The sequence below is a fragment of the Neolamprologus brichardi genome, chromosome 12, assembly GCF_056152115.1.
Source record: "Neolamprologus brichardi isolate AB-2024 chromosome 12, ASM5615211v1, whole genome shotgun sequence".
NCBI lineage: Eukaryota > Metazoa > Chordata > Actinopteri > Cichliformes > Cichlidae > Neolamprologus > Neolamprologus brichardi.
The window spans coordinates 2,367,342-2,439,430 of NC_142115.1; the positions used below are offsets into that span (position 1 = coordinate 2,367,342).

Here is a 72,089-nt window from a genome sequence, read left to right on the forward strand (position 1 = left end):
GTAATCGGAGCACTTGGTGCAGTGACCCCCCAAAGCTAGGTGATTGGCTCCAGCAGATCCCAGGAACAACATCGGAGATTTCTGTCCAGAAGAGCGCAGTCCTAGGAACAGTAAAAAATTCCCAGTGAAGGACCCTCAAGCTCCAACACCTCTGTCCTGACCAGTATCCTAGACCACATAGAGTAGGTGGGCTAGAGGAAGATGTTAGCCAAGATAATGTCCATTAGGGACAACACCTCTCACACCCTGCATGAGTCTGTCAGCTCCTTCAGCAGTGACTGTTACAGCAGCACAATACCCACAAAGGATAAACACTGTTAAAAAGTATTATTATCGCTCCCACTGCACGTTATGTACACATAACCAAAAAAGTTTCCTACATCATCATTATTCCATCCACTGTGCAATGCACCAGCACCACTGGCAGCAAAACAGCCCCACAGCATTATGCTGTCACCACCATCCTTGACTGTTGGTGTTCTCACCTTTATTCCTGCAAACATACCTCTTGTTATTATGGCCAAACAGCTCAATCTTTGTCTTGTCTGATCCTTTGGCTTGTCCATGTGGGTAGATGAAAATTTTCGACGAGTTCAAAGGTGCTGATTTTGGAGTAGGGACTACTTTTTTGGTCGGCACCCTCTCAGTCCATGGCACTGTGAGTCTTGATGGTTCCTGGGTTGTTCACCTTAACCAGTTTCCTCTTATCTTCCAGACCTTGGGAAAATGTTGATTTTTTAATAAGTGTGGGAGTATGTTATTTGAGCTTGTATGTATACTTTTGACTATGTGCAAGAAAATCCAAAATACATTTCAAAATTTAAATGATACGCCTTTGACGTGGTATATCAAAGGTGTACGCTGTGCCATGATTCAACCCTGGAAAAAGAACAATTCAAAGAAATAATCAAAAGCCAGAATTACATGACATTCATGCCCAAGATGAAAACGTATGTAAACTTTGGATCACAACTGCATGTGAAGCTGAGCACTAACTAAAGAAGGAAAAAAGAACTTTTATCAACTGGCTAGGCAGAGAAATAAAGCTGGAAAGGATGTGCAGCAGGTTAGGGGGTTTACAGATGTACTAACAAAGATTTCTTGTTGAGACTAAGAGAGGCCCTGATCAATGAGCAGCAGAAGGACTTCTTGCGAATCAGTAAGAGCTCTTACAGATACAACGTTTGCTTTGTGCATGTCAACAGATAAGTACAGAGAAGTCAGAAGAAGGTGCATAATGTCTGTGAATCTAATGACAGGTGATGATCAGTAGAAGCAAGACAGAATGCATGTGTGTGAATGAGACAGAGACAAGTATAAGAGTGAAGCTACAAACAGTGGAGTGAAATGTGGACACGTTTAAATACTCAGAGTCAACTATCCAAAGCAACGGACAGTAGGGATGGGTACCGGTCATGAACGGTAGTAACCAGACCGAAAAGCAGCGCACATTTCGGTGCTTTTTTTTTCCTGAGCTGTGATACACTTTAGATTCTAGCCAATCATTTTACGTTTCCGAGGATAGTAGGCGGGTCCAGGTACGTACGTTCTTTTAGAGCAGAGCTGCAGATTAAAAATGCCCAAGGCGAAGCGGTCAAAGTCTGGCTGTACTTCACAGCAAAAGATGCAAACTCAGCAGCTGCAACAAGTGCTTTAAGCTGATACTGTGATACTGTCAAAGGAGGTAACACCTCAAATCTGATGAAACACCTGGCGACGCATAGCGTTTTTTTAAAAGCCGAGAAATGCGCCGTATTTGATAGCTTGCTGCGAGACCTCACACCGAGCACATCTACTGCGGGTGTGGTGCCTGTTATCGACCCGGAGTTAGCAACATCCCCCAAAAACCCGAAGAGGAGAGTCCTGGCCCCTAGCCCTGCCAGTGTAGCAGAAATGATGAGGATGATGATGCAGCAGCAGCCGTTCTTCTCTGCGTGAGTAGCTTAATGTTGTTCGTGTGTAATTTACGTTGAGTAGGCTAACCATGTTATTACATTAATGCATGTAAGGTGAACTAGCAAACACCATCATAGCTACATGCAGCTGTCTTCTTGTTTGATGGCAGATACTCCCTTCACCCTGGACAAAAAGGCTAAAATGAAGAAAAAGTGGAAAACAGTTAAACATGAGAGGTTTTTGGACAAAGTTTGTGTTTTTTCCATTGTTTAAGCTGCTTCCAGCCAAGAGTGATACCATATATGCCCCATAGCTGCAGAAAAGGCTAACATTGTTATCTTTTTACAAAAAACAGCTGAACATGAGAGGTTTTTGGACCAATTTTGTGTTCTCCATTCTTTAAGCACCGGTTTGAGCACCGTTTAAGCACCGGCACCATTTCAAAAGTACCGGTTTGGCACCGGTATCAGATAAAACCTAAACGATACCCATCCCTAACGGACAGTGCACAGAGAGGTGAAGAAGAGATCACAGGTAGGTTGGAGTAAATGGAGGCGATTATTAGAAAAACTTTCCTTTACGCTTGGTGTGAACAAACTCTGTAACACACTTCCACTTGTGTTTGTCAGCACTTGGGGAGCCCCAACCGGTTGGGTCTGGAATCCCAGAAAGCACTGTGCCGTCCCTGCAACAGGTTTCAGGAGATACAGACAAAAAGGACTCTGGACGATTCATAATGTCATAGGAGGATAGAAAAAGCCAAGCCAACCAAGTGGCAGCGTGAAAACAGAACTGAAGACACTTGCAGGATTTAGCTAAAAATGACTGAGGCCAGAACATCAAAAAATCTGCCTCTCCCTACAGCAAACCTGAGGTTATTTGACCTGCACGCTGCATATTTAGTACGCTAGAATAAACAAACTGGTATTTCAAAGGAACTTTAGTGTGGGAGCTGGCAAAGTAGCCGACTGACAGACGGTGTCCTGTTAGTGGGCAGGGGAAAGGTGGCACCACCACACAGGACTGCCTGTGATTCAGAGGGGGAAATGTTATCGCAGTAAAGCTGTAAACACAAAATGTTCCAGAGCTCCCCTACGGGAATTGGGGCACTAACACATAAAGCTCATTGTGCCCGAGGAAGCTGGAAAACCATGTACACTAAAAAAATCAAGTCATTTATAATGAAACGACAGCACATAAGGTATTGTACGTGAGAAAAAAACAGGCCTGGCTGTATTTTGTTTCCTTTGGTGAACTAGCAACATTACTTGTTTACTTAGTAGCCAGCAGCACGCATTAACACCCGGTGACAAATACTCAGTGTTACTGGGAACTAAAATTAGGCATAGGTGTTTGTGCTGATATTCAACTGAACTGAGGCCATTTATTCAAAGGGCTCTTTGAAAGTCTTCAAGGTTTAGGGTGTGAAAATTTGGGACCAACCTGGATGGACAGCATGCGTTTGAAATCTGGGTTTCTGTAGCTTTAAAATAATATTTATACAATCAAATCAAGCCAAGGAAACTCATTTGTAAACAGAACAATGTTAGTATTAAAGCTATTCTTGCTTCTGCTGTTGTTGGTCCTTAAACCAGCCGTGGAGAAGAGCAAAGCTTTAACACACACTGAGGAGAAACTGAGTTTTAAAAACAATCAAAGTTTTCACTGCAGCCGCTTCCTGTGTTTTTACCTTTTTTTCGTCTTTGACGTTCTTTCACATTTCTTCCACTTCCAGTGTCTTCCAAACACCACCATCACCAGAGATGGGCAGTAACACGTTACTGTAATCTGATTACTTGTTTCAAGTAACGAGTAAAGTAAGGGATTACTATTGCAAAAACGGTAATTAGATTACCGTTACTTTCCCGTAGGAACGCTGTGTTACTGCGTTACTAAAACCGTGATTTTTTTGCGAGAATGTCTCATGACAGTGACGTAAGCGAGTGCGACGTTCGTGACAACAGCTGTGTGCAGATCAACAATGGATCATATATCGAGTGCAGAGAGAGTATGAGCGTGCAGTGTTTAAAGCGTGGAAGTACTGACCTTACTTTGAGTTTGATTCCATAAAAAGTGACAAAAACATTAGTGTCCGTTGTGCGTGGGAAGAAAACTTCTTTTTACAGCGAAAAACCCCTAAACTTCCAAACAAGCACTGAGTAGCTACGACGTAATGGGAAACTCACAGAGAAACTCGCGGATTCTTCCACTGACCGCTGCACACCTGCACCAGGGTAAACCTCCGCCTACCCCACTCCTGCTTTACAGGTGAAAATAGAGCAACAGGACCGCTAGTCTTTGACTTTATTTATTTTCTGCTGTGTTTTACTTGCATCTATTTGAAAGACTGAGTGTAAACACACAAAATATTTTATTTTATGTGCTGGAATGTGCAGAAAATAGGTTTAAATGTTAAACTAATTTCTTCCAGTCAGTGAATGTTGCATATAATTAAATTTTTGCTTGATGCATAAAGTTAAAAGATTAAAACTAATAAAACAAGTTTTAAAAAGAGACTTTTCCATTTGATTACATTTTGTATGATGATTATGCAGAAAAAGTAGAATTGGGCTGAAAGATCTATCACTTTATCACCTATTCAGGTTGTAAATCGTGTTTTTAAAAAGTAACTAAGTCATTAATTACTTTTGAAAATAAGTAATCAGTAAAGTAACGGGATTACGTTTTTGGGGAAGTAATCAGTAATTAGTTACTGATTACTTTTTTCAAGTAACTTGACCAACACTGACCATCACTCCCTTCCCCGTATGCTGTGGCTGTGTACTGCCAGCAGGGGCTCATGTGCCACAAACAACCACTCTGGTTCTTTGATGTTGTTGTCAGCCTGAGCCACAGAGAAGGCCTAAGTCATGATATGAAATGGATTTCTTTATAATGAAATGAAAGCTAATGTTTAAAAACAGTACAAGTGTCCACTAACTGTTTTTCTGACTTGAGCAAGTTTGACTTTGAGTTGAGGCCTCCTTGTCTCCTGCTCTGTCCCACATTTGTCATCCGCATTTATGAAGTGAGAAACAAAGGAAATTGTTACCTTTGACAACTTACTGGTTGGTGGTAGAGCGGGTGACCTACTTACCGGAAGGTTGGTGGTTCCATCCCATTCTGCTCTAGTCTGCATGCCAAATATCCTTGGGGAAGATGCTAACCCCATGTTGCCCGCCGATGCATCCATCGGAGTATGAATGCGAGTGAATGTTAGATAGAAGCATGAAAAACCTTAGATAAAATGCTTGTATGAATGGGTGAATGCACGAGTTGTATAAAGCGCTTTGACTGCTCAGTGAGAGTAGAAAAGCGCTGTATAAGAATCAGTCCATTTACCATGATGAAGCAATGTGATGACAAAGTTCAGTGAAACCTCATATTCTGACATTCATATTTATGCTGACACCTGGCATAAACCATTTCGTACAAAGACCTACTCTGCAGAATAATGCTTTATGCTGGTTTTTGCAGTGTTTTATTTTATGATTAAAAGGTCTTAGAGGATGTAATCTTTAAAAAAAACATTCAAGTCGTAGTTTCACTGTACAAAACTCTCAGATTTCAACTTGAACAAGAGCTTCCAGGACTTTTGGTTAGTGCTGCACCATAGTGACCCATACTATATTAGATAGTTTATATGGTAAATGGACTGGTTCTTATATAGCGCTTTTCTACTCTTCTGAGCACTTTACACAACTTGTGCATTCACACCCATTCGCACACTCATACTCCGATGGATGCATCGGAGAGCAATTTGGGGTCAATATCCTGCCCAAGGATATTTGGCATGCTAGGGGAAGCCAGGAATCGAACTACCAACCTTCCGATCAGTAGATGACCTGCTCTACCGCCTGAGCTACAGACACCCCATATTAGGTCGGTTTTCCTGTTGTACCTGATGTGGCTGGATGACAGGAAATGACTTGACAATAACAAGTATGTCCTTTTACAAGTATTCTTGGCATACATGAGAAGTTTGAGACAGAATTCATTTGCAGCCTTCCTGCATGGAGGCCAGGGTAATCAGGTAATCTCTACACACGACACTGAAGACTAAACCCAGCAGTTGTGTTTGTATTAGCACTTTGATCTTTGGAAGCTAATCCCCACTCTCACTGTGCAGTTCCTGCGAGTTGTCCAACTGAATGCCACGTAAAAGACAGTCGGGTCAGAGACCTCTTTGTGTCTGTGTCAGCTTCTGATTTCTGGGTCAATATAGACTTCAAATGAGGCACTCTTAAGTTTTTTGATAAATGGTTTTATGCTTTTGATAACAGGATATTAGTGGTGCAGTGCTGTTTTGTTAGCTAAGTTTACTGTGGCTTCCCAACTTGTGCAGATTTGGGTTCTTTCACATATTGACAAATGGTGCAATGTTTTGGTTGGCTTTATGTTTTTTTCACAACCTCACCAGATAGGTCATTTCTTTCCCCCTACAGGTTTCGCTTACAGTTTTCCATGTACATGTTGCCTGGAAGGAGGCGCTGCTCTAAAGACAGCGTCATTGCAGCATAAGTAAAAAGGATCGCCCAAAAAGACTGTAAAATGAGTGAATGTAACCCTGAACTTTAAGATATGCAATGATTCATCACTACAAGTCCAATAGTAACACTGTGAGAAATCAGGAAGTCGTTTTTGACCAGAATATATCATTCAAAGTGTAAATTACATAAATATGTTTAATATTTGTGCATATACGCATTTGTACAACATCTCTACAATTAGAAACATTTTGTCTCCTAGGCTACGTTCACTCTGCAGGTCTTAATGCTCAATTCTGATTTTTTGATTTAATCCGATATTTTTGTCTGCTCGTTCACACTACAAATAAAATGCGACAGCAAACGCGCTCTAGTGTGAACGCTAAGCGCCCGCATGCGCAAAAGAAGACGTCACACACAACGCGCTCTGTTTAGACCCAGAGCAAACAGTATTGTTTGACTGATGGCCTTAATATAAAGACTTCGGACTTCACGTTTCCCAATTTTGCTTTAAGTTATTTTGTTATTTACATAATAATGTAAATAACCTAATAATGATCCTTATTGCTGTTTTAGAGGAGCGCTGCTTCAAAGGATAGTTGCAGATTTCCGTCAGAATCTGCAGATTATACAGTACAAATAAAATGTTCACGTTTCTCCAACGTTGTCTTCCCAACAGTTTCACCGGATGGACAGGAAGCGTTCGCGATGTCTTCTCGGGCACTGATAATTGGCGTCTGTCTTGTGTCAGTGACGTAAAAGACGGATTTAATGCGACATGACCATCAAACAGCAGCTTTCTAAAACATCGGATATGTATCGGATTCAGCACCACATACGAAAGTGACCCAGATCGGATTTGAAAATATCGGATTTGTGCCGTTCACACTGTCACACCATGATCGGATAGATGGGTCACAGAGGGTCAAAAAAATCGGATTTGATGCGCTTTCGCCTGCAGTGTGAACGCAGCCAGAGTGATGCTGAAAAACTAGTTCATGCATTTCTTACTTCTAGGCTGGACGACTGTAATTCACTATTATTGAGATGTCCTAACAACTCTCTAAAAATCCTTCAGTTGATCCAAACTGCTGCAGCAAGAGTCCTGACAGGGACTAGAAAGAGATGGAAGATTTCTTCCATATTGTCTTCTCTTCATTGGCTACCTGTTAAATCCAGAATCGAATAAGAAATCCTGCTCCTCTTAAATAATCAGGCCCCATCGTCTCCTAAAGACCACATAGGATCGTATCCGTCTAATAGAGCCGTTCAGGCTCATCTTCTGTGCAACCAGCTCCCAGTTTGGATTCACGAGACAGACACCTCCTCCACCAAGTTAGCGCTCCACCTGAACTTTGGACAACCTTATTCCAAAATGGGTTGAATTCATTTTTCTCCATGAACACCCAGAACACCTCATAATGACAAAGTGAAAGAAATTTGCTTGAAATTCATCAAAATTTATCAAAAATAAAACAAAATACATGTACATAAGTATTCACAGCCTTTACACAATAATATGTTGAAGCATCTTTGGCAGCAATTACAGTCTTACGTCTTTTTGACACTACAAGCACAGCTTGGTGCATTTTTACTCCCATTCCTCTTTACAGAACTTAAAGCTCGTCAGATGGATGGGAGCGTCACAGCCATGTGCTTCACCCCAATCCAAGGTCCTGAGGAGGTTATCATCAAACATGTCTTTGATCATTCCTGTACTTCAAATAAAATCCACTTTCAATGTATGAGAATAAAATAAAGCAGGATACTTTCCCCTTGCTTCCTGCAGTAAAGCCACTTGGCTGATGGCAGTGCTAGTAGCAGCTTCTAAGAAACATTCTCCAAAAAAACCCAATGAGCCACTCATCATCAGCCCACCCTGACACATTAACCACAGTGATGGATGGAAACACATATACTGCTAAAATTAGCCATCAGCCTGCATGAAACAGTAACACATTATTTCAAAGTGCTGCGGCTGGTTGAGAGATGTCCCCACCTTCAGAACCTGTTGCTGTGGCCCTGCTGGGGGAAAGATTTCACCAGTCCAGCCAAAACGAATACATAACAAGTGCATGTAAACATAAAAGAGGTTGTTGGCAATTTAAATTTTTAGACAACACAAGTGAGCATATTTTCTGCCAAGGTGTGACATGTTGAGGCGACTTCCCTGGATTCATCCGCCAGTGTTTTAACACATTATGGTCTCAACACATGCATTAATTTCAGTTCTGAGTCACAGTTTGGTAACGATTAAGAACCAAAAGATACTTGTTTAGGTTTAAGATCACGTTTTGGGTTTAAATGCCAGTTTCTCAAAAGACCCATCGGGCAGAAAACCACGAAGGCTAACTTCTCTCCCATATGCAGTTATTTAGTGTGGGAGCTGGCAAAGTAGCCAACTGACATTGTCATTTCATGTCATTTAGACTCTGTTTTATCTTATTTATTTTATTTTTTTGTTTTATCTGAGCACATACGTGTGTGTATTTACATATATATTTGTTTTTGTAAATGCAAGTATGTGTACTTGTGTATATATTGTTTTGTTTTTTTGGTTTTTTTTGGGGGGGGGGGGTTTCTATAGATGTCTGAAATAAAGATACAATACAATACAAAATACAAATTTGTTTTTTATGACAACTCTTATAAAGACTGCTGAAAATAGTAAAATTTAAAAAAAAAGTTCCCTTTAGCTAGATGTTGCAGTGATGCTTTTTTTCCTTCCTTTTTGCAGACAAATGCCGAGGATCAGTAGGAGCTTGGCCTGTTTTAAAGACAGTTACCTGGAGAGTGGCTACGTAAGAAAAATCAAACATGGAAAAAGTTCCCTGATCCTCGCAGGTCTGAGATGATCAGGTGATTTTTGTACCATCATACTATGATTTTTAGTTCCAGGCCCTCTGAGGGCATCAGGGTGGATAAATGTTGGTGCTTTTATTCACTTTATTATCGCCATCATCTTTGAGACCCAGATTAATTTTCCAGGGACAAAAAAAAAAAACAAAACATCTAAGATCTGTTGAAAACTGCAGCCTTGTCAAGTGTCATATTCTAAAGCTAAAAAAAAAAAATCACATACTGGCACCTATTCGAGTATGAAGGTAAAATTATTACTTCATTAATTACCAAATATGGTGTACAATAACACTGTATGTGTTTTGTTTTTCTGTATGTAAATAAAGGTATTTTCAGCATTAATTGATACAAAGTAACTATGAGCTGGTGAATAAAAACTGACCTGGAGTAAATTGCCTGATGTTTAACATTTCATGGGAAAGCAAGGCTGAGAAATGCTTTTTCTGAGGACTTGCAACATAAAAGCTAGATTCAGTTTATTAGTCCCACGTGTTTTTATGCTGGGACGAATCAGAATGTTAGCCTTGAAAAAATAACAAGTCACTAACTGTACTTAAAACAATGAGCCCATGAAAATTGACAGCTATATTCCACTGGAAAGGACTAAAGAAGTCATTTATATACATATATGTTTATGTGTATATATATATATATATATTTTTTTTTCTTTCCATATTTTTATGAAATTTAAAGGTACTAGATTTAAATGTAAGTTGCTGGACCACTGAAAACACTGCACAGGCTAACATTAACCCCCTAACAGACTAAATGTATTAAAGGTTCACTTCATGTGAACTAAAACGAGGAAAAAGGAAAACTAGGAATTTTTGGCTTTTCTCACATTTGAATTCACTAATCACTGAAACCTTAATCTGACGCCGAGCGTACATTTTCCTACAGGTTGCTCGTCAGCTTGATGGGCTTACTCAGCAGCAGTGTAGCTTTCCTCTGGTCTAGAGCTCCCTCTCCTGGTCATTGGCAGACATGCCACTAAAGAGGTAATCATGCTTTAACTTATAACCAATCAATAGTTTTTATATGTAAATAAAAAGGATGACGTTCGCGTCAGTGAATGTTGCTGAAACAGCCAGGACTGAACTTACACAGTTACTTAACAGTAAAACTGTAAAACACACAACAATGAACCAGGAGAGTCAATAAAGGCCACGTGTCTCTGATCATTTATTCTTTGAAATTAATATCAGCTTAACAAAAGTATGTAAAAGTTCAGTTTTTAAAACTGTGATTAAAAACGTAGCGAGTACAGTCTGAAATCATTTATTCCTGCAAGTGAATCTGCTACACAATGTTAAAATCTGCGACTGAACTGATTGCATCATCAACTGTTATTAAACAAGTACAGAGAGGTATTTCATTAGGTTCCTCTAATTACAGGCTTTCAAGGCTGAAGCTTTGCTTTGTCTGCAGCAGCCGATCACTGACCAGGATCACACGGAGCTGCAGAGCTACACTGACCGTCCTCTGTTCAGTCCGTTCATCTCTTTCACCTTCACGGCTCGACCGTGGAGACACAGCTGGTACACCGTGCAGCGTTTGTAGCTTTGAAAATTAAAAGACGCAGACTAATAGTGTTCTGGTTCCATGTCAGTTCATCCAGTCCAGATCATCATCATCCTCATCATCACCAAACAGAGGAGCAGGTGGTGGACGCCCCTTTAGGCTCTGGACACAAAGCAGAAGCAAAAAGAAGAAGAAAATCACAAATAGTGTCCAAGTGCTATAACATCTCTGACACAACACAGGGGAGGGGCTGGGTTTAGTGGGATGAGGTAAAAGCGCTCAATCAAATCTGAGAGCTTTGCCTGAACTCTACAGATCCTTCCTTACCATCTCCTCTTCCTCTTCCTCCTCGCTGGGTGCTGCAGGGGGATTGGCAGGAGTTGTGTTCTGGAAAAATGGCTCCTCTCCATTTTCCTCATCAATTCTCCCAGTCAGACTGAGAGAATAGCAGAAAGAGGTGGGGCGAGGCAATAAAGGCAGCAGGATAGAGTTTATACAAGCGGTTAGTTAGCAGGAGGGTATGTCAGTAATGAAGACATAAATATGTTGCAAGTTACTAGAGGTGGGAATCACCATACATCCCACGATACGATATTATCACAATACTTAACGCACGATACAATATTGTTGCAATTTTTTAAAATATTTTGCGATATTCAGATTCTGTACATAAAGGTAAACTTTATCAATATTCATTTTCTCTAATATCAAAGTCTCACACTCAGTCTTTCTCTCATTTCAGTTTGATTGTTGACAAACTGAACGGTTTGTATTACAGTCTAGTCCAACTTAACTGAATCAACCATCTGGTACAATTATAGCTATTCTGAACTATGCAGTTTATGAAAACTATGCAGCCCCTTCAGCAACTGAAGAATTTGAAAGTAAATTAAAACAAAATATAATTTTACATTAAATAAAAAAGTTTTAAACTTAATTAAAATAAAACATGTCTTAAATTAAAATAAGTAAACTGTCATGTTTATTGCTGCCAAAGAAAAGTGAAACACATTTGGACAGTGAAGGAATGTCAGGATTCTTGCTCAGAAAAAGGATCAACATGCTCTGAAGTCAGAGCACAAAAACCTTTTTGTAACAAAATATCGATTTCTGCTGTCCCTGTATCCATACATTATTAGCAAACAAAATATCACCATGCTACACAGTATCCATTTTTCCCCCACCCCTACAAGTTACAAGTCTTTTGTTGGCCTTTAAGACTTCTTAACACTCTCTATGCGTTTACGTGACATTATTCATTGGCTCCACTGGTAAACTTTCGAGTATTACTGACAGCTGTTTGCCACCACAGTCTAAAAAAAGAATACTTGAAACGTGATGCATTCAAGGACGCATTTATAAGCACGAATTATAAGTCCTCACATGACGACGTACATGAGCCCTGCTGTTTAAAAAAACGATTAAATGTGTCATGAAATAATAGAAATGACTTTGTACAATTAAAGCAACCATGTAACAGATCAATGTTCACTCTGTCCTGTGTGTATAGTTTTACTGAAACATTGTTGTGATTGGCTGGAATAACATTAACCATAAAGTGTGTATGAAAAATGGACGCAGCTTCCCAGTCTGTAGGGAGGCCGATGAGGCTTTTTGCTTTGTGACAAGCCGAGCCACAAAATCAAACTCGTGACTTTACCACCAGCCGTTATGACCTGTACTCACCTGTTCTCTCCCGAGGTGTCCTGAAGTGCACTCGGTGGGGGAGGCGGGTTGGATGGGGGTCCAAAGGCTTTATGAGAAGCAGCATTTTTTTCTCCTACATCCTCTCCATCATCCTCCACGCTGTCCACGCATGCCTCGCTGGTCACTGCAGCGGTTGTTTCCGACACAGCACCTTGCCCATCGTCAGGTGAACGCTCATCTGGATCCAAAGACTTGCTGGTGTCTTTATCTTCTGCAGAGCTTTCAGGAGCAGGTCGCTGCCCCTCCTCCTCCTGTACCTCGCACTCTGCTGCTGCCGTTATTGTCAGCTCTTCCGATTCGAGTTCAGTCGTTGAAACTGGATGGATATGATGGATATCTGTGCTTTCTGAATGTTCTGCCTGAGTTGTTGTGTTTGACTCGCACACCGTCTCCTCAGCTGCTTCTTCCTGATCCTCACGAGTCTCCCTGACTTGATGAGAATCTGAATCAGCCACATGTTCCTCCTCCTCCTCCTTTCTGACCTCTGTCTCTCCATTTATGTGCACATTCTGGTGAGGTTCTTCTTCCTGTTGTTTCACATTTTCAACCTCTTCTTTCTCCTCTTCCTCCGCCGTTTCCTCCTCTTTTGTAATTGGTCTTGTTGCAGCCCCGCCTTTGGCACTAAGGAGCTGCAGAGTTACATTCTAGAAGAAAAGAAAACCACATTAACCCTTTAAGACCTACCATAGAACCAAGTCCGCCAGAGCTTATATTATATTTTTACATGCTGTGGAGCCATTTTTGGGAGCATTTCAAGTTGATATACATCAATACAACCATTACAGCCTAAATTTTAATAATATGTCTGCATTAAGTGCATAGTAATTACATAAATTGTAAAAAAGTGCAATAAACTACAAAAAAATTGAAAATCGTTTTTGTTTTTTAACATATATTTCTAGTTAGAGAAATTTAAGAGGCTTATCCCTCAAAACTGTAAATACAAAAAAGTTGCACAAAATAGTTTCCCACCACAGGAAATTTATTTTGAGTGTCTTCATAGTTTTATTTTTGAAATACACCAATTTTTATATACTGCAGGAAAAACAAAAATAAATATTATAATGCAAATTTGCAAAAAAGCAGCATCTGCATCAAAATAAACTATTTCCAGCAGTGCAATATGAGTCCTAAGCATCCCAGAAACCACACAGAAAGTCATAAAGTCAAACATAACTTTTAAAAACACCAGTATAGGCTCATGAGGCCTTGATGGTAAAAAACGACATTTCTGCAAAATGACGTCACTTCCGGTTTTGGGCAGGACATGGCGGACATGTGATAGTTCGTGCTGATGGACGTAGGAAGTGTTCGGCAAAGCGTGTTTCTGGAATATTATGTTTTTGTTGCTGCAAGCGCTTTTTATGCAGTTTTTGCAAAACTATATGTGGAAGGAAACTGTGACAGAGGACAAGCTGATGGCATAAGATGTAAGTACAACTCCTCCGGTTTCATATGCAAAAAAAATTATTGCGCTAGCTCACGTGGTTGCAGAGCTACCGAGATTTAAAAATAGTTACGCAAAACGGAGCGTGCAGCTCTGACCGGTTTTAAAGGGTTAACGGCTGGTTCCAGAATTCTGTGATTCAAACCCAAATGCCAGTCAAACACTTCCATTATCATGAGATGAGGGCTGTGATTGTACAATATGGATAAATGAACAGTGTCTTTCCACCTGTGGTGATGTAAGACACCAAAAGATGTGCCGATTAGTCCAAACATTTAAGAACTCTGAATTTCTGCACAAAGGCTGCATATAAAAAAGAAAGGTGTGGTCTCTGGCTCTGCTGCAGTGGGGGGGTGGTACAGTAAGCTCACGGGGGGGCGGTGCCAGGAGGTCTGAGGGGACAGGTGAAAGGAACTGGAACTAATGAACTCTTGGCGTGTGTGGTGTGGCAAGGAGCTGCAAAGCTGGCTTCCTGGTTGAACATAAGCTGCCGAAGCAGTGGAAGTGTTTTAGAATAAAGGCGCTACGACTGACACTCGACTGCTGTGAGGCTCCTGATCGCTTCAAAAGGATTTTACCTTAATGGTAGAGACAATGACCCCCAGCACAGCCTGGCCGGTGTAGGATTCAGTGAGATCAAACTCCCCTCGCAGTGAGTGGAACACTCCGTTCATCACACGCTTCACCTATAAGAACACAAATGATGAGTAATGTCCCAGCATGCACTGGTCTTAGACTTCACACAGCATCACACTAATGCGCAAACTTTTACTTCAGCTTATTGATAAGCGCTTTGAGTGCTCAGAGTAGAAAAGCGCTATATAAGAACCCGTCCATTTACCAGCTGTGATCCATGATGTGTACCCACACTAGTAAACCCGCTGATTATGAGTGAGAACACGTGTTTGGTATTTTTAGGACTAAATCATAGAAGAAGAAACTCTACGTCCCAAAATCAGACCTACTGTTGATCGATCAGAGCGTACTACAAAGGTTATGATGATCGGTCGTGCTGTCTCAGTTTAAAGGAGCGTGAACATAATCCTGTATTTCATGCTCCTCACTCCATTTTTCTATATTATTCATTATCTTCACTCATCACATTTCATCTAATGATGTTTGATTTTACAGGAGCTGCAGAGCCATCACTGCTCTGACCGAAGCTTTAAGCAACCATGACTATGGTGCAAATCAGCACTTTGACTTCCTGTTGAACCTGATGTCTCAGATACGTCTGAAGGTTCTCAGTCATCTAGGTCACGACTTAAAAAGAAGAAACTTGTTTTTGTGTCTCAGCTCCTTAGACTGATTTCTCAGAGAAACCTGCTGTCCTAACTGTTGGCTTCTCATAAAAAAGATGGAGATATTTGTGTCGTTCTACATAGAAAACAAAATGAGAAAATGAATTTACTGAAGCATTATTTATGATACAAACCTGTGAAAAACTGTCATTTAAATCAAATTAGGTTATAATTCGGCCTCTGAACATATATAAGAGATTCTGTTAAATATAAATGTCGACCTCATGCCAGGAAGATTTTAATAATTTTATTTTACCAGGACAGATTTTCCAGATTTTACCTGCTCAGCAGCTTAAAGCTTTTCATAATGGCCAAAATGTTTCTATATAAGCATATATATCATGTTAGGACTCGACACAGAGCCACGATGCTACCACACAGGTCAGAATGAGGTCTGCGACTGTCTTGCTGAAATACGCAAAACATCTGGATGAAATCAAACATTACTCACACATATATACAGATATATCATTCAGTGGGGCAAGTGTGACAGAGGCGACAGGAGACTGACAGAAGTGAAAGAGTCCAGGCCCAGAGAAGCTGGCATCTTCATGTGATTGCTTTCGTCTTTGTTGTGTGATGCCGTGTTCTCCACAGCAGAGTCGTGTCTGCTTTCAGTGCAGTCCTGTCTCAGCATCTGAACATCATCAATGTTCGATACAGGTTTTTTGTGCCGTGCGTACAGACACTGCTCAAGATTCTCTGATTCTTTTACTGATATTCTGTAACATATATTATAAAACCAGCCAATACTTTACAGTTGTGCATGTAGAAATATTATTTTTAAACTGTTGAACTATGTGCCCACACAGCCTCTCAAAGTCTGGGACCTTTCCCCAACTTTACTTCTAAAAGACTTGTTTCATAAACCAAACCGTAAACCATTTACTTTATATGGGAATTATTTTTTACCATAACTTTCTGTGTGTTATGACAAATCACTGGATTCTGCTTATATTTACATTTAAATCTCAGCTTTTTTTGTGTTTGTTAAATTGTACATTAAGAAGTTTCCCTTAAAAAAAAGTCAAATTCCTGCCAAACATTTTCTATAATGTACATGTTGCGTGGGTAAAGTTACTAGATACACTTGAAAGTATCTCTCAACACGTCAATATAATAAATAAGAAATGGTTTTAAAGTGGGTTCAACCTATATTTAACATGACAGACTCAACATCAGAAACCAGTACTGGATTGGAAACATCAGGCAGCCTCGTCTTATGGAAAACAAGCTGAAAACTAAGACGAAAGCACCCTGTGTTGTAACTTTATTGCAGTTTATTGTTTGATAACAGCATTTTGGTTATTTTGTAAGTGATTTAAGTGTTAGTCACATGTTTAGTGAGAGCTGTTAATTATAGATTTAATTTTCTGCTAAAGGGGAGCATTTAACAGGTATTTTCATTAGAAAACTGTGTTTCCCAGAATCCTTTGTGGTAGACGAAAGTTACTCCGGGTTTTAGCTAGCAAAGAAAGTTTCGGGAAGCCATTATGTTGCTCTGATGTCGAGAAGTTTTTTTGTTGTACATTCCCCTTTTTGAAGCCTTATATAAAGACTATCGTTTCTACAACTGATGTCCGATCCATTTTTTTGGGTAAGTGGATTCGCCACACCACCCTGCACTGGCATCTGGAGGCATTAATGAGCTGCTGCTGATCATCTCTGATTTTCATTCTGTGGTTTCTATCAGCTAAACAGCTTCTTAAAGTGACAGATGAAGACAAAGGCTGCGCTGCACCTTCTATTAATTGTTCTGTTTGAAAGATCTCATGTACGTCTCACCTCTGCTGCAGTGTCTCCAGAATCCTCCTGCTCTTCCAGTTTGCTCTCCAGTTCTGCCACTCGTCTTTGCAGCTTCTGTCTTACAGTTGCTCCCTGCTGCTCCAACGCTGTGTACTTGAAGGGAATAACATGACATAAATATATGTAATGTAAATCACAAAGGTGTGGTTGTAACCCCTCCCACCCCATGCACGCCTCCATGATGATCCTTACGACGACTCCTCACTCTGTAGGTGATTTTCTTGAGGATTAATAACAAAGCTATTCTGTCATTCAGATGGTGCAGTATCACCAACAGTTTTTCATTGAATGTTTGTTTCATCTCGCATCATACGCTGCTACTCTTTTATCCATTTGCACAATACTGTCACTTTAAAAATCACCTGCACTGATAAGCTTCAGGATTTAGTTATATTGTTACTTGTTACAGTTATTTCATCTTATATTCTGCACTATCCTACTGTATACTTGTATTCTATTGTACATATTGTATCTTATTCCTCTGTTCCTCTGTCTCTCTCGCTGCACTGAGCATGTGTACAAAACAATTTCCCTCAGGATAAATAAAGTCTTCTTATCTTATTTTAATCAGTCATAACAGACATTTATCAGTTACTTCCCAGAGAAACTAACAGAGGAGTCCCCGCCACACTTATTAACATCACCTTTAACATCAGGATTCTGTGTAGCTCTGCTTTTTGCTCAGGCGAAAATGTCAAGATTTGGCTCCAGCTTAGGCACAGTCTCCGTGCTAAAGGGCTAAATATTCCTGGGTAGTGACGTCGCTGAAAAAATGCATTCCCAGCTAATAATAAATATTTAATCTTGTTAGACAAGATGAGTTAAATGCAGTCATCCATCTTACTTTTTCCTGAAGAGCGTGCAACTCCTCATAATGCTTGTGTTGCTGCAGCAGACTTTGTTCTTCTGAGTCTCTCAGTTGCTTCAGAGCTGAAAACTAGTGACAGCAAACATGATTCAACAACAACATGTAACGTGTTCGTGTCCCAATATAAACTTTCTCAACTTTAAAGTGAACAATTGAAGAAACTACTGCTGAGTGGCCCAGGACACCGCAGTAATGAAACGTGGTAGTATTATATTATATTATATTATATTATATTATATTATATTATATATGTGGAATGTTTGCTAAGTGCTCGAAGTGCCAAAGGGCGTAAAATGAACATATGAGAGCACGATCTCATGCACCTTTTCCTGCAGCTGGGTTAACTTGTCCTGCAGAGCCTCTCGCTGCTCTGTCAGTTCAGCCACCTCTCTGCTGTGCTGCTCTTTAGCTGAAGCCAACATCTGGGAACATTTGCCCTTCCATTCCTGCTCGAGCTCCGCCTGCAGCTGAGACAGCTGCAACAAGCATGTAAAGCAACGTTAATGTTCACAAAACACTCTGTTGATCTTTCGATTTAGACGATGTGATCGCCCTCGGGCTGGATGCAGAGATGTGACCTGTTCTGATGCAGCGTTGTCACTGCTGGTCCTGGCCTTGCGAAGTTGAGCTCGGAGGTTGTCCAGCTGCTGCTGGCTGCTCTTGCGGAGCTCCTCCACCTCCTCGTCCCGACGCTGACGCTCCACCTGCCATTTCTTCTTTCTTTCTGAAAGTGCCTAAATGTGAGGCAAACCTTTTTGTCAGACATCCCTTTTTGATTTAAAGAAAACCTTTTGTTTCCATGGTGACTGGGTATTGCTGTAATTCATTCACAAAAGAATGAAATCCACCTACTCGTTCTAGGCTCTCCTTGTCAGTCTTCAGGTCCTGCAGCTCCTCTTCCATGGTGTTCACTTTCAGCTCCGTCTCTTTGCGTCTTTGTTTCTCTGAGCGGTGCTGAGTCTGAACCCTCTCTGCCTCCTCCTTCAGCTCTGAAACACATGAACACACAGATGGTTAGTCCGGTCCATTTTTCAAAAAATAGTCTGACATCTTCTCCTTTGCTCTTCATGTACCAGGCACTAGATGTTCTTACACAGGGTTGCCTTGATTTTCTTGTTGCTAAAGTCACACATGCATATTTTTTTAAATCAAACGTTTTTGTTAAAGTAACATTCGTAGCTCAGATGTTGGAAGGGAAATTATTTGTGTGGTCGGTTAGCTCTGGCCGCACGTTTACAGGGAAAGACAAGTTTTAAGACATGGACAGAACTTTCCAAACCACCACAAGGACACTGTGAGGCTGCTCTCCATTTCAGCAAGAAGGGAAAGCGTGAGCTCCCTGCATGGTCGAGAGTAGAGAGAGCATACCATTAAGGCATTCGTTGAGAATGAAGAATTCAAAGAGAATTAAAATATTCAAAACTATCCATCCATGCATCCATGGATGGATGGGATGGATGCATCCATGGATGGATGGGATGGATGCATCCATGGATGGATGGGATGGATGCATCCATGGATGGATGGGATGGATGCATCCATGGATGGATGGGATGGATGCATCGGATGGATGGGATGGATGGGATGGATGCATCGGATGGATGGGATGGATGGGATGGATGGGATGGATGCATCGGATGGATGGGATGGATGGGATGGATGCATCGGATGGATGGGATGGATGCATCGGATGGATGGGATGGATGGGATGGATGCATCCATGGATGGGATGGATGGGATGGATGGGATGGATGCATCCATGGATGGATGGGATGGATGCATCCATGGATGGATGGGATGGATGCATCCATGGATGGATGGGATGGATGCATCCATGGATGGATGGGATGGATGCATCCATGGATGGATGGGATGGATGCATCGATGGGATGGATGCATCCATGGATGGATGGATCCATGGATGGATCCATGGATGGATGGGATGGATGCATCCATGGATGGATGGGATGGATGGATGGATGCATCCATGGATGGATGGGATGGATGGATGGATGCATCCATGGATGGATGGATGGATGGATCCATGGATGGATGGATGGATGGATGGATCCATGGATGGATGGATGGATGGATGGATCCATGGATGGATGGATGGATGGATGGATCCATGGATGGATGGATGGATGGATGGATCCATGGATGGATGGATGGATGGATGGATCCATGGATGGATGGATGGATGGATGGATGGATGGATCCATGGATGGATGGATGGATGGATGGATGCATCCATGGATGGATGCATCCATGGATGGATGCATCCATGGATGGATGGATGGATGGATGGATGGATGGATGGATGGATGCATCCATGGATGGATGGATGGATGGATGGATGGATGGATGGGGGGGAGGGGCGGAGAAGTCAGATACACCCTGGACAGGTCAGCCTCCTTCCATCCCCATGACATCTGTCTGTTGCAGGTCACAGAGACAGCCAGATTAGCGATTAGCCTAACCCCATTAGCTGCGCGTCTTTGGACTGCAGGAGGAAGCCCGAGTACCCGGAGAGAACCCACACAAACAGGGAACATCCAAACACCACACAGAAAGGATTCTAACCCAGTCTCTTCATATTGTGGGGCAACAAAAGTGCTAACCACCGTGCTGCCATTTGTAAACTTCTGGTGCTAAACGTTATGAGGATACAGGACAGGCTTCGTTCTGTGTGGCTGCTGTAAGTTTTGCAGTAAAACAGTTTTTGATTTCCTGATTTCAGCGTCTGTGTGACCTCAACTATTCCTGTTAACTGTCATAATAATGTGAAGGAACAGTTATGTTAAAGAAAAAAATCTTCTGCTTTAAGTCAGACAATTTCAGATTCAGACAGATTGTTAGGAAAACGTTTGGGGAAAGTTTAATAGTAGACCTAATGATGATGAAGATTTAGTCAAATTTATGAGTTTGTTCGCTCTCTCGAGGCGCTCAAACCTGTTTTTGCTTCTTCACTTTCAAATTGTATGAAATGTATTCATCCGATAAAAGGATTTGTACATTTGATTAGTCGTATCCTTCCATGTTATGTCTAATATGTCCAACATGTCTTGCTTCAGCATCAGCTGCTCTAAGTTTAAACAACAGGACAAAGAAGCAGTTAAACCTGCGTAAATCATCGCTGTGTTTTTCTGTTGAAGATGTTTTAGAGAGACATGAATGAAACTTTCATTCTTTGGCAGCTGGATTTTGTTGAGCTCATTTTACTGAGGTTTATTGTACATATGTTTCCACTGCATTCAGCTAATTGTAATCTCATTACCTTACAATATCAGGCACTTTGAGATGTTGGGAAATGATGTGAAATTAATAAAATAGATGTCTGTGAAGGTTCTCAGTCATCCAGGTCATCGTTTTAAAAATCATTAAAGAAGTCCAGACGCTTTTCTTTGCAAGCTCCTTTGACTAATAAAATAGATATAATATCTGTGGAGGTAGACTCTGTATTGATTGCATCTCTCTGATTGCAGCACCGAAAAAATGAAAATTCTGATATTCATAAAAAAGCACAATTTTTTTATAATGTTTCTTATAATTATCAGGAACAGTATATTTAAACTGAGCACACAATTACCTTCCAGCTGTGCTTCCAGGGCAGCGACGCGCTGGCAGCGGCTCTCTCCGTCCTGCAGCGCTGTGCTCAGTTTACCCTGCAGCTCCGCGGCCTTCTGCTGGTGAGCTGAAGCTTCCAGCTGCAGCTGAGACACCCGCGCTGCCGCTGAAGCCAGGTCCTCTGTTAGACGAACCTGGGGGAGTTGGCGAGAGGCGAGAGGTGAGAGGGGAAGATGCACTGGTGGCACTATATCAAAATAAAAGCCACAGAGATGGTGGAACGACATAGAAACAAGCCTGGATGAGTGTCTGCTGGTGCTAGCAGTGTGTCCCTGTGGAAGGAAAATGGTGAGTGCTGATTGATGAAAAGGAAGCAGAAGGACAAAAAAAGAAATAAGGTTAGTTGAGGTGCCAGTGAAGGATGATGGAAAAGGGTGATCCAGTGGCTGCAGTCAGACTGGGATCAAATAGGAGCTTCTCACAGTTCTTTGTGCTAAATTATGTGCTTTCTGGTCTGCAATGACGATTTAGTCTCGGGATTTTTTTCAGCTGCGCTCTCTTACAGCATAACAACAAAACAACTTCCTGTAATTTAAACATCGATTATAATTCTAGATGCTTTTTCTTATTCTACAGATTCTAGCTGACCCCAGTCTGATGGCACTACACAGAGGAAACAGGCTCACCTGGCCAGAGCCCAGGTCCAGAGGCAGAGGATGCTGAGAAGAGAGAGCAGTGAATAGGAGTTTTTCCTCAGAGCAGCACAATGAAAAGAGCATTTGGAAAAGAGTGGAATCAGCAGATAGCAAACCTTTAACCAAGTCCAAACTACAAACAAGCTTCTGGCGACACACAAGTGTACAAACTATAGGAGCACAATAAGAAGGCTGGAATCAGCAAATACGCCACGTTATTAAAGCTTACACCACACTCTTTGTACACTTAATAAGCAACTTAAATACAAAATCACAAATAAACTCCAAAACAGTTTAACCAACATTTATTCTCAGGTTTTAAGAACAAAAACAACAAAAAAATCACAACTACACTCCATGGAAATCAATCAGTGCCTCCCTCCTGAACTTTCTGTGGAATCTGTTGATCTTGTATGAACTATATTAACTTTTCATTAACTACTACAGCCACCACTCTTCCAGAGGTACTGCACAGTAATTTTTGTTTTAACTGTAGAACGAATGATTTGACTCGTGTTTAAATACATCACAGCTTAGATATGAACAGTTTATTGTGCGCTTTTCTAACCTCCTACTTAATGTTTTTCAATTTTGGCATACGGGATGGGAATTGCTATTTTCCACTGGAGTAAAATGCCGAGCACACAGAGAGGGAAAGTCCTCTTTGTCACAATCTGATTCTTCTGAAAACCTTTATGATAGGAATGAAGCGTGTCCAGAGTCATGGCTATCTAACACAAAAGTAACACAACCTGTGGTGTGAGTACATTACTCAGTCAGTCAGGCAGGGCAGACGACAAATAACGAAAACCGCACATTGAATACGAACAAAGTAGTTACAAAGCACATCAAACATTTTAAAAAGTTACAAATTAAGTTTCTAATGTTTTATAAAGATACAGAATAAAGAGCAGTGGGTCAAATACTGATCCAATAATTAAAGACTTTAATTAATTATATAATTATATAACTTTCCTGTTTATTTGTTCATAGTACACACTCCAATAGTCTCTACATATATCTGTATTACCACTGAATAAAGAAAATAAATGGCAACACAGTTACACTGAAATAAAGATGACTTTTCTACTTTGGTTTACTTCAAACATTTTTTGTGTCTTCGAAGGAAAAAGGAGCCAATGAAACTTAATCTTAGTAAATATTCCAAAGGTAGAAATCAGAAATGCCAGAATGTTCAAGAATGTTTCACTTTGTTATTTCTTAATAATGAGCGACATTAAAAAAAAACCTTAAATCTCAGTTGTGAAGACCCGCAGCCGCCTGCCACAAAATCAGCAGACTCTGTAATACGCTGCATGTGACCACTAAGTCCAACACATGTCCTGTTAAGTTCTTAGTCCTCTCACTAAAAGGGAAGTCTGTCACCACAAACATCCAAAACTTAGCCAACAGCCTTATTTGATTCATTAAAGACCAAAAATACCAAACGACTCACTTTGTCCTGCTCAGCCTGCAGCAGTCTCGCCTGGTTCTGTTCACTGGACGACTTGAGGGAGTCATTCCTCTGTTCCAGCATCAGGTGACTCTGCTCCATGTACCTGAAAAATCACAGCACCACCCCGTTCACACGTCTGCATCAAGCACACTCAGGCTCAAAGACTCCCTCGTGCTTTCATTAGGCTATATGGGACTGCTAGGTTACTGTTAAGATCAAATTACAACGTGACAGAGAGACAATTAAACATTAGAACTAGAAGCAACCCATTCTGAACTGTTAAAAACTGCATTACACTAAAACTCGCTGGTATTGACAGAATATCCAGGCTTATTAGGGGTGGGGAAAAAATCGATACTGTGTAGTATTGTGATATTTTGTTTGCTACTAATGTATGGATACAGGGACAGCAGAAATCGATATTTTGTTACAAAAAGGTTTTTGTGCTCTGACTTCAGAGCATGTTGATCCTTTTTCTGAGCAAGAATCCTGACATTCCTTCACTGTCCAAATGTGTTTAATAAACATGACAGTTTACTTATTTTAATTTAAGACATGTTTTATTTTAATTAAGTTTAAAACTTTTTTATTTAATGTAAAATTATATTTTGTTTTAATTTACTTTCAAATTCTTCAGTTGCTGAAGGGGCTGCATAGTTTTCATAAACTGCATAGTTCAGAATAGCTATAATTGTACCAGATGGTTGATTCAGTTAAGTTGGACTAGACTGTAATACAAACCGTTCAGTTTGTCAACAATCAAACTGAAATGAGAGAAAGACTGAGTGTGAGACTTTGATATTAGAGAAAATGAATATTGATAAAGTTTACCTTTATGTACAGAATCTGAATATCGCAAAATATTGTTTTTTAAAAATCGCAATAATATCGTATCGTGCGTTAAGTATTGTGATAATATCGTATCGTGGGATGTATGGTGATTCCCACCTCTACTACTTATGTCACTAAAAAGCCTGAATTACAGCCTGGTACAAAAAAATGTTTTAAACTGTTAATGTTTCTGCTGTTTCTATAAAGTTTCACAACAACTGCAGCATCAAGGAATTTATCTTAATGTTAGCATTTCAGCTGCTTCCACATTGTGCCTGTATTAACAAACAATGGTAAATCAAGCAGCCACACACTTAACAGGCTTCAAAATTCAGAGTCTATAAAATCTCTGAATTTTACTGCCAAGATCCCTGATGGCACTGTGCAAGGAATAAGAATCTGAACATCTGAAAGAGACTTTAGGCTTTTTGTCCTTTAGGCTGCCCCGTATCTGTGCGTAATTCTTAATTCTTTCAACTCAAATTCAAAAATTCAAATTTTATTTGTCACATACAGTCATACACAGTACGATCTGCAGTGAAATGCTTAGACAACTGCTCGTGACCTAAAGAAAAACAAAGAAAAGGCTATGAATAAGATAGGAAATAAATATGAAAATTAAAAAGGGTAAATTTAACTAGGGAGGAATAAAATAAAATAAAATATAAAAATGAAAGTTAAAAATGAAATAACTGTACAACACAAATTAGAATGAAGGGTGAATTTAACTGGGAAAGAATAAAATAAAATAAAATATATAAATTAAATTTGAAAATAAAATAACTGTACAACAAAATACACAATACTCACCTCTGGTTCTGGTTGATGAGATCTCCGATCTTACGGTTTTGCTCCTCAATGCGAGAACTTTTCTCAAACACTTCCTTTTTTAAACACTCATTTTCCTGAAAGCAGAAAAAGTGCTCAGAACAGCTGCAGATGGGGGGGTTTAACAATGCCTCTATAAAGCACTGCGCTGCTGATGCATGTACCTGAACAATTCTTTGGATATTGTGTAAGATCATGGAGGTTTCCATCGACACAGACGACAAACCCGTGGAAAGGCCCCCCTGCCTTTGAAGATCATCGATCTGTTAAGATTTTGAGGAAAGAAGAAAAAAAACCAAATCAAATGTTTCTGCTTTGCATTAAAGCTGCTTAATGATTTTGTACCATTTCAGAGTGTACCTTTGAAGCCAGCTGATCCACTTTATCGCCTACTTTTCCAACAGCTAAGCGAATCTCGGTGTTATGCTGTCTGGCCTCAGTCATCAAGAAGGAAGTCACATCCCCAGAGCCTTGAGAAACAACAGCAGCACACAACGGTGTGTCATTTGGAACCATTGCATCCAGCATTATTATCATGAGGTCATCAAATGAACTAGTGGCTTCCTGGTGGTTGAATCCTACCCATGTATGGGACAGCTGGTGCAGGGTAGACCTGGCCCACAGGCTGCAGTGGAGATGGAGCTAGAGGAGTCTGTGTGTAGGAGCAAGGCTTTGAAATAATGTCATGCACTGACATAAACACACACTTCCAACATGTATTAAAAAATATTAAGTTAGTACAAACAGTGGCGATGCTACACCTGGAACGCGTGGCTGCTGGTTGGCAGTCCAGGCTGTGCTGTCACAGTGCTCATAACAGGAAGTAAGGCGGAGGTGGGAGGAGCATGAGGATGAGGATGTACTGCAAGAAAAACACTGAAATTTTACAGATGCAGGAAGAGAGAACTGACGGATGAGTAAGGACAAGAAGTTTACCGTGTGCAGCAGCTGCAGGAGCTGCAGGAGCAGTGGTGATCGGCACCGGAGATGAAACTACGGGATGATCCTTTGCTCTGCTGCCACTGGTGTCCTGGAGATAAATGCACAGCAGTGTCAACTCACCAATGATGATGCCAGAAAACATTTTGTGTCATATTTTCATGTGAAAGAGATGCATTAATCTCATCATTTTTCTTTTAGACTTGGATTCGATTTAAGGACATGTCGAGCACCACTGCAATTGAAGTTTTCCTCTTTGGCTCTGCTGTCTGGTAATGTCCACAGCTTTGAAAAATGCAATGCTAGTTTCCTGTTTAACTAAATTTAATTTAAGAGCATAAGACAGTGTAATAATCCCACACACCTCTACAGCCACCGACCATATTAATCAACAAAAGTCAATAAAGACAAAGTGTTAAGAGCATTCTAAATGTATGAATATATATATACAAAGATACTTATTATTAGTTATTCATTATTAGTCATATTAAAAAATATGGTTACAATCACGGTTTTGTAAAAACAATCTAACCTGAAATTTAATGACTCATACACACTGTTTTCTATTGCTAAAGACAAACATCAAACACTATTTTAACCATATAAATGTTTTAAATATCATTAATAAAGGGGAAACATGTAAATGTTTTACAAACATAAAAACATCCAAACATTTGTGTTTGTGCACATCCATGGAGACACACAGACGCACAACAGTATGAAGTACAGTTGTGTTTTGGGACAGTGTGGCCAGCTGATCCACATTTCACTCAGATGCCACTTTAAATGTAACAAGAAATATACATACAATATAAAACAGTTTCATCTTTTGTGAAAACCTAAGCTAGGAGCCATTTTATTCCATATACAGTGTTTGTGGGTTTTGTACAGACAAAGTTAAACAATTAAAGCACTGGGCTAATTTTCCTTTGTTTTTGTTTTTTTTTACAGAAAATAGCCTCCTAATCTAAATCAGCTGTGAGAGCCAAGGAACAATCTCAGGGACTTCCTGACATGAAGTTTTTACCATAAATTTCTGCATACGAAAAAAACCATGAAGGCCGGCCTGTCCTGGGAAGCTTAAACACCAAGTCTTTTAAAGCAGGTACTGCTAATAACACTAATACTTCTAATAACAACCCTAATAATAGGGGTGGGGGAAAAAATCGATACTGTGTAGCATCATGATATTTTGTTTGCTAATAATGTATCGATACAGGGACAGCAGAAATCGATATTTTGTTACAAAAAGGTTTTTGTGCTCTGACTTCAGAGCATGTTGATCCTTTTTCTGAGCAAGAATCCTGACATTCCTTCACTGTCCAAATGTGTTTCACTTGTTTTTGGCAGCAATAAACATGACAGTTTACTTATTTTAATTTAAGACATGTTTTATTTTAATTAAGTTTAAAACTTTTTTATTTAATGTAAAATTACATTTTGTTTTAATTTACTTTCAAATTCTTCAGTTGCTGAAGGGGCTGCATAGTTTTCATAAACTGCATAGTTCAGAATAGCTATAATTGTACCAGATGGTTGATTCAGTTAAGTTGGACTAGACTGTAATACAAACCGTTCAGTTTGTCAACAATAAAACTGAAACGAGAGAAAGACTGAGTGTGAGACTTTGATATTAGAGAAAATGAATATTGATAAAGTTTACCTTTATGTACAGAATCTGGATATCACAAAATATTTTTAAAAATTGCAATAATATCGTATCGTGCGTTAAGTATTGTGATAATATCGTATCGTGGGATGTATGGTGATTCCCACCTCTACCTAATAATAGTAAATAAAGTGCAAACGACAGTCAGGACCCATCCACGACCTGAAAACATGAAGAAGCAACCCTCCCATCCACCAGTAAGAACCCCAGCATACTGGCAGCAAGTGTTTTCCATCCATTGTAGAGCACTGGGTTAGCATCTTGTCCAGCGGTGCTTGTGTGGAGACTGGAGCAGGCAGGGATTTAAACACCAACTTTCCAATTAGTGGATGCCCTGCTCTACCTCGTGGACTACAGCTACAAACATTATACCGGCCTTACAGGAGGGCGGCGGTCATTTCCAAAGATAGAAATCTTTTTAAAGAAATACCTAAAAATACACTAAACCAGGCTTAGCTGCAGGATTCAGGTACATTTTCTGGAGAGTATTTTAAGCACGTGTGGGTTTAAAATGATCTACAGGTACAGGAATAAAGTTTATCAGGCTTTGGATACAAGGGCAGTAATATTTAGGTTCTTGACAACAGGAAAATGCTAAACCAGTACACACGACAAGATACTGACCTCAAGCTCAGAGTCGCTGGATTCAGGCTGGCTGGCCGCTCCTGTCAGAAACGGCAGCATGGGCTGGCCCATTTTTGCCATCCGAGAAATCAGTTTGGCTTTAGTAGCATCTGGATTCTGAAATTGGAGAACAGCAGCTCCAATCGTCACAGCACCAAAACAAATGAATACAAAAAGCACAAAATGAGGTGCTTGCTTACAGCCAGCTGCTCACTCAGAGAGTTTGACTTTGTACGAAGTGGTGGCTCCCTGGGAAGACAAATCAGCTACTGTGAGAAAAACAGTTTAGAATAATAGTGCTAACGATTTTATCAGGTTTAATCTTACCCTGGTCTTCCTGAACCTGAAGAGGGGGCCTGTGCTGAGGGCTCTGGGACCAGATTTTCAATACTGAGGGCTGGGGAAGGAGCAGCAGAGTCTCTGGAGCCAGCACTCGCCCGATCAGAGCCACTGTCCTTTGAGAATTTGACCTAAACCACAAAACAAGCTCAATAAGCTTCTAATATTTCAGAAAGTGGTTGAACTTTCTAAACAGATACAAGCAGATGATGGAGATGTTTTGTGCAGCGGATGTTACCCGTCGAAGCTCTGCTTCAAAGATAAGAGTGCTGTTAGCCGGGACACGGTTAGGGACACCCTTAGATCCGTAAGCTAGATCGGGTGGGATGACAATGAGACGACGGCCTGCCTTCTTCATCCCCAGCATCCCTTCCTCCCAGCCCTGTGCATACAGCGAGGAAGAGGAAAGAGATGATGAGGTAATAACATAATAGCAACAGAAGAGTGATAAACAGCACAATCTCAGTGCTCACACACCTGATTTAAAGCTATGCTAGAACCTTTCAAAAGCAACTGTAGCATTTGTGGATGATTAGAAATGCAGGAGAGACACAACACAAAAGCAAATATAAATAAGTGATGATTTAATAAACTGCAAATTCTATTTATTTAATCAACAGCATCATAAGTTAAGGTGAGCCTAAAAGGCTAATCCACTGGTCTCATTTACGACCCCAGCATTGTAAAACAAATTCATATCAAACCTAATGTGAGAATGTAATATTGGCTTTTGTCATTTAAGCAGGCAGCAGCTAAGTCGTTTCATGTATTATGTGCTTTTTATTTTTAATGAGTGAATGAACTGTAACATATCTTTAAAAATGAGGCATTCTCCAACTTTCTTGGTTGACTAACAGTCTGGACAGTGAAGAATGTGTGCTGTAGTCTCTCTAAGTGAGAAACAAACGGCTCTAAGCACAGTGCAGGTTACAATCTATAACATAAGAATAGAAGCCTCTAATGTTGCTTTTGACAGTGTTTTGTTAGCTTGCCAAATTACATCACAAGCTAGCATGAGGCATGTCAGACACTGATGATTATTCCCATCACCAAGTCTTGTACAAAGAAGAAAAAAAAAGAAAAGCACAAAGATTTCTGCGACATCAGTACTGATGAGTTTTCTCTCCCACACTGGCTTCTCTTCACTGGCTGTACTGTAATTCATTATTATCAGGATGTCCTAAAAACTCCCTGAAAAGTCTTCAGCAGCAAGAGTCCTGACAGGGACTAGAAAGAGAGAGCAGATTTCTCCTGTTTTGGCTTCCCTTCATTGACTTCCTGTTAAATCCAGAATTCAAAATCCTGCTCCTCACATACAAGGTCTTAAATAATCAGGCCCCATCTTATCTTAATGACCTTGTAGTACCATATCACCCTATTAGAGCACTTCGCTCTCGCTCTGCAGGCCTACTTGTTGTTCCTAGAGTATTTAAAAGTAGAATGGGAGGCAGAGCCTTCAGTTTTCAGGCCCCTCTTCTGTGGAACCAGCTTCCAGTTTGGATTCAGGAGACAGACACTATCTCTACTTTTAAGATTAGGCTTTTTCATAAAGCCTAAGAAAAGGATATAGTTATGCTGCAATAGGCTTAGCTGCTGGGGGCTTACCATGATGCTCTATTTCACTCACCATCATAATCATTATTAATATCTGACTCCCTTCCACAGTGTGTATTGTATGCCGTCTTCCTCCCATTAACCCAACTGGTCATGGCAGGTGGCCGCCCTCCCCCAGCCTCATTGCACCAGAGGTTTCTTCCTCTTTTAAGGCAGTTTCTCATCACCACTGTCAAGAGTGCTTGCTCAGAGGAGGTTTGATTGTTGAGGTTTTGTCTGTATTATTGCAGGGTCGTTACCTTATAATTTAAAGAGACTCGAGGTGACAGTTTGTGTCATTTGGCGCTATACAAATAAAACTGAATTTTAAACTAAATCTTTTCCAAGAACAGTCAAGATGGGAAGATTAGGCAGCTCTCTGCAACATGGAGAGCATAATGTTTCGAGCTTAGTTCTTTTACAGCAGGCTACAGAAACTCTGATCATCACACCTAAAATATATGCTAGTTGATGTACATACTGTACATATAATATTACAACATCGTAGCGAAGGACAGTCTGGTCACATGAACGACACACAAACTTCAGCTCACTTAAATCCTGTGTGCATCAGTGAGTTTATCAAGTTGCACAGAGCTCCATAAATGTAGCTGGAATTACAGTGTTTAGCCATGACAGCTACATTATTCATTCACGTTTTACTGGATTCAATGAATCCACACAGAAAGCAATTAGCTCAGCATGCATTATCATGCCGATGAAGGTTGATTGCTAGCACACATTCAATGCTCAGGCTGCTAGATAATCCTCCAATGTATTTAGCACCCTGTCTCATTAATTTCACTCAAACCACCAACTTCATATCGCCCGCACTTATTTCACCCAGTCGCTTTTTATGGTGTTGGGTTGCCACATCACTGCATGTCACTTCCTGTGTGGACAGCCCTTTGAGCTATTCACAGTCACTGCAGTATACTTTCACTCACTCGGATCACTTTCCCAGCTCCAATCTTCAGTCGCAGCAGCTTGTCTTTGTTTTGGTTGGAGTCAAACATCTGCAGCAATACAGATAAGATTCAAAGACTTGTTCGTCATCATAACCAGAAAATCCACAAGAGAAAAAACAAAAAACACTGATACTTGTTAAATGAATGATGTGAGTGTTTGACCTGTCCACAAGTGTGGTTCTCCAAAAGCCAGCCCGTGTACACCACCTCCACAGAGTCTCCATTCTCCACTGACTGGCCCTCACCCAGACTGAGATCCTGCAGTACCACCACATCTACAGTCACAGCGCTGTTCACTTTTGCTAAACATACCTGATGATAAAAGATAAGATAACCTTTATTAGTCCCACACATGAGGAACTTGTGAAGACTTCTTCATCATCTACATAATGTAGTCTACACACATCATTTTTTGAAGATCACCTGATACTTTTGGACTTTGTGCTGTCAATAAAGTCTGTTTGTTTTGTGTTGGCCCAGCTGTAATCACAGTATTTATTATTTGAGGCTCACCTCTTTGCAGAAGTCTGAAGCTGACTTCTCTGACTCAAACATAAGGGACCAGTTCTGCCTCTGGTCATCATAAAAAGTGCAATAATTGTTTTGCTGTACCTGCAGAGGAAGACGAGCATGTAGCCATGAAAACAGTCAGTGGGGGGAAAAAATAACATTCTTGGTAACAGCTATTCTTTACAGCTGTTACAAGCTTTTCAAAAGAAAAAATATCCAAAGAACAGGGTTTAAACAGGTATCGCAATGATTATCGGAAATATATAACTAACAGAATTTCAGATGGTGCATCTACTTCATGACTATACTCACCGTGAAAGCAAAGCCCACATGAATCTTAGCAGAGGTTACTTGTTTCTGTTGGCTTAAATACAGAAGCAGCTTGTACTGAAGAAAAGAAGAGCTGAGCTCATTATCAAAAACCAAACAAAAGTCAAAGCAGGAGCATAAAGTAAGAGACTAAATAACAAAGCTCCAACCTCTTTTGTTGTATGGTTGCCCAGCACAGCAGCTCCCAGCTTTCCCTGCTTCATGTACTGTCCATTAATACTACATGAGACAACACAGCTGTTCAGTGAACAGAGAGGGAACTTTGGGGGAGTAAAGAGTTTAATTTGTGTAAAGAAAAGGGGGATAATGCTCCAAACAGATGTAAAAAACAAACATGAAACCTGACATGTAGAATATAGCAGCCGACATATTTAGATGAGTGCTTAAAATGCTTTTCAAACTCACTATTTGAAGGCTTGGACTGCTGTTACAAATAATACTGCTGGAGCTCCGGGTTGTGGAGCTGGCTTCTGATTGGATGGAGCTGCAATAACATTAAAGAAATGATCAGTGGTGGCTCTGCACGACAACTGGATGTAAATTCAGCAACGCTGCAGTTCTGAGACTGTTACCTTGGTTGGAGCTCTTTCTAGGCTGTTTGGGGGCTGTGTACTGGAACGACTCGTTCCCCTGACTGGTTTCCTGGTCTAATCCAAACAGGGAAGCCAGCTTGGCCCTAAAAAACACAAACGATTATGTGCACGTGGTTGTATTTGCATTGATATATGGTGCTTTAAAAAAACAAACATGCTGGACATCTATACGGATACTGGGTAATGTGTTGGGAATGAAAGTATGCAAAATAATGTCATGGAAATTAAAATGATTATATAAAAATTATTATATTGTTTGCATGTCTGAAACATCAAACCATGACCCCAAATAGATGACAGGTGGTTTCCTGGGGGATCTCCCCTCAAACAGAATCTTGACCAGCTGAAGTGACACCAACACGGCAGCATGCACCAGTGGATGTGACATTGTTCTGGGGAAGGGCCTCTGTGCCACAGGGGCTGAGCAGTGAGCCGAACTCTTCACCCCAACTGTTTACCACACACTGGTAGAAGGTTATTGCTACGGTGGTAATACTGTATACGTTTATACGTCTGATAGGCATGCTTGACTAAAATCTGTTCCCTTATGTCATTGCATTTTACTGTATTAAGCAATTAAAAATAGCTACAAAAGAAGTAACAATGCTTGCTTGTTTTTTTTAATATTATTATTATTGTTACTACAACTACAATTACAACAGCCAGAGACATACCAATTAAAGCTAGTAACACTGACTACTGAGATAACCAAAAACAGCCTGGGTTTCTATTTCTTATACAGGTAGACTACAAAGACAGTTGTCAGGCACAGGCTACATCCACACTAGCCCGGATAGATTTGAAAACGGCGTTTTCGTCTGAAAGCGAAAGCGAACGAGAATTAAAGGATTTGAAGAAAAGCTATCTGCAGCATGTACAAACTGATACTAATCTTTAATAGGACTGTCAACATTGAGAGCAAACAAAACAACTGCTGTATAAATGCCCTCTGCTATCTTAGTTTAGTTGGTCACATGACTGCATCACATGACTAAAATGTAATTGTTTTAAAAAAGTCTGTTTTCGCTGTCCACACCGCGACGTGAAAGCACTGTTTTTAAATGTATTTTCGAGAGCATTTTCAAAACGCTGCATTTTGCAAAAACGCCGTCTCAGTGTGAACAGGAGGCCAAAACGGAGAGAAAACGAGGTGTGGACGTAGCCACAGTGTCATGGTGCTGCCCCCACCACCCACCCCTCTTTACTGAAATCCCACCTACTCTTATGTGTGATGGCAACTCTTCAAGAGACAAAGACCAGGAAGGAACCAGGTCCAGACAGCGTGTCACCCTCCTGCCTCAAAATATGCTCTGACCAGCTGGTTCCCATCTTCACACTGATCTTCAACAGATCCCTGAAACTGTGTGAAGTCCCCTCCCATTTCAAGCACTCCACAATCATCTTGGTCACTGGGTTAAATGACTACAGACCTGTCACCCTGATATCCTTTGAAAGACTGATGCTGGCCTACTGGTGCTGGTTCACCAGGCCTCGAGTATGGACAGCTTGTTGTACTTCTTAGGCACCAGTTTCTTCATCACACCTTCCTGCAGTTCTGACAGATGGCTAACTTCCCTCCGTGCTGCCTTTATGGGTATTATTCAGCTTGTAGCCAAGTCATCTCAAGGATCACTCTTGCTATCGCATAGATCAGCTGCTTGGTTTCAGTGATGGTCGCAGTAGACATTGTCCTTAACGTTGCATTAACATCTTCTAATAGACTTTCAGATGGTACTTCATGCATTCTTTGTAACTGACCATGGATGATCCAGATTTCCAGCTTAGGCATAATCCTCTCTTTCATGCCAGCTGCTCTCACATTCAACATACCAGTTGTAATTCGGGCTTGGTACCCAATATGGAAGTGTGAGGATGATTGCAAGATGGCATACAGACATATGCAGCAGCACAGCGCTCCCAACTACTGTACACCTTTTATGTGTTTTTGTCCTCTAATGCAGCGGTCCCCAACACCCGGGCCGCGGACCGGTACCGGTCCGTGAGTCGTTTGGTGCCGGGCCGCGAGAGTTGAGGCTCGGGTGTGAAATGTATGGTTTCCAGGGTTTTTATCGTTAAGTCGGTTTCCCCGGGTCTTTTTCCGTGTTGTAGTCGTATGTCTTATTTTGAAAGAACTATTTACGCATTGCCATAGCGACCAGAGAGCATCAAGAAGCAGAGAGGAGGATCTCCAAAGGTTGAATTTGTTCCTCTGGATGTAGCGTTTTGTGGGAGAAACGTTTCGTCACTCATCCAGGTGACTTCTTCAGTCTCAGCTGACTGCAGGTTTCCCCAAACGCTACGTCCAGAGGAACAGAACCAACCTTTGGAGATTTACTTACCTGGATCACTGAGCATGCATCAAGACAGAGAGGATGTTACTCTCAATGTTGTTGGCGCATTTCAGGAGGTGGCTGCTAATAAAGTTACACAATTACACAGTGAATTCGGTTCATTATTATATTTGTAAAATACCACAGTTTTTGTCTTTGTCTGTATCATTTTATTTTGATGTATTTGTCCGTGACACCTTAAAGGCCGGTCCGTGAAAATATTGTCTGACATTAAACTGGTCCGTGGTGCAAAAGGTTGGAGACCGCTGCTCTAATGTGTGCCTTTCTCTTGTTTTGTATACATGTCTCATATCTGTCATTTATTCCTGCCGTCTTTATATTTTATGACCGAACTTCCTCACTCCCCCTTGCCATAGCATTTGTGTAGAGATTAAGGTACCTGCAGAGAGTAAGGAGTCCGCTGAACAAGAAAAACAAGATAACAAGATAATAAGACAGTCAAAGGAGGAGACTGGTCCCACTGACATCAGGGCAAGAAAGTTCCCTAGCATGCATGGAAGGTTTCACCACAACAATCCAGCACTCTGACACTTTACGCTAAGTGGAAGGAAAGAAGCTTAGGACTAGTGAGTGCCAGAACCACTGTTCAGGATGAAACAAAGATCCGCCAGTATATCAGAAAGATGACACAACTGATCCTACAAATGGCTGGACAAAGCTGGACTAAAACACAGCACAGAGGCACTAATCATGGCAGCACAGGAATATGCACGAGACTGACAGAGGCTGATGGACAAATTGGTGGCAGCTAACCAACCACATGTAGTAGTGGTGGGCAAGAAGAGGAAGAAGCCTGTAGTAACAGATATAGCCATCGCAAGTGATAGCAAAGAACACAAAAGCTTGAGGAATACCAAGAGCTAGAGAAGATGTGGAAGGTGAAGGCAACAGCGAGCCCTGTGATCATCAGAATACTGTTGACCACAGGCAGTACCCGCCCGACGGCGGTAACAGTGCCAACATTTTATTTTATAGTCAAGTTCCCGGGTATAAACTGTAGAGGTGGGAATCACCATACATCCCACGATACGATATTATTGCAATTTTTTTAATATTTTGCGATATTCAGATTCTGTACATAAAGGTAAACTTTATCAATATTCATTTTATCTAATATCAAAGTCTCACACTCAGTCTTTCTCTCATTTCAGTTTTATTGTTGACAAACTGAACGGTTTGTATTACAGTCTAGTCCAACTTAACTGAATCAACCATCTGGTACAATTATAGCTATTCTGAACTATGCAGTTTATGAAAACTATGCAGCCCCTTCAGCAACTGAAGCATTTGAAAGTAAATTAAAACAAAATATAATTTTACATTAAATAAAAAAGTTTTAAACTTAATTAAAATAAAACATGTCTTAAATTAAAATAAGTAAACTGTCATGTTTATCGCTGCCAAAAACAAGTTAAACACATTTGGACAGTGAAGGAATGTCAGGATTCTTGCTCAGAAAAAGGATCAACATGCTCTGAAGTCAGAGCACAAAAACCTTTTTGTAACAAAATATCGATTTCTGCTGTCCCTGCAAACAAAACATTATTAGCAAACAAAATATCACAATGCTACACAGTATCGATTTTATCCCCCACCCCTAATAAACTGCATATATAGCAACCAGTTATTCATCTCTATGTATGCCTTTATTCTAGCATCAACACACATGTGTAAACAAGAAAGTCTCACAAAACCACACATCATCGAGATGTCATTATTGTAACCATTTTAACCACTACCAGCTGATGGTTTGTTTTGTTTTTTAATTCAAATGTACTATTTTGTCCACGGTCATAATACCCATATGGAAAAGATATTTATAAATCTTCTGAAGTTTGTATCTGTCTTGTGTGAAACTTGTATGAAAAGCATACAAGAGTGAAAACATCCCTTGAAAAAATTATATAAATGAAACTTGTATCTTATGGATTCTTACTAAAACAATATATGAAAGTGGCCACTTTCATGAGTAAAGCATATAAGCCTTATATGATTCACTATATGAAGAAGGCCACATCTGATGCAAGTCTTTTCTATTTCTTTTCCATATGGGGAGGTAAATTATGTGGGACAGTAAGTAAACTGTCACATATTTCACATGACATCATGATTGTTTCTCTAATCACATATTTTATAAGCAAATGGCTGAAATGATTAGTTCGTTATCCAATTACTCGCCAACTAATTTTTAGTCACTGACTAATGGTGGCAGCCTGATACTGACCCCTGGAACTCCTTCCACTGGTAATCACTGCCATCTCCCAGAACAGACATGTTGAAAGCCTTAACGCATTCATCTCCGACGGTAAGGAACTGGGCTGAGGAGGGGCAGCCAGTTTGCATGTGTGAGTCAGAATCCTTTTAATGCTTCTTCCAATGCTCGTCTCGCTAGCTATGCTGACCACTCGACCCCCAGTGCTATCACACCTGTGTGACAAATTCAACAGCGTAGCAGAAAAAGAAGAAAAGCGCAGCGCTCTGGCTTTAGTGCTACACGGTCTTTGGAGGGAAGAGATGGGCTGTAGCAGAAGCCTTCAACTCCAGTCTACTCTAACAAGCAGCATGTGAGAGGAATTAGATTCCATAACACTTGTCCCTCCTCAAAAACAGGCTCGACGTTTGCCACTGATCCCAAACGCTCACACACACACTGCACTACAGTCACACAGAACTCGTGCAGAGGGAGGAGGCATGAGCAAAGTGGCAAAGATTAAAAAGTCAGCTGGAAACTTTCCTAATACTCAGTGAGTCTGTCCCATGACAAAAGTGCACCAAGTTTGGGTCTTTCAACACACAGATCCCTTTTTTTCTTTAAAGAATGACACTAAGAAAGCTGCAAAACGCTGCATTTTGAAAATAGTGTCAAATTAATTGTTTTAATTGCTATGCAAAGGTTTGAACTTACACACAGCTCCTTTAAGCTACTGCATACTAAGGCCAGGCTTTGGCTGAAAAATGTAAAAGAATAAAAAATAAATCAATGAATAAATAAATTACTACATTTGTAGAGCTGTTTAATATAACGATATATATCGGATGACGATTTAAAAACGTCGTTTCATTTTACGCTATCGTTTGTTTCGTGGTGTCGCAAAATAAACTTTACGGCAATATTTTTTTTTCATGGTTCTGATGGTCACTGTAGTTATTATTAATTTCTTAAAGTTCTCTCTTTCTCTTATATTTAATATAACCACACTACTGATGGACAAGCGCCTGTTTTTATGGGTTGTGGTTAGCAACAACGACGGTAAAACCATCGCATGTCCGCTTGTTTATGTTCCACATAAACCTTTCACAATAAAGCTCAAGATCCTGTTGAGACTTTTCAAAATAAACGGAATCACGTGAAAAAGTATGCAGAGAATTTACGGATGAGAAGTAAAAAAAAAAAAGTCGTCAGGTGCTAAACAATAAACCTTAGACTCAAACATTAGAACAGGCTGTTCCCCGCAGCACGCCGTGTAATAAATACTCACAAAGAAAACAACCGTTACAACTTATGTCTAAAAATGTATCGTTTCATGCATTGGTTAAAACACTCCACTCCAGCTACACGATGCCCAGCTGGAAACACTTCACCTACCCGAGATTCACAGAATTTACAGAAAATATTAATTTTTTTGTGATTTATATCGTTATCGGGACGATAGATGTTTTATATCGGGATATGAGATTTTGGTCATATCGCACAGCCCTAATTCATAGGTTTGATAGTGTGCTTGGCATCATTGTCCTGTCCTGTTACATGGCTGTCTCAGCCAACCTTTAGCCCTCGACAGATGGCCTTTTACTCCACAATACATCTCCCAGATGCTCTATGAGTGTCACCTGGTCCAGTTAGAGACGTGATTATCACATAATGAGTTCATGGTTTTTTAGAAATTTAGAGAAAACATAAAAATTTAACAATAAAATACATCACTGTTGCAAGAAAGAAGAAAATTAGATTAATACTTCATAAAGTTGTTAATCTAGTGATTTAGTATGCAGTGGTTAACTGTTTTATTGCTGCGAGTGCTCTTTATAGTGCTGAAGCTTAGTGGATACAATTAACATAAAATGATAGCGTCCCATAGCGCAGTAAAGGTGAAGTGAAATTGATTTGGTTTTTTGGCATATCAATGTGAAACTGCTCTTACTGATTGAATCACTCTCCTCACTAACACACATTTTTAAACAAGAAAGTCTGTGGCCAGTTCACACGTGAAAAAACATCATGCACCAACTAATTTTCACGCATAGTGACCTGTCCATGAAATAAGTTAATAAAGTTTTTTTTTCAGTAAATGGAAATAATGAAACTCTTTAATTTGCGTCCTTCTGAACGCGATGACGTTTGCTGTGAAAATGGGTAAACGTCATCGCGCTAGCCCATGTTCAAGATGTGTGTGTTTAAAAAACAAAAAGCCCCGAAGTTTTGCAGGTTTTTGCCTGATAAAATCATCTACTTCTTTTATGCGTTTATTGCGGGCGACAGATAAACACGAAAGAAAAATTACATTTGATGAAGGCTGAGAAGCTACACTCATGGATGCTACTTGGAGAATGAGTCACAGAATCATGTGAGCAGGCAGAACCAGTGTTTGATATTAGCAATCATACTGCCTCAAACCTATAAGAGATCACACTTTGCATGACTAAACGATTCAAACCCGCTCATACCTGTTAACTTTACACTGTATTAATAGTCCTGAACTTCACTTAAATGCCGTTTTATTTTCTTCATTGTGTATATGAGGTCACTTTGAAATTCGGCACATATATGTTGCTTTGACAAAACTTCACATCACTTCACCATGATTCTCTTGATATTCCGGTAAAACACGTAATAAAGGAAATTAAAACCATAACTGAAATATGTACTACATGTTAGAAAGGGGCTTAAAATTATCCGCCTGCTCTTTAGACTTTTTTAATGGTGGTGGACTCCATTTAATCACGATTAATGCAAAGATTAAAATGAAAGCTGGGTCAACGACTAGAACATGGGCTAAATCCTGGTAAGCTAGTTAGCTTATAGCCTAAAGAGCATTAGCTCGGAGTACAAAACCAACTCACCCTCCTGTGGGAGACAAGAAGTCTCCGTCCTCATCGTCCCCGACGAACATTTTTTAAAAGTTTGAAGCCTTCGTCTATTAAATAAAAGAAACGCACAAAAATATATTAACTGTTTGACATGACTAGTCTGCGACTTCCCCTTCCTGCTTGTGCAAAAGTCAGCTGACTGTCCACCTGATCCGAGTTCAATTGACCGCAACTACCACTAGAGGGGGCCAGAGACCATATATAATCCCTGAAACACGGCCAGGACAGGTGAGGTAGGCAAACGGCACAAGGTCATCAGGAGTTGAGTGTTGCTCAGGCTGTGTCCCAATCCAGGGTTTGCAGCCTTAAAGGCCGCATTTTAAGGCCGATTACATCACAGCGGTGCGACGAAGGCTCGAAATGCGGCCCTCAAATGTGTCCTTAATTTCCCTGAATTTTAAGGCTGTGGCAGTGTAGACTTCATGGCCCAACATATCCCACAATTCATAGCGCGGCAGTCGGTGTGGATAATTTTGCCGCAGACAACGGAAGCGGAGTAAACTGTCAAAAGTAAGTTCTGAATATTATGTCACTTATTTCTGTGCAAATGTTTAATAATGAGGAACATTAAAACATTACTGTTGGCCATATGTCGGCAAAGTTATGTGACATTAGTGATGTTTGTACTTTCAGCGTTTGGTTTTAAAGCCGGACTTTAACGTGTGTTTGAACGAGCTGACGGTTCACTCGTTAAGCTGAAAGAAAGATGCTTTAATCACAGCAGTCACACATGTGTCCACTGTACCATCTGGGAACTCTTCTTGTTTAGCACTCGTAATAACACAAACACAAATTGCTGTAATTGTTTATATGCTTTATATATTCTGAGGTAAGTTGATCTATAGTGTTACATCATATTCTATAAGGATGTTATGTGTTTGTGTACTTTCTGCCCAGTTTGACCCATTTAGCAGAAGTCAGCCTGTTTAAGGCTCTGATATCTATTCTGTATGACTTAAAGCAGTTATGACATGGTCTGATTTTCTCACCCAATAAAGGAATATTTCATATATCAGTCTACTCTTTATTCTATCAGACACAGTTATCACAGCTGGTACATTTGCTTTTTACACATATATGTAAGCATTGAGCCAAATTTAGTAATGCCAACATATTAAAAGAACAATATTTGCCTCTTATATATGATACATCTATATATACACTGTCACAGATACTCGTCTTTGAGTGAAGATTTAAGGTGATTGGAAATGTAAATAAACGCAACTTGAATCTTTACTGAAGCTCAGTGTTTGACAGAGTTCAAGTTCACTGCTGTAATATATCATAATAATCTGACAATAACTATAATATTGGCCATATTATATTTACATTACCAAAGTGAGATGATTTTAGTCTCATGAACAACATTAGCTAATTGTTATTTACTAGCTACTCTTAAATGACTGTTCAGTACAGAAATGAAGCCCAACAATCGTGTTTTACAGTCCTGTGGTCTCAACCTCAGATACTCAACTAATCAAAGTGATGTCATTGAAAAAAAAAACGAATTTACAAAAAAACATTTTCTCCTTCATTTCTGTCACACAAAACTGTATGAAACGTTTCGCGCGGTTAGTATCATGGTTGCTAGGCAACCTGAGCAGCACGACGACTGTCGTGTCCAAATTCATGGGCTGCTTCCTCCTGAGGCCGCATTTGTAGACCGATTACATCACAGCGACGCGCTGAAGGCTGTCCAAATTCGTAGACTCCTCCGAATGCAGCCGACAAATGCGTCCTCCTTTTCCCCGAATTTGAAGGATCGGTCAGGTGTGTCCTTCGTGGCCCACCATATCCCAGAATTCATAGCGCGGCCCAGCCAAACTCCAGTTTCCAACAATGGCGGCCGCTACTAAGTTTTAAAATTACTCTTACTAATCTTTCTGGGTCACAAAATAAACTTTTAACATATTTTCAGGTGAGAAAGTAGCTGTGTAAACATCAAATATCTGCTCGGTTTATCAAGATATCACATATTTGCAAAAGTGCGTCGACGTTTTCGGAGACGTCTGTGACCCACCAGCTCGATAGCTCGCCGGGAGCTCAAGGGTTACTGATGCGGCCGAGAACGACACAACTCCCGGCACATCATTTTCAGATCTCCGCGGACTTTCGCTACTCAGGTTAAACTTAATATATAAGTCACTTAGACAACCTAAAAATGTTATTGTTGGGCTTTTTTCAGTGTTTTGTTTGTTCGTGAGTAAATCGGTTTGCCTGAGATTACAGTTATTAGATTAGATAAAATAAAACTTTATTAATCCCTCGGGTGGTTTTCACACAGCGGACTAAACGTCAAACAGAAAACTGATTAAACAGAAGTGTGAGACGGTCGAGAATTTACTCCAGTGTCCTGTTATATTTTAGATAGCAAGGAGCAGACGGCCGAGTTTATTAAACTCCACCGAGACAGCGGTGACGCTAATCTGAAGACTAGACCGTCCAATTTCACGGCCGTTTACTTCCGGCCTACCCGACCTTCTGAGGACCCGGCCCACGTAGACCGCGAAGGCCGGGTCCTCAGGAGGATGCAGCCCATGAATTTGGACACGACCGAAGGCTACACCGTCCCATTTCACAAGCCTCGCACTTCCACACTTCTCGTACTTCCTAGCACGCGCCGTACCTAGTACGCGAACTGCCCATACTCCCAAGCTTGCGGTCGCTGAATTGGGACACAGCCATTCAGGGGACGCTGTCCTTTAGTCAACTCTGACCTTCGACCTTACAAGAAAAAGAAGAAAAAGAGCAGAGAATAATTTAAAAGATAAAATAAAAGCAGTAAAATACATTAAATTCTGCTGAGCTTCCATTGTTATTCCTGATTTTTAAAAAAGACAAATGTGAAATTCATGATCAATGAGAGGGCTATGATCCCGACTGAAATGACTGCTGCTGTACTTTTGGGAGCACTAATTATTACAAATAATTGTTATTGCTTTGAGGTTATTATATATGTGGTACATTTCATATATTATATCAATATATTCTTTTTTTAATGAGGTGAAGACACTATACATACATATTCACATCTGGTTTATCAATATCTAATGAAATCATTTTAATGTTATAAAATTATTTCTATAAATTTACTGTGAAAAACATTCTGAAGCCACACATCTGATTTAAATGGGATTATTAAATACTCGTGTGCTTCCTCCATCTTTTTTTTCAAGTGTTTTCCTACCATTGTTTTAAAAATAGATCTCATTATATTCACATAAATGCAACCACATTTCCCTCCATCAGTGTTAATACTGAGTAAGACTCAAACCTTCCTTGTTTGCCAAGTTCATTAAAAGAGCTACATTCACTGGCTCAACTCCAAACAGCATAGGTCAGTCCTGACCGACAGCAACACACTTTAATGTGATATGAGCACCGGTGTTTGAATGTAAATGTATTTGCAGACACTAACAACACTCCATCCTTTCTGCACAGATTGGTAAACTGTTAAATGCAGACTGAGTTATCTCAAATAATTTATTTTTATGATGAGATGTTCGTGGTGTGTCTGTTTGCCTGTGCGTCAGGCTGGCGACCTGTCCAGGGTGTACCCCGTCTCTTGCCCTATAGTAGCTGGGATAGGCTCCAGGCCCCCCGGGACCCTGATAAGGATAAGTTGAAGAGAATAGATGGATGTTCACGGCGTACACAGAACAAATCTTGCTGACACTGATAATGTACAGATTTCACCCTTGGCATTCCCATGAGGTTGAGTAGTGTCCTAAAAGCCAAAACATTCCCTTTAGTTCATGCATGTTGATACATGAAATATCTTTGCCACTAGGCTAGGAGAACATGTGGTATGTCATTGATCCGATTACAACGTCAGAGCAAATATCTAGACAGTGATTGTGTAATACAGCTAAACATTTAATGTCATTTTATTAGGAAAAATTAGATTTTACATCAAATTAAAATATGTTTCTCCATTCTTTCTTTTTTAATTGAAGTGGCAACCCCCCTTCTGATCTCTCTGGATAGATTACCCCTTAATAACAAATGTAGGGCTGAATCCACCCAGCTTGTTTGGGCCAAAAATCCAAATTTGTTTTAAATCTAACTGTCCAGCTGTCTCCAATATGACCTTATTGGAGCTCTTCGTTTGTTCCCTGTAGGGATGCACCGGTATCGGGCCGATACTGTAAAATGTGTGTGTACTCATACTCGTAAAAGTTAACCGATACCATGAACCGATACTAACTTATTTAATTAATCAGAGGGTGGCTTGTTATTTCTGTTGTAGTTTTTTAGATTGGCCACTAGGGGGACATCCCGCGCTAAACAGGCACAGGGTTAGGCGAGTCTGGCGGCTCCAGATAAAAAAGAGAAACTGGAGGCTGCTGTAGCTAGGCTAAACAAAATGTCAGCAGTGTGGAACAGCCAACTTTAACTCAGGTTTTGGAAAAGCGATGAAAAATGTCAAGAGAAAATCCACGGGCAGTTAAAATAACAGAGGCTCGACTCATTTTATCGCTCTGGATGACCAGCCAATGCCGGTCGTGGAAAACATAGGATTGCACCGTCTTCTCAGCATACTCGAGCTGTGATATGAAATATAATAAATGAACAGAAGTGTTTATTTATTATTCTGAAAGCTCGCCAATAGTTCAGTGATATTTTGTTAAATTACAATGTGGAGACTCTGCAATAATTTAACAGAAGTGCTTATTTTTCACTTGAAATTTTTTTTGTGGTCATTTTTAATAAGATTTTATTTTTTATCGGCAGAGAATAAAATAAAACCTGTCTTCCAATTCATTGCATTTCTGTGTGTGTGTGTGTGTGTGTGTGTGTGGTAGAAGTATCGGTTTTTGTACTCTGTATCGGCAAGTACTCAGATCCAAGTATCGGTATCGTATCGGTTTGAAAAAATTGGTATCGTTGCATCCCTAGTTCCCTGCTGCTTTAAAAATGTTTCCTTGTGGTATGAATGGTAGTATTGTGTCGACCTACTGGAACATAAAGAAAAACATCCTTTAAAGCACAACTGAATGTATTTTATGATTGATTTGAAATGTGAAAGTGTATCTAATGGTGTCGTGGGCTGTTTCATAGGCTTCCTCAGATTTCTTGCCAGCCACCCTATGCATCGTGTCACTTCATACCTCAACACTCGCACAGACGCAGTAGACAATTTAATACAATCCACTTGCTTTACTCTCTTTCAGTATTTACACATGATCATTTTACAGCAATATTATGGCATCTAAGGCATTTTTCACTTGTCAAAAAATATACAAAAATAAAGTTGCATCTGTTTCTTCCCATGTCACAACTGTCATCAGTCCATCCCTTTTGCTGTGCCTAGGAAGAGCTAGGTGATTTTCCTGTTCCGCTTCGCTCTACGTGTGGACGGAAATCTGATGAACTCAAATGGTTTACTTTGGTCCGTGTTGGGGAAGGGAGGTAATCCTGTGTGCAGCCTCTTGATGAAATGGACCTCTCTCTGATTCTCCCTCGTTCTGGAGGCTTTGATGGGCCTCCCTTTCCGGGTGAAAGCCACATACCAGCCCTCATACTTGGCATTCTGGAAGGCTGTGTAATTGTTCTCCAGTACAATCTCAGTGAAGATACAATCTTTGCTCCGGCCATTTGGCTGTGTGAGAAGACAGAAAGGTTTCTTGTGTTACACCTGGACAAAAACTGTTCTGATTCATCTATATATAAAATTATTGCTGGAACTCATGGAATAAATGGCTTTATACAGTGTCAAAAAATGTCAGTGCAAACAGCTTAAAATAAGACTAACATTTGGAAGACAAAACCAAATTCTGATATAAATGAGATGCTGAGAGAACCCAGAACAATAACCCTTCTTATTCCAGTTTACTCGACAGTGAGCTTCTGCTGACTCACTTCTGCAAATAGCTTCTGATGTGTGTCAGGTAGAATTATTATTTTCTTTCTTCACTAATTGCAAAAACAAAACTTATTCAGATTGCCTAAGGTGAGGGTTAGGGCTGGAACTGGTAGCCTTTATGACTTGTATTCATGTATTTCAGTTGGAATCATTGTTCTATTTGTTATTGCCAAGATTTGGAAGAAAAATGGAAAACCAAAACATTAAGTGGTTAAATGCTGGCAAATATTGTTACCTTTGCACAGAGATGTGCTAGCTGTCTTTATGCTGCGCTAAGCTTCTGATTTTAGATGATGTTAAAACAGTTGATAGGCATCAAATTAAAAATGTAATCACCCCTTTCCCCAATGATCAAAGGAAACTAATGTGATTTAATTGTTTGTTGTCATCTTCTGATATGTTAATAACAGGTACAATCTATAATACTAGAAAAATGTAACAGAAAATGTGTGATGGTTACATTCAAGTTTGTTGCAACTTTGTACGCGGAATTCTTGAAAAGAACTGTTCTTTTTATCTTTACCTACAGACTGTGTCGCTGAACTTCTTATCTCTGTACAGATATCACAGCAGCCACAATTTCAACACCTCTGAATCGTGATGAGAACGAGATTTATGACTCGTCATGTCAGCCAGATATGTGATTCCATCTTTTCCATTTCCGTGAAGGAAGTGGAGAGTTGACTTATGACCAAACACACAGGGTGTGCGTGATGGGAGGGTACTTCCCCCAGTTGTCAACCATGGCCAATAGGACTGAGTGATATCACTCAGTCCTGAGAGGATCCCTTTTTTCCAGTACTACATCATGTCCTGAAGTGACTGACAAGGTTTGAGAATTCAGTAACAATGGACTGGAGCTTTAGCATCTGAGCTACAGTGTGTTAAAGTAAAGTCTGTATTTCCTCTGAGGAAAAGTTTTCTCACAAGTGGTTTTCCTGATATGTAAGTTTTTTGTCCATCTTATGGGAAGATGGTTACGCTAACTTTACATGCTACAGACGGAACAATAGCACCGATGTGTTCTACCTGATGTGTTCATTTTCAAGATGTTCAAGGTGTTCATTTTGCCTTAACCTCTCAGTATCCACCAGCATCCACCAGATCATTGGGAACCTAGGGTTACAGTTAGGGTTAGGAGTGGGGTTTGCGTTCATATCTACCCCAAATAAAAGTTTTGGAAAAAAAATACTGCATTGGCAAAGTGTGCTTCATTTAAAATATATAATATTGTAGTTTCTGAAAAGCTTCCTGTTTAGAGTGTAGCTAAAACAAAACCCAACACTAACCCTAGATGGGTTGACCTGGTGGATGTCTACTATAACACAGTTTGTCTGCTTTTTTGTTTCTTTATTTCTTTTTGCTTCACAGCATTTGTCCCCTACTTTGCTCACTAACGTCAGCATAGGTGTAGTTTCTGCTACTGTGTTAACACATACCTTTCCAACAAGCTTCCCCTTCCGGTTCATACAGAGGTAGCGCCCACTTTCTGCACCTCTTATCCTAACTCGACTGCCAAAGGTGTCTGTCTCAACAAACAGGCGAGCTGCGGGAAAGACACAAGACTGTCAGGGGGCTGAAGACAAAAGGAGCCTAGGACACAGACTCACTTTTGTCTTGTGTGTGTAATAAGGCATGTACACAATGTCTTTATGGGAATCAGGTATTATTGAAAGCAGACAGTGATACTGAAATATAAAGCCCAATTTCTGCTGTATGACTTTTAGTGTCTGCAGATATAAAACCTACAGGGATAATGAGTTAATGTGCAAGCTGTTTGTATAAGAATCTGCACTTCTTTGCTCTGTGGACTCTGTTGAGCTGAAACTCCTCAGTGATAACAACCTGATGAAAGTCAAAACACCAACTGATTAAACAAATGTTATGTCTGGTCATTAAAGACCTAGATCTTGCAAGCTGAATATACATTCTCACTTATTATTCTGCAGTTAATCATGGCCATTACAACAGTCTTGTGTATTGGGACTACAGAAACAAAGGGCTTGTCCTAATCAGCCACTAAATTCATCAGACGATGGTTTCATGGATACAGCAGGGAGGCTGAATTAACATACAGGACTGAAAACACCTCAAAGTGGGAGGGACGGGCAGGCTGGATGTGAAACTGCTGGCTTTGCCTGAGGACATCAGTGCCCAGCAGGGGCTAAATAGCTGCGCTGTGGGGAACCACAAAACTCCAGATTGTCACTAATTCCTCGGAAGAGTCTCTTTAACAAGGCATTGTCACTGATTGCAGACTAGTGTACTGCATTCTGCCAAACTATGCAAAACCCTTAACCTCTTAACCTCCACCAAGTCATTTGTGACTTATTGGGACAGGAGTACGGTCAGTTGGCGTCTCAGTGGATTTCAACTGAATTTCTACTGAATATAGAATTTTCTCATATTTGGAAGATCAAAATGTTAAAGCTTTAAACAGAAAAAAATGTATGACGCTTTATTAACATGTTCAGCTACTTTGTGGAAAACGGCCCTTTTTAGCATGTGGCTAGCATCATTTTGTGCCTTTTGATAATGCAACTATTACAATATATAGAAATGGTGGAATGAACAAATTTCAGAATTTTTAACTTCTTCATTTGGATTTTGGAAAAATAAATTAATACTCAAAGCCTACTGATGATATGCATGATTTTTAAATATCAAATATATTGTGAATGTAATACACATTTAAGATATGGTAAATAAGAGTGCAATTGCTCTTTTCGAGGTTTCTGTACAGGTATAGTTACATAGTCACAAAATGTTCTATATTTATTATTATTATTATTATTATTATTATTATTATTATTATTATTATTATATAAGGAAACATTAATAATAATATCAGTAATATTTTACATAAATATTCCGCCATAATATTAATGTAGAGAAAAGTTCATATTGTTGCAGCTCTACTCAAAATAAAAATACAATCCGGTGGTGAGAGTCTGTCAATATAAATGTATTAAATTATAACTAAATGTATTAAACCAGTTTGTGATCATTACATATTTATCCCGACACGTTTTAAATTATGCTAATTGCCCAAATGTTAACTGTACTTCATAGTTTGCGTGTTTGAACAAAAAGGTACCTTTACATTAAGAAGAAGAAGAACAAGAAAATCTTTTTCACGTAAATGTTTTTGTATTATTTTTCCGAGGGATGGGCTGCTGGAAAGAAAATTGACAACTTAATGCTTTCTCATTAAATATCTAACTGTTGGTGATCGTAATCCTTGGTTATTCTTAAAGTAACTTGTTGCTCTTACCGTACAGATTTCCATCCTCGGCGGTGGCGGTGACCCTTTTGCCGTGGATCTGGACGTGTTTCCCGCTAGTGCGACTGTAGAGCTGGTAAACTCTGACCTGTCTTCGGCTGAGCTGGTCCGTCACTGCGCCCTGCGTCCTCACATACTGGTTAAAATTAGGAGACGGGTGATTCTCCCCCTTTTTTATGCAAAGGGAAAAATAAAATACATAATGTTGTCTTTCTAATCTGGGATAAAGAAACGATAGCCAATTTTAGAAGCACCAAAATACGTCAGATTTTTTCCACAAATGAATATTTTGCACACTAACATCGGCACTCATATTCAAATCGTTTGGATTGTAGCCTTGTATTTGTTCCTTCTTTCAACTATTCCTAATGTTAACAGGTTTGAGTTTTAGTGGCTTACCTGAGCCTGACACCACAGCACGAAAAAATGAAACGATCTGCAGGAGTAACAAAAAATGAATGAGCAACAAAGAAGTGATTTGTTTGTGGCTATCATACAATCAGAGTGTGTGGGCCGCTTACATGTAAATACAGTGTTGGTTTATTCCATACATTCTCTCTCTTATTTTAACCGGTCAAGAAGCAGAGTTCTTTCGGCAGTAAATCCCAGAAGGATGCGGTAAATAAATCCGAGCGTTCCCACAGTGTCGCATATGCACTCCTGACCTGTCCATCCACACCGACAAAGTCTGCAGCAGTTATTTCCTGTCACATTTATCAGAAAACTGATCCAGCTGATTGGGTAGTGAACAATTCTTCGAAACATCAAAAGCGGACGCATCCATTATAAAGCAGAAAGGCTGTAATGCTGCTCTTTACATGACTAGGATGGAAACGTGAGGGGATCCCCAGCTCGCTGCGCTCTGCGCTGCTTGGTTTGATTCCAGCTTTTGAAAAGCCCTCTGTGTCACTGGGACCCGGCTACTCACTGGTTAAATGGTGAAAGGCTCAAGTCCCTCCTTGAAATCTTGTGGGTGGGGACAGCAGCGGGACCAATAATTTACAGTTTGTCAGAAGTGCCAAGACAGATTTCTCGAAAGCTTTTCTTGAAACTGTAAATGCAAAATACAGTTTTCACAGCACATTAGCATCACACACAGTTTCAGTACAATGAAAAACACGTTTGCCCTGAACAAAGGTTCAGTCAGTCTGATTATTACAGATGTTAATTCTTTAAAAATACCCACAAAATCTATTTTTCAATTTACCCTGCGATTCACTGCTGTCGTGGATTAGTGATATATAAATAAAAACTGCTGTCAGTGTGTTTAAATGACATCTGTGCTTTAGTTATGTCTAACTTGTCCTTCCAGAGGGAAACACCTGGGACAGGTCGCCTGTCTGTCAGGGTTTAATCTACTTTTCAACATTAATTGCAGCACTGTGTTTGAAAATGAGAAGCCTGATAGCAATTTATGGGAAATGTTTTGAGGTGTTGATGAAACTACAGCAACCCCCACAACACTTCTGCTTGTGTTACCTGGTCACACTTTGGGCTCATGTAAAACAAATCATTTAGACAAAAGGTGTGTTTTTTCTTCACATGAGCGATCAGCATCCTGAGCTGCGCTAACAGTGGTGTTCAGAACAGCCTTTTCTTAATCAGCCGAAACAGTGTAAGAAATCCAGGCAAGGCCATTTTGGATGTTGTCCTTATGTTTTTGTTTTCTGTTCCGATTTAATGTTGAAAACCACTCTAGTTTGTAAAAGCTCTCTGTTCAAGATAAACGACCTTTTGTTTTCCTACTCTACATAAAGTCTTATAATGTGAAAACAGGAGTGCAACTGGACACAATAGCAGTGCAAGATTGTTGAAACCCAGCAGATAAACATCAGTCACCAGCTCTGCTATGTGTGAGACGGACAGCACATGAGTTTTCTGAAAAAATAGCAGTTTCTGCCTCACCTGAAGGCTCTTCCTGGAGCACTCACCTCACTTACTCAACTGCCTGCAGCTTTCTCTCCACCTGTGGAAAAGCAGACCAGTCACCTCTTCCTCAGGAGTCCAAGTAAGCTACCTCACTTTCACTCACTGATTGGACTTTCCTTACAGAATTTATTTGGACTTCTCAGACCAATAGCTCTCTGTTCACCAAGAGTCACACCTCTCATGTTCATATCAGCTAAGAACAGTCACCTCCGTCCTTGCTGCCTAAGTTCAGCCAATGTGGCCCATTAACAAAAAGTGGTTTGCGGTTCAGTGGTTGAAGCACTGATCTTCCACTCAGCAGATGCCCAGTAGACATTAAAGCAATAGTCAGTGGTTTGGAGACTGCATACTGGCCACTGTGTTCCCGTATTACATTCCCTATGGACTGTTTTAACTGCATGCAATCAACGCATGGTCAGATACACGATATTGCCAAAGGTAGTCTCTTTCCCATGTCAATCACAGAATTCAGGAGTTCCAATCATTTCCATGGCCACAGGTGTCTAAAATCAGTGAGCTAGTCATGCATGCTTCTACAAACATTTGTGAAAGAACGAGTCTCTCTCAGGGGGAACAAGTCCAGTCATGAAAAGTCCTCGCTACTAAATATTCCACAGTCAACTTTTAATGTACTATAACTATGTGAAAGCGACTAATGACAGAAACTCAGACAAGAAGTGGTAGAGCTGAATAAAATCACTTAGTGTGGTCGGTGGAAGCTGAGGCAGAAGGTCTTCATCTTTCTGCAAAGTCAATTGCTGCAGACCTCCCCACCTCATGTGGCCTTCAGATTAGCTCAAGAGCAGCGCATGGAGAGCTGCATCCAAACCTTATATCACTGAGCACAATGCAAATCCAGGGATACAGTGGTGTAAAGCACATCTCCACTGGACTCTGAAGCGATTAATCACGCTTCTCCATCTGCCAATCTGACGGATGAGTCTGATCTGCGGTTGTTTTTCAGGAGTTGGGCTCAGATCCTTAACTCCAGTGAAAGAAACTCTTAATGCTTCAGCATACCAAGACAGCTCTGGACAATTTCATATTCCCAACTTTCTGGGAACAGTTTTGGCATGAACTTCACGGTTTCAATATGACTGTGCACTAGCGCACAAAGCAACGGCCATAAAAGCATGAATGAGCGAGTTTGGTGTGAAAGAACTAGCCTGGCCTACACAGAGTCGTGAGCTCAGACAGATGGAATACTTTTGGGGTGAATTAGTATCATCAGTATCTGTCCAGGTACCCTCTCCTCCAACAAAATGGGAAACCCTGAACAAACCTTAGTTCTGTGTTGCATTGTCAGGATTTAGAAATTTGATTTAGAGCAGTAAAATGTTACCTGCACGCAAAATGCTCAAAAACAATAAACAACAAGAAGGAAACAGAAAATCAAACAGAAATGAGACAAAATGAAAGAGAAAATAAAGGAAGGTAAAAAAGAGGAGCCAGAAAAGACAAGGAAAAGAAAGATGATGGGGAGAATTACAGGGGAAATATGAGAGGTGAAAAAGAACAGAAAAGGCAAGTGGAGAAAAACTAAAGAGGGGAAAAGGAATGAGAGAAAAGATAGAGAAGAAAAAATGATCAAAGAAGATCTGAGAAGACAGCAGAGCTGGTAGATGGGCGTGTATTTTGTTAGCTGCTGGGTCCAGATGAGGTGTATTTTGTGAACAACAGTGTAACACGAAGCTTCAAGTGCCTTCACGTCTTGGCCTTCTCACGTTCTCTTGACCTCGCCACTACAATCATCCCCACCGAGGGCAATAAAGCAGTAAAATGCAGCAGTTAGGCATCTCTGACATGTTGATCTGCTTTTAACTGCTTGACAGGAGTCACTGTGACTGACTGCTGATGTCACCTTTACTGTAAGCCCATCAACTCATCCATCAGTTCTCCTCTAGTGGAACAACAATTAGTATTGTCTTAGTAAGAAAACACGCAGTTAGTAATGTGAGTGATGATTTAACAGCATGATGCAGCAAGTGTGTTTTTGTTTGCCCGGGCAAATAAGTTGGCCCGTGCCAGCATATAATGCTGCAGCGACAGTTCCACGTCATCCATGCGATGAAAACGCTCTCTCCGATTCATCGTCAACTGTCTAAAAGAAAAAATAAACTGACAACAAAATTCTTACAAACAGCATAAATTCAGCGACTGAGTGAATGATTTGTTCATGTGATAAAACCTTGATTTCAGACAATAAGAAAACTAAGACTAGGAAAGTTATATTAGAGATTATATGGTTAGAAATAAAAAATAAATACAAATATATGTTTATTATTAACTGTGAAAGAAATATGTATAGTTCTGTGTAAATAATCATTCTGTACATACGATAATTTTTAATCCTACAACTGTTTATAACTTGCATAGTTCACATTTCTGTATAGTTTTTTTATTTCATATTTATATCCTGTTCATAGCCTGTACATACTTATAGTTATAGAATATTCATAACATACTTCATACTGTGTACATTATAACATACCATAATAGACCCATTTCTGTAACATACTTACATATCTATATTATTGCTAATATATATTGTAATATATCTATATCATGGCTAAAGCACTTCTGGATGGATGCAAACTGCATTTCGTTGCCCTGTACCTGTGCATGTGCAATGACAATAAAGTTGAATTCTATTCTATTCTTCTATTCTAAATACTTTAATCAAACTGGAAGCATCACCACTTGCTGTGAAACTGCTGAACTGCAAATTTCTCAGAAGAAAATTCGTTAGTGTGTCTGTGCAGCGTTCTCTGTTTCTCAGGGACATCTGTGGTTAAACGAGTTTGAAATGATTATTTTATCAAAATAATTTCTATTGAAAAAACTGAAAAGAACTTGGATCGGAGCACCATCCCTACAAATTACTTTGGAAACTGTGCACACCAAGGTCACTGACCTACGCTATAACTTGCTCCAAATCAGTGTGTTGAAATTGTGACTCAGCATCCTAAGACTACTGTAGCTATCATGGTTGTTAGGTGGAGGATATAAGATAAATGCCTGACCCCTAATCTTTTCCTGAAATGCATCTTATCTAAAATCCATATACAGAGTTGGGGTAGTGAATGGTGCACTTTCATTGTATGTTAGTTTTTGGTTTTTATTATAATTTGGTTGAGTTTAGTGATAAAAAATGTGGTTAGATTTCTTTTATAAAACCTCTTAAACAGGTTTAGATGTCAAAAATCAACAATCAATATGTAACATGAGAACAGGTTGGGCATTAGCATTGTGCTGACCATTGCGTACTTGCATTCTGTTTATGGATCCTTACTCATCCCAAATACTTTGCATATCCCAGAAACACTTTTCACAAAGATTAAACATTCATAAAGATATTCTGTCAGCAGGTAGCATTGGTTAAGCTGCTTTATACCAGCTCAGAATATGTTATAGCAGCAGTCTCCAACCTTTTTTGCGCCACGGACCGGTTTATGCCCGACAATATTTTCATGGACCGGCCTTTAAGGTGTCGCGGATAAATACAACAAAATAAAACTAGTACCGGTACCAAAAAAAAGAAGATTTATTCATAACACACGTGAAAAGACCCAGGAAAACCGAGTAAACGATAAAAACGATAACAAAATAACGCTGAAAACCGATGAAACCCCTGAAAACTATACATTTCACACCTGAGCCTCAACTCTCGTGGCCCGGTACCAAACGACTCACGGACCGGTACTGGTCCGAGGCCCGGGGGTTGGGGACCGCTGTGTTATGGAACTGATTTTAAGACTTTTGGTCCCAGTTAAATTAATGACCTACTGGTACCACACAGGGCAGTTATAGTGCTGTAGAGCCTCAGACCTCAGTGTGTGGACAAGTCTTTATCTCCTGTTCTGACTGTGTGCCAGCTGTTCCTTTCATGTGCTCTTTATAGTGCCTGACGTTGTTTTTTACGTTGTGAATGGAGATAATTTTTCAAAACAGTTCTAGAGTGGATAAAATTTTCTTTTTAACAAGTGTGTTGAAAAATCGCATTTAAAAAAAAAAACTACATACATGTACGTATAGACAAAACTTAAATCAAGAAGGGGACTAGAGTATTGGCAGTCAGGGCCACTAAAGCCCTGGAATAACTTAGCAGGAGAAAACCAGGAAGTCTAAGTCAACAATTTATTTAAATCCTACTTTTTAAGTCTGTCTCTTCATTCATAGTATTTCAAAGACTCTTAAGCACCGTGCTGCAGCCCACACATGATGTAAAGCTCTGAAGCTCTTCAGATGTTTTTCTAGAGCAAAGCTTTTTGTTTCAATGTTAGTATTTCTTTTGCTCCTGACATTAGCTGACACAAACTGAACTTACTTTATAAGTCACATTAACCATTCACCTCATAGGTAGCATTCTGCAAGCTTAAGAAACACGACAAGCTAGCAGGAATTATTCTGTACGTGATGTATGATGGCTGTTGCAGGACTTGCAGGACTCCAATACATATGTCAAACACATTACTGCAGGGCAGAAGATACAGAAAGTATTTAATGCCACATGCAAAAACTCTGTATAATACACCTGCAAGGCCCTTTATAATTCTTCTTAAATTCCGTTTGTTTTATCTGATAGTTATATCTTATTATTAGTAATAGCAGACAAGTGCTGCAACAAAGGAATACTCCAAATCTGGGGTAAATAAAACATTTAATATCTTTATCTTTACCCCCAAACGGTTGATTCTGTTCATCTGGCCGTTTTCAATTGAAGAAATGTTTGGTCACTCATCCAAGTGACTTTGGTGTCACCTGGACCTGGTGCACCTAAATGTATAATGAGGGTATGCTGGGAATGCCTAATAAAGGCTGTGGTCCACGAGATCTTCAACTCTCACCAAAGCATTTCAGCAGAAGGATCGTTTTCAGCACCTCTGTCGCTGAGGCTGCTGCACGGTGGCTGCAAGGTTGGTGGTGCCGGTCATGGGGATAACCCTGGAACCAGCTGGTGGACACCAGAGGTTGAAGCAAACACTTGGATCTGGGGGGAGTTCAGTGAGGCTGTGGAAAAAGATGATTCTGGCAAACCCCTCAGGGAACACAGGACGGGAAAGTGTTTTACTGACACAGAGTACAGTGTGGATAGAGTGCTGCTGATTTCAACCGAGGACTGAGGGCGGTGGAAGGAATACTTCAAGGACCTCCTTAATCCCACTGACACGTCTTCCATAGAGGAGGCAGAGTGTGTGGACGAGGGGGGCGACTCAGGTTCTCACCTTCAAGAAGGGAGAATGTGCTCCAACTATAGAAATCACGCTCCTCAGCCTCACCATGAAAGTCCACGCCAGAGTCCATTGGTTTTTCAAATCTCAGATACAGTAGGAACAATTTGTGTTTCACTCTGGTCGCAGGACACATATTTGAGGGTTCATGTGAGCTTATTCAACCAGTCTAAATGTATTTTGTAGAGTTGGAGAAGGCATTTGAACGTGTCCCTTGGAGTATTCTGTGGGAGGTGCATCAAGGGAGTGATGGAGCGCCAAGGGTACAATTTTCCACAGCCTCCTGGGCACCTCTTGGGTGAGGTGTTCCTTGCAAATCCCATCAGGAGGAGACCCTGGGGCAAACACTGGAGACATTATATATCTCGACTGGTCTGAGAAGCCAAACCCAGCCATTAGTGTTGTTCTCCTCAACAAGCTGGGTGAGATGCTGAGGAGAGGGAGTTCTGGGCTTTTCGGCTTATATGAAAAAGAAAGAAAGAGAAAACTGATGAATGGATGCATCTTTAAATCCAGCACTACATTGTACACTTTACTGTCTGGACTATCGATTTGGCAGCTGTTTAACTGAAAGTTAGTTTGGACGTTTCTGTGACTTCTATAATGTATGATTTGTACTCACTTTAACCCCCATTTGTACTGTTTTGCTGAACACACTGCTCAGGGGTGCTTCCCCCTTCAAACCCCCCGATTTTTATGAAAAAAGCAAATTGAACATGTTTGTCCTCCCTGGTTTTCCCTCCCTCTCACCTGTCAGCGTGCATGTGGTCTCTATCTATTTCATAGGCAGGGTTCCTCGAGGGTTTTATAATATGAGGCTTGTTCAACATAGGTAACTTTCTGTTATCTGAATTCACTCACACTAACAATGGCGATCAGGATAAACGCCACACTATCAGCTCATTAAGTTAAGCCTGAGTTCCCCCTGCACATTCACATTAAAGGGAGACTCTAACCGATCTCTACATGGATCATACAACTTTTCTTTCACAGAAAATGATGCTTATTAGTGCTGCCTACCCCAGAGATGTTATCAAACGGTGATTAAAAATCCGCAAAGGACATAAAAATACAACAGTTAACTAGAACACAAGAGAACGCAATTAATGCTGCAGAAAATGATTAATCTGGTGATTTAATGCTCAGAGCAGTAAAATAAACATTTTAACTCCAGTTAATTATTTTACCATGATGGCTACACATTAGAGCTCTGAAACAGTTTGATGCAATTACACATTAAAGCTTACCAACCTAATAAAGGAGAAATTAGTTCAGTTTATTCATTATTATTATTATAATTATTAATTTGACTGATTGATTCTTAGTATGTGCTCTGCTATTTATTAGCTGCCGTGCAGAGTTAATTTGTGAAAAAATGTACATTATGTGAGCAGCAGCCTTTTCAACTGCACCATATTTGCATAAAAGTCAATAATATTTGTTTAGAATATTTAATGACATATGGATACAAATAACAGCATTGTGTCGCCTGCAAGTTTTGGTTTTGTCAGACTTTTTTTCTTTTGCAAACTCCCACACAACTCGGGCCTTTCTCAGGGCTACTGTAGCTCCAGTGACAAACCAAAGGGGAGCTGGTGGTCTCCAAACAGCTCTGACCACATCGTAAAAATCTCAGCCATAAAGAGCAACTGGCAACTCTTTCTGACCCTGCAAAAATAGAGGCAAAGGTTCAGAAAGTGGGTGGTCCCCTTATGAATGATCAAAAGAAGAGAAAAATTTAAAAAGAAAAGAATGGAGGATTCACTTGGGCGAGCAGTGGGGGTCTTCTTGTCCTTCACAATCAGATCAATCTTCACTGCTCCCAGTCAACTGATTCTGCATCCGAGGAATGTTCTATTCAGAATGTGTGTCATTAGTTTTTATTTTGATGACGGCTCACAGGCAGAGAGAGATGAAAATGTACAACTTCGTGCTTATTACAAAGGCTGCTGACCCTTAGGTATTGCCCTGCCATTTGGAAGCCGACCATTTGAGCTTGCCAAATTTGACACAGCTGACGCAGGCAATAAATTTGAACTAGTTTCCCCACCCCCTATATCTATAATGAGTATTCCTCTTCAAGGTCTTTGTACACACATGTATTCAAGCAATCATAATGGAAATCCTAATGTGATAATCATGGGATAAAAGTTCATGAAGAACAATGCCAGCACTGCAGAATTATGAATCTGCACATGTGAAAACAACGTTTAAAATGTAGCATCTGTAAGTCAGAATAAGGTGTGTGAATAACTAAAGCGGATATGTAAGAGGTAATGGGTGACAGACAACATTGTTAAAGTGACCAGACTGTGCAAATCCCTCCCAGTCCTGCAGCGCTCCGATGTCTGACAGGTGAAACCCAAGTTGCTGATCCGTGATTAACACTTGCCGGTTGCAGACAGGCTCTGCCTGCAGATGAAGCAGTCAGAGAACTTCAAAACTAATAAAGTGACTCACACAACTGCGATTCTCAGGGCAACAGACACTGAGAGTATGGGAGGGTGAGGGGTTACAAGGGGTGGTGCTAATGAAAATAGCTGGACGCTGCCCAGCTACGCAGAGTCCGCGGTGTCAAACAGGGCTCAGCATCTGTGTTATTTTTAAGGAGCTAAACGTCACTGAGCAATGAACATGCTCAAGGCGCATATCTAACAGGGTTAGATGCAAGGTCATACCCAAGCCAGATCGCTTTCTGAAGACAGACGCTGTCGCTAATAGCAGTGACACACGTGCTGTTGCTTTGAAGCAGTAACTGAAGAGAGGGCTCGAGAAATTCATTGTTGCCTTTTAATTGATGGTATTGTCTTTCTGTTGTGTAGTTTAAGAACTAACTGATATATACCCACAGACCAGAGCACAGATCCACAGGTGGGACTCTCACAGCTGCTTCTAAAATCTTAACCAAGACTAAATGAGTAAAAAATAATTAGCCAGAGCCTTTCAGTTCTAGAGAATCTCTTCATACTACTCAAATCTCTTTTAAAGCCTCATAAAAAAAAACCATTACTCTTTGTTCTCACTTTTAAGTATAATTTTGATCCTATTTATCTGTATTTTAAAATGCTTACAAATCATTTTATTGATCTTTTATTATCAAAATGTACCTATACAAAGCCCTCAGCTGGTCGAGGAATCCTGACTTCTACCATTATCAATTTAAATCTCATATTTAAAAAAAACTCTGCAGATATCTTTTTATGAAATTAAAAAAACTCACTTGTCAATTTCATGTTCACGTGTACAAACAGGATTTGTAATTACTGGGTTGCATACATCTGCTGGCCACCATACTGCATCTGACAAAACACTGAACACTTGGGGATCTCTGGGCTGACTGAATCGTATCTTATCAGCTTACTCCACAATCAGGGTGGTGACCGTTGGTTCGTGTTCACGGCGGATGCTTTATTGCCAAGCGGAAGAGCCTCTAGTGTTACAATGTTTCAAATCGTTCACATTTGTTAAAGTGCTTTTCACTCACTGTGAAAAGCACTTTAGACTTTTGGCACAACTTATGGTTTTAGTCACCACTGATAATGAGCAGTGTTTGTAAACTCTTTTAATGACTCAATGGAAGAAATAAATGTCGGCTTCTTATTTGGAATTGTCTTCATCCACAAGCAATTTCCACTCATTCTTTTTCTTCCTTTTACAATCAAAGTCTAGCCTTATTTGTTTTACAGTTCATTTATCCAGAATGCATTGCACACACAATGTAATGGTAGCACAAGTTACGGGAAAAAAATCTATATTAAACAAACTGACGTTCAAAACAAATTAATAATTTATTTTTGTAGTTTGTAATGATGTGCTTTAGCAGGGAAAGGCATCGTATTATATAGCACATTATGGTCATCAAACTGGAAATATAGCAGTTCCTTTTATTGACTGTGTTTACAGACAATGAATATTTTTATTTACAACTTTTATATGGACTTTTTTTGGAAAAGAAAAAGCCGGCTACATGAACTGAAGACCAAAAAACTACATTTAGTCACATGGTTAAATCGTCACAGTGTTTGTGGTGAAATAACTAGCTCTCTTTAAACTAATGATATTGCCAATATTTAAAAGGTTTAGGTGAGTTTCTTTTAATTTATAATGGAACAATTCAAGTCAAAGTCAAGTCAAAGTTGTAAATGTAAATGTTAGACAAAAACAATCACTAAATTAGTAAAGTGAAGCAACAGCATAAAGAGCTGTTATTTCAGCATGTAGCTCATTTTAATTTTAACATTTGATAACCTCACAAAATTACTGAATCTGGCCAGAGAGGGAAAAAAGCATGCAAACAATGTGACCTCTGAACACCAGCTCAGGGAAACTGGACATTTATTAGAAATTAGTTATGGATGGAGAAACATGTGACCTCTTGCTCCCCGAGGACACATCAGGCCATTCTATTTGGCTGGTTTGGGATTTCAAGGACTAATTGATGGCCATTTTCAAGATTTATTCTGTCATCAGTTGACGGCAAAGCTACAGACATATGCCGCGGATGTCACTGGGCCTCGCAGTCAAAATACCCCCCCCCCCCCCCCCAACACACACACACACACACACACACACTCACACACACACACACACACACACACACACACACACACATACACACACACACTAGCCCAGAGGAATTCTTCAGAGTAATCCTTTTGAGTCAAAGACTTAGGTGTTCTTCAGTTCACAGAAGAAGCCAACAAAAACATTTGTAATCAAAGACAGAGAATCAATGTTATATATGTATTTGTGTGTATATAAATCAATTTAACAAACAGGTTTTATAGGTGCAGGCTAATGGCATTTTCTTCCCTTCCTCATCTTTTCTGGGGGGTGGGGGTTTCACTAGTTCACTGGTACCATGAGATCATATCTGGACTCCACAGAGCATACACAGCCTCTCCTCTAGGATGGCACATCAATATGTGCCAATGGCAGAAAATTTGCTCTGTCACAGTGTCAAGAGCATCGAGCAGATTCCAGGAGATAAATAGTTATTCTTGGAGAGCTGGACAGGGCTGTAGAAGATCCTTAACGTATCAGCAGGACCCAGTGAGGATGGGTACTGCTGTGTTAGGGTCCTTTGATGGGTCCTTTGCATTAGGAGAAACTGGATAAGCACCGCCAGAACCTTACGAAATGACCTCCAGCAGGCCACTGGTGTAAATGTCTCTGGCCAAACGATCAGAAATGGACTTGATGAGGGTGAGGCCTGACATCCTCTAGTGGGCCCTGCGCTCATTGCCTGGCACCTTGCAGCCTGAGTGGCATCTGCCATAGAATACAACATTTTGAGGTCCACCAGTGGGAACCTTTGCTTTTCACAAATTCAATTCAATTTTATTTATATAGCGCCAAATCACAACAAAAGTCGCCTCAAGGCGCTTCATAGATACAGAGAAAAACCCAGCAATCATATGACCCCCTATGAGCAGCACTTTGGCGACAGTGGGAAGGAAAAACTCCCTTTTAACAGGAAGAAACCTCCAGCAGAACCAGGCTCAGGGAGGGGCGGGGCCATCTGCTGTGATTGTTTGGGGTGAGTATGTTTACCCTGAGCACGTGTCACAGACCTCAAAGGGTCTATTTAAGCCATGGAGAACATTATGCTACCAATGTTCAGCATGACCACTGTGGGTTGGGTCTGGATACAAGGCCAGCTGAGATCTTCACTCTTTGCTAGGTGCTTTCCTTTACCTGCCCTTGCTCTGTTGTGTCCCCTCCTAGTTTATTCTGGTACACATGCTTTGGTTGTATTCAAGCGTTGCTATGACAACAACCACGCCCATTAGGTAGTACTGGATTGTAATGGAAAATCAGTCAATCCTAGTCAAGTCGTGGCGAGTCAATCTGAGTAGGTACTAATGGAAAAGATGCTTATGCTGCATGGACCCCTGCGCTGTAAACACCTGTGTTATACTTACTCGTATCTAGACAATATTATTTTCTTATTTCAGTGAAAGTTAAACTTGCATTGACCTTCTGGGTCTTGCCTTTGAGTCCACTTGTTCTTGTGGTTATGACGTCACAAAGCCAAAACCCAGGGAACGTGATACCGGCTCAAATCAGGCAGAAGTGGATTATATATGGGCCAGATGTCAGTTGAGTCGTGACATTCTGGGTCACATCAGAGAACATTACTGGTCCAAGTATGCTGCCCACATTAAAACAAAGTCTGCTACCTGTATTACAATATGTTTTAATTATACAGCCTTTTTAATCACACACAATTTAAAAACATTTCTATAATGTAAAAAAATATCAATAATTAGAGTAGCTGTTCAGTTATTCGTTATTATAATTGTTATTATTTGGAACTTATAGGCCAAAGATATATGATTGCATGAGTGTTCCTGGGATACAAACTGTATGAAATATGTGGAGGAAAACATGTAGTTCCCATCTGTGCTCAGTTCTCCTCCTACCAGCAGCTTGGTCATTCTACTAGTGTGGTGAGAATGTGAGACCCTGGGCCCCAGTGCCAGTTGGTATGCTGCCGTGGAAGAGCTTTATGTAGAGCTGCAGCAGCTGTCTGCTCTCTCCCTCCTTCTCTGATCTCTGCTGTGCAGTTCACACCTGATCAACGACTGCACTTCACACAGGAATTTTCCATTTTCTATTTTCTGTCACCCTATGAAGCCCATCCCCTCCCCCAACCCCATCGAACAACAGCCACCAGACCAATGGCAAGACAAGTACCCTTCCAAATTGGCGGCTGGTGACAGCAACACCCATACTAGCCACTGACACAATAGCACGCCTGGTATTTCCATCCAGCTTCCATGACTCTGTCGCTGCCTGTCACTGATGAAAGAAAAGCAGCTAAAGGATACTGTTAAAGGTGCTATGTTTAGGCATTTATCATAACTACATTATTGTCAAATTCATTCTGGAAATAAGGATACTTACCTTAAACGAATAGGCACATCTTAAAGGATATTGTTATGTGCTTTGGGCCTATACCCCACAAAGAAGTGGACATTATGATTTTATCTGTTGGCATGAGCATCAGGACATCACAGACTTCAGAGTCTGTGGTTGACCCAGTTTGTGAGGCAAAATAAACAAACCCCTATGAAGGAGACATCTAACCATAAAAGTGTAATCTTCACAATGAAACCACAAAACACTACGCTAGAGTAAATCACAGTTAACCATCATCATTGCCTAAGAAGAACAGCAAGCAGCCCATACCTGAGGCCTTAGAAACTGGCATGCAAAGACTCACAGCCTTGGCCAGCCACTTACAGAGGTATACCAGAGACCTAGAAAAGCAGGAAAATAAACCATCTAAGGCAGGGGTCTTGAACTCCAGGCCTCGAGGGCCGGTGTCCTGCAGATTTTAGATCTCACCCTGGGTCAAAACACCTGATTCAAATGATTAGTTTATTACCAGGCCTCTGGAGAACTTCAAGACATGTTGAGGAGGTAATTTAGCCATTTAAATCAGCTTTGTTGGATCGAGGACACATCTAAAACCTGCAGGACACCGGCCCTCGAGGCCTGGAGTTCAAGACCCCTGATCTAAGGTGTACTCTCAGGGGCAGGGGAACAGCCCCACCAAGGCTGAAGATGAAGCAATATTAGAAGAGCACATGGGAGAAGGACGCAACACATAACAATTCTCAGAGGCTAGTGGAGCTACGTGCAGACCATATAAGGAGCCGGATCCAGTAGGCATCACAGATATCCAAGAAAGAGTCTCCAATACGAAGAGTTGGACAGCTTCAGGCCCTGACATGATTCACACCTACTGGCTAAAGAAGCTGACTGCACTCCATGAACGTCTGGCAGCATAAATGCACGAGACACACCTGGAAAGGCTAACTTTAGGTTGAGCAGTCCAGATACCCAAGGATCCCCAGAATAGACTCACCTGCTTCAGTACCCTATAGAAGCTCCTGTCAGGCATTATAATGGCTAAGATAACCAGGCAGATGGCTCCATACATGAGTGGGGTATAGAAAGGAATTGGTGGAAACACCAAAAATCGCTTGAGACTGCAAGACCAGACTGACGAATTTGTGCACTGCCTTGAAAGACTACAACAAATCCTTTGACTCAGTGCCTTCCACATGGATCCTGGAATGTCTAGAACTGTACAGGATCAACAGGACCCTAAGAGCCTTCATCAGGAATTAAATGAAGATGTAGCAAACAACACTAGAGACCAACCTCAAGCCAAATGCACAAGTTACCATCATGTGCTCTACCAAGGAGATGCTCTGTCCCTACAGTTGTTCTGCTGGTCATACTGATTGGGAGGTTGGTGGTTCAATCCCTGCATCCCCCAGTCTGCATGCCAAATATCCTTGGACAAGATACTAACCCCAGGTTATTCTCCAATACATCCATCAGAGTATGAATGTGTGTGAATGTTAGCTAGAAAGCACTTAACAAGCATAGGAGAAAGTGCTTGTGTGAATGGTGCTTTGAGTGCTCCAGGAGAGAATAAAAGAACTATATTAGAATCAGTCCATTTATCATTTGCACCTCAGCCATGTAATTAACAAGACTGGTTACGAAGATCCATACCAGGGAGGTGACTGCTTCTGAGGAGTTTCTGTCTGAGGCGTCCGTGTATTTACTTTAAAAAGTAAACGCATCTGGACAAGATAACATCCCAGGTTATCTGGGAGATGTCTTCAACCTCTGTGTTTTTTTTCTGTAGTCCCCTGATGCTTTAAGAGGACTGCCATCATCCCTGTCCCGAAGAAACCTAATAAAGCTGTCTCAATGACTATCACCCACTAGGATTCACGTCCACTGTTATGAAGTGCTTTGAGCGTATAGTCAGGACTCAGATCACATCTTCACTTCCTGCTACACTTAATCTTTTCAGTTTGCCTACAGACTAAACTGATTCACAGATGATGCAACAATGCTAGCTCTGCACGCTGTCGTTTCCCAGCTGAACCATGTTTATTGACTATAGCTCCCCTTTCAGCACCATAGTTGTCAGGATCCTGGGTCTCCTGACGCAGAGTTTTTAGTTCTTTGTGATTTTTGTATTTTGTACTCGTGTGATTTATTCTATGGTTTCTAGTTTTGATTCATTGCCCTTCATGTTTCCCTGTGCCCCCTCTGTTCTGTGTAAGTCTGTGTTTCTTGGTCTGTGTCTTTGCATGTTTTGAGTTTCTTGTGTTTTCTGTCACTCTGTATAGAGATCGACAGACCACGGGACTTTCGCGCATTGCTTTGTGGGTACGAGTAGTGTTGAAAAAAGTAATCAGTAACTAATTACTGATTACTTCCCCCAAAAAGTAATCCCGTTACTTTACTGATTACTTATTTTCAAAAGTAATTAATTACTTAGTTACTTAGTTACTTTTTAAAAACACAATTTACAACCTGAATAGGTGATAAAGTGATAGATCTTTCAGCCCAATTCTACTTTTTCTGCATAATCCATCATACAAAATGTAATCAAATGGAAAAGTCTCTTTTTAAAACTTGTTTTATTAGTTTTAACATTTTATGCATCAAGTAAAAATTTAATTATATGCAACATTCTCTGACTGGAAGAAATTTGTTTAACATTTAAACTTAATTTCTGCACATTCCAGCACATAATTTTTTTTTTTATGTGTGTGTTTACACTCACTCTTTCAAATAGATGCAAGTAAAACACAGCAGAAAATAAATAAAGTCAAAGACTAGCGGTCCTGTTGCTCTATTTTCACCTGTAAAGCAGGAGTGGGGTAGGCGGAGGTTTACCCTGGTGCAGGTGTGCAGCGGTCAGTGGAAAAATCCGCGAGTTTCTCTGTGAGTTTCCCATTACGTCGTAGCTACTCGGTGCTTGCTCGGAAGTTTAGGGTTTTTTTTCGCTGTAAAAAGAAGTTTTCTTCCCATGCACAACGGACACTAATGTTTTTGTCACTTTTTATGGAATCAAACTCAAAGTAAGGTCAGTACTTCCACGCTTTATACGCTGCACGCTCATACTCTCTCTGCACTCGATATATGATCCATTGTTGATCTGCACACAGCTGTTGTCACGAACGTCGCACTCGCTTACGTCACTGTCATGAGACATTCTCGCAAAAAATCACGGTTTTAGTAACGCAGTAACGCAGCGTTCCTACGGGAAAGTAACGGTAATCTAATTACCGATTTTGCAATAGTAATCCCTTACTTTACTCGTTACTTGAAAAAAAGTAATTGGATTACAGTAACGCGTTACAAGTAACGCATTACAAGTAACGCGTTACAGCCCATCTCTGGGTACGAGTGGCAACAAAATCAAAACACTGCATCAAGCAGTATTTCCAGCACCGGTAATTATTAATTCTGCGATTTTAATCCCTACTTGCATTTTATTTGCCCCAAAATCGGTTCTGTACAAAACGACGGAGAACACGGCAGGTGGAAATAAAATGAGTGTTTCGTAATTCATTGAATTTATTGTCTTTATTTATAACTGACATTATTGTTTCATTCTATTAGAGAATCTTACAAGAAAGAGGCAAAATTGTAAAAATCCATCGTTCTTTATTAGCGGTTTCGGTGAAAAACAAATCAACAATGCAAAAAAAAAAACCATATCAAAACAACATAGTGGAAAACAAATATTCATCACTTGCTTGCTTCAATACAACCCTTGGGCACATATATGCGGACGTTTCGTGGCTGTTTTGATCTCGCTCTCTCTCTTAACTGATCAAATCTGGCTGTGGTAGCAGCTTTAAACCCAGGCTGATAGAGGGGTTCAGTCTGGATCACATTCCTGCATTTTGTCGGCTGGTTTTCCTACAAAACACAACAAACATTAGCCCAGAAAGCCACAGTGAACAAAGCAGCATAGCAACGAATTCAATTCAAATCAATATAAGACTTATTTGTAACCTACATCAACAATTATGATAAATTACGTAATAACTACAACAAAACACTGACCTTTGTGGAAATGCTTGGAGCAGACTCACATGTGAGCTGGAGTGTTCTGGAAGGTTATATTTGATCTTCGAATGGCTGCAATCCACGCCATCCGTCGCCTCTTTGTTACTTCGGAAATGTGGCTTAAACAATTTCTCTTCAACGACGTAATCCGATAACAACAGATCTCTTTACCCACCGGCTTCCCGTGGCTGTCATGCGACCGGCTGTTGCAGTTAATAATACAACATCTTCTTGCCATTCTTTGTGTTTCTTTTTATCGCTGTGTGACTGTTTTCTTGTGAAAGCCTGCGTGCGCTAGTACCGCTTGCCATGCGTTCCCAGAATCCTTTGCGGTTTTACCCCTGAATGACGTCACATTTTCAATCTCTATTGTGAATTATGTTCTCATGGTTGGTCTTTTGTTTCTCCCTCGAGTCTAGTTTCTTGGTTCCATGCTTAGTATTTCCCTCTGTGTATTTTGGTTCTTGAGTCCTCTGCTTTATGGTTTATGTCTCTGTGTTTCTTAGTTGTTGTCTCCACCGTGTCAAGTTCTGTTTTACTTTGAAGGTCCGTGTCTTAGGTGAATGTATCCTGCTTTGCTTCCTTGTCTCGTCAGTTCTGATTTCTCCCAGCTGTGCCCTCCTTCTGTGTCTCATTCCCCTCGTTACTTCCCAGTGTATTTTAACCCTGTGATTCTCTGAGTCAGTGTCGCTTTGTCCCTCATGCTGTGTGGGTCGTCCTGTGTCTCCCTGTGAGTTTAGTTTGTGATGTTCCAGTTTAGTTTAGTTTGCTTTTTCCCTGCCAGCAAATTAAGCTGAGTTCCTTGTGTTTAAACCTCGTGCCTGCCACACAGCGCTTCCTGACAATAATTCCATTCAGGCTTATCACCAAGCTTTGAAATCAGCTAATCAGTGTCTTCTTATGCAACTGGATCCTGGACTTTCTGACGGACAGACCACAGGTGTCTGTCACGTCATCTACACTGACGCTCCACACTGGTGTCCCTCTGGGATGTGTGCTCAGCCCTCCTATTGTACACCCTGTTCAGCTACGACTGCGAGGCCACACACAGCTCCAAGACCATTGTTACATTTGCAGACGAACCCAGCATCATTAATTGCATTTTGAATGGAGAGGCGTCTGCTTACAGAGCAGAGGGGAGAGCCCTGGTGTTGGGACAACCTGCTGATCAAAATCACCAAGACCACGGAGCTCATTGTGGAGTACAGGAGACTGCAGGGTGGAGGGCACACCCCTGCTGACATCGAGGGGACAGAGGTGGAGATGCTTCAGGTTTCTACAAATTAACATCAGTGAGGATAAGAGCTGGTCACAACACGTGGACGTGATCACAAAAGCAGTGAAACAGTGTCTCTTTTCTCTGAGGATGTTTGGCATGGACTCTCAACTTCTATCGATGCATCATTGAGATTATTCTGGCTGTGTCGTGACCTGGTAGGGCAGCTGTAACATTCTCGACCTCAGCTCTATGGAGGAAGGTCAAATCAGCACAATGTAGCACAAAGTCTACACTGCCAGCCATTCAGAACCTCTACAGACAGCACTGTATGAGATTGGCCCTCCAGATGCTCTCTGACACCAGCAATACACTCTTAACGCTTCTGCTTGGTGGCAGCAGGTATGAGAGCACCCACACCAGCAGATTCAGGGACAGTTTCTACCCACGAGCCATAAGGGTACTGAACTGCTGAAATATCTAACAGCTTATTTTGCTGTATCGCTGTACATGTGTATACAATTACCTCTGCACAACAGCCACTACAGTATTTTTGTCATCGTTGCTGCTGCTGCTGCTGCTCTGTCAGTGGTTGCTAGACAAGCCTCTGGAAAGACCTCATTAAATAAATAAAGTTTTATTTATACAGCACCTTTCTAGACAGAGTCACAAAGGGCTGCACATAATAACAAATAATAAAAGGTAAAAACAGGCAAAAATTTATCAAAAGCAGTTTTTAAAAAGTGAGTTTTGAGTTGTTTTTTACAAACAACTACTGAGACCACAGTTCTTAAGGTTTGGGGAAGAGAGTTCCACAACCTCGGGGCCACAGTGGCAAAGGCTCTATCACCCATAGTCTGTTTTATAGCAAGTAAGCCCTGATCAGATGACCTCAGGGACCTGCTAGGGACATAAGGCTGTAGCAGATCGGAGATGTAGGCTGGTGCCAGTCCGTGCAAGGCTCTAAATGTCAAGACCAGGATCTTAAAATGGACTCTAAATTCAACAGGAAGCCAGAGTAGCTGAGATAGCAACGGTGTCACATGTGAATACTTAGAGGATTTTGTCACAAGCCTGGCTGCAGCGTTTTGCACAACCTGCAGACGATCCAGAGAACCTTTGCTTAGACACATAAACAGTGAGTTACAATAGTCCAAGCATGAGGAAATACCTCATTACCTCTTCTACCCTCCTATCCAAGGCATCATAGAGCCTACGTTTTTGAGCCTACAGATTTATTTTTAGCTAAAATAAGGTTTGTTTTTTTGTTTCTTTAGTTCATCTCCGTGTCTGCAGTTGGGTCCTCTATACTGTAACAGAATGACACACTTTTCCCTGACTGTAGCCTCCATGAGGTCTGTCATCAACCTTTGTTAATCTCTCCTCACATCTGGCTTCTACAGGCTGTATTTTACCCTCAATGACAACTTCAGAGCCAACGAGAGCCTATGCAGACTCTGCAGCCCTGTTATCTTTGCTCTTGCAGACAAAATGCATAGGCTCTCTCAGAATGCCATCAGTCACGAGTTCTATACATATATGACTTCAGCAAACAAGGTCTTGTGTTTCTTCAGTCAAGAGGAGAGAGAACTGCTAATGCAGGGTAGTAGCAGTGATATGAGGCTCAAGTACCATAACCACAACTTAAGGACACCTGTACTTGTTCTGGGCAACTCCAGAGTGTAAGCTATGGATGAACCTAAATGTAATAAGCCTGTTTTGTCGTGCGTGCTGTGTAGCAGGCAGGATGAAGGACCCAAATGCAGGGCTCGACACACTAGGGAAAGTAAACTTAAAACGGCAGCTTTATTTGCTGGAAAAAACTTTACAATGAAAACATGAAAACTAGGGAACTAAACTCGGACAAAGAACTAGAAAATACAAGGAGCATGGAAGAAACAAACAGCACGGAGAGGGTACGATGCAAAAACTGATGAAGAGAAACACAGGACTTAAATACACAAGCAGGACAACGAGAGGATGGGAACAGTAACACAGCTGGGACAAATCAGACCTAACAAGACAAGAGAAGCAAAATCAGACACATTGCACACAGGACAGAGACTATCAAAATAAAACAGGAAACACGACAGCACAGAGGCTTGGACTTGACACTGAACAGAGGGAACTTGGAGCACAGAGATGGGAGTAACTGTGAAATGAGACACGACTGACTGGGAAACAAGAAAACAAACATGAAGACAGAACTAAACCTACACTAAACATGAGGGGCAAAGGAACAAAACCCAAGAACTAGAAACAAAGAAGAACCAGAGAGCCAGAAATACAGAACCATAAACCAAGATTAATAAAAACACAACACACTGGGTCACCAACCCAGGACCACAACAGCTTTAAAAATGTTGAAAGTATGAATATTTGAGTAGAAGTAGAGTAAAAGTAAAAAGAATTCAGAAAAATCAATACTCATTTAAAAAACCGCTCCCTGAAAACTTTACTTCGATACAGTAACAAAGTATTGGTACTTCCAGCCTCATGAAACAAATGTCTAGGACTTTCTTTGTTTACATTTTTATTATTTTTCTGTCTATATTGTCAACAATAGAAATATTGATGCATTTTCCGTAAGCTGTAATTCTTTATGACTTTATGCCCTAAAACTCTGTCCCAACAGCCTTTGTCAAGGTTCACTGTGTGGCAGGCTGAGAGACGAGCCAAATGCAGGACACTGACATGAACTAGGACTGAGGGACAAGGGAAAAAAGAGCACACAGCGTGAAGGAAAAGACAGGGAGACGTAACAAAAACAAAGGAAACGGAGGACTTAACAGACATCAGGTAATTAGGGAGATGGTACATAGCTGGGGAAAACAAGGCACAGGTGAACTAGGTCAGACTAAAAACAGAGGAAGCAAAACTAAACATAACACACACAACACAAGGGGCTTTCAAAATAAAACAGGAAGTAACTAGCATGCTGGGCCTCAGTCTGAGGACCAGAGGCTACAGCTATCAACCTTCTCTCCCGTTAAGAATCAGTGTTAATCAGTAATTAATACTGATTTAAACTGCAATTAATTGTGCCACATATTATGATTTGAAACGGCCTTTTTCAATTATTATAAAATAGTTATTATTATACATTTTTTTTTAGTTTTACAATAACTGTTTAGGAATTGCAGCAGCTTTTATACATGGTCGCCCAATTTCAAGAAGAACTGGCAAACAGTTTCATGCCATAGCTGAACAACATGTGAGAATGACGATGAAACTGTTTCACCAAGCTGGGTTAGGTTAGGCACGTACCACAACAGGAACACTGGTGTTTATTGATGATGTAATTGCCGACTGAGGTAGCAGAGTTAACACTAAAGCATAAAGGCTTATACTCTCTGACACTGATCGAGCAATGCTTCACAGTGCAAATGACT

At 40.5% G+C, this 72,089-nt stretch overlaps 2 protein-coding genes across 5 annotated transcripts; both read right to left on the reverse strand.

The window, feature by feature from the left end:
- Positions 1-10,370: 10,370 nt before the first annotated feature.
- On the reverse strand, positions 10,371-40,408 carry fkbp15b (FKBP prolyl isomerase family member 15b). 2 transcript variants are annotated; one of them, XM_006802544.2, is made up of 30 exons: positions 40,247-40,408; positions 32,814-32,917; positions 32,647-32,725; positions 32,391-32,460; positions 32,224-32,298; positions 31,915-32,013; positions 31,564-31,713; positions 31,381-31,449; positions 29,079-29,222; positions 28,829-28,971; positions 28,702-28,750; positions 28,502-28,618; positions 26,206-26,299; positions 26,031-26,131; positions 25,852-25,921; positions 25,630-25,739; positions 25,434-25,532; positions 25,252-25,346; positions 23,611-23,713; positions 22,146-22,178; positions 21,482-21,653; positions 18,745-18,881; positions 18,471-18,626; positions 18,216-18,368; positions 17,869-17,961; positions 17,004-17,117; positions 14,496-14,603; positions 12,450-13,114; positions 11,091-11,199; positions 10,371-10,925 (listed from the first exon to the last, which is right to left on the reverse strand). In XM_006802544.2, the coding sequence occupies exons 1-30, from the start codon at positions 40,294-40,296 to the stop codon at positions 10,848-10,850; spliced, it is 3,639 nt and encodes a 1,212-aa protein (XP_006802607.2). In that variant the 5' UTR covers positions 40,297-40,408; the 3' UTR covers positions 10,371-10,847. The 2 variants fall into 2 exon arrangements, with proteins under 2 accessions (XP_006802607.2, XP_006802608.2); XM_006802545.2 differs by lacking the exon at positions 22,146-22,178 and having other exon boundaries at positions 10,373-10,925.
- A 5,096-nt stretch (positions 40,409-45,504) lies between these two features.
- fgf17 (fibroblast growth factor 17) lies at positions 45,505-50,205 on the reverse strand. Of its 3 annotated transcripts, none has more exons than XM_087848646.1 (5): positions 49,944-50,205; positions 49,822-49,858; positions 49,414-49,558; positions 47,579-47,685; positions 45,505-45,875 (listed from the first exon to the last, which is right to left on the reverse strand). In XM_087848646.1, the coding sequence occupies exons 1-5, from the start codon at positions 49,973-49,975 to the stop codon at positions 45,594-45,596; spliced, it is 603 nt and encodes a 200-aa protein (XP_087704772.1). In that variant the 5' UTR covers positions 49,976-50,205; the 3' UTR covers positions 45,505-45,593. The 3 variants fall into 3 exon arrangements, with proteins under 3 accessions (XP_087704772.1, XP_087704771.1, XP_087704770.1); XM_087848645.1 differs by having other exon boundaries at positions 49,414-49,591; XM_087848644.1 differs by lacking the exon at positions 49,944-50,205 and having other exon boundaries at positions 49,414-49,591; positions 49,822-49,917.
- Positions 50,206-72,089: the final 21,884 nt, after the last annotated feature.

What these genes read in the sequence shown, in the direction of transcription:
- fkbp15b (XM_006802544.2), bottom strand. Translation starts at nt 40,296, where the DNA reads ATGTTCGTCGGGGACGATGAGGACGGAGACTTCTTGTCTCCCACAGGA. An exon ending in GCAACCATACAACAAAAGAG is followed by an intron (nt 32,299 to 32,390) that starts GTTGGAGCTTTG and finishes TCTTTTCTTCAG; the next exon opens with TACAAGCTGCTTCTGTATTT. An exon ending in TCATTGTCTCTACCATTAAG is followed by an intron (nt 13,115 to 14,495) that starts GTAAAATCCTTT and finishes CTTTTCTTCTAG; the next exon opens with AATGTAACTCTGCAGCTCCT.
- fgf17 (XM_087848644.1), bottom strand. Translation starts at nt 49,917, where the DNA reads ATGATAGCCACAAACAAATCACTTCTTTGTTGCTCATTCATTTTTTGT. An exon ending in TGCTGTGGTGTCAGGCTCAG is followed by an intron (nt 49,592 to 49,821) that starts GTAAGCCACTAA and finishes TGCATAAAAAAG; the next exon opens with GGGGAGAATCACCCGTCTCC. An exon ending in CGAGGATGGAAATCTGTACG is followed by an intron (nt 47,686 to 49,413) that starts GTAAGAGCAACA and finishes TCTTTCCCGCAG; the next exon opens with CTCGCCTGTTTGTTGAGACA.